This window comes from Eumetopias jubatus, unplaced genomic scaffold (assembly GCF_037043125.1).
Source record: "Eumetopias jubatus isolate StellerSeaLion01/CBP00866 unplaced genomic scaffold, mEumJub1_p1.0 scaffold_4, whole genome shotgun sequence".
Classification (NCBI taxonomy): Eukaryota; Metazoa; Chordata; class Mammalia; order Carnivora; family Otariidae; genus Eumetopias; species Eumetopias jubatus.
The window spans coordinates 40,386,512-40,458,600 of NW_028274810.1; the positions used below are offsets into that span (position 1 = coordinate 40,386,512).

Below are 72,089 nucleotides of genomic sequence, written 5' to 3' on the forward strand. Positions count from 1 at the left end.
ACTGCTATGGGGTTGGAGTCCCTGGAAATAGCAGGAGATTAGGAAGCAGGAGGAGTATTAGGGAGTATACCCAAACTCAATCCTTGTGAAGGAGAAGGCAAGACAATGGGGTTGGAGAAGAGCTCTGATTCAGTTTTAACAAAGGCCCCAGCCAACCTGACTGAGGAATCAGAAGCTGTCATAACTTGTTTTTTTAATACATTTTTTTATTTTATTATGTTATGTTAATCACCATACATTGCATCATTAGTTTTTGATGTAGTGTTCCATGATTCATTGTTTGCGCATAACACCCAGTGCTCCACGCAGAACGTGCCCTCTTTAATACCCATCACCAGGCTAACCCATCCCCCCACCCCCCTCCCCTCTAGAACCTTCAGTTTGTTTTTCAGAGTCCATCGTCTCTCATGGTTCGTCTCCCCCTCCGATTTACTCCCCTTCATTCTTCCCCTCCTGTTATCTTCTTCTTTTTTTTTTCTTAACGTATAATGTATTATGTGTTTCAGAGGTACAGATCTGTGATTCAACAGTCTTGCACAATTCACAGCGCTCACCATAGCACATACCCTCCCCAACGTCTATCACCCAGCTACCCCATCCCTCCCACCCCCCACCACTCCAGCAACATAACTCTTTACAGATGTCTTGAGTTGGAACAAAGGATCCAAGCCATTATGCTCCAGCCTAGGTCTGTCACTGGTTTCTAGATTTGAACTTGGATAAGGCAGTTCTCTTCAGTTGAGGCATTCCCTCAGTTTCCCTGAAGGAAGCTGACAGCTGAGTGCTTTCCCTTGGCAATGTTTCCTGCAGCTGAGGGAATAAAAGTCCATTACTCAGAGTGATCTGGGCAATGCCTCATAGCATCCTCCACGTGGATTATTAAACATTTGTCCATATAATAGGTTTTACTAAAATCTAGAAAAAATCTATATACTTCATCATGTTTATAGTTTTTGTTTTTTTTTTTTGGCCATGCAGGTTTTCTTCGTGAATTGTGGTTTGGAAATTCACACATTTTAAATTGGATTCTTTTGTTTTTATGTTAAATTATAGAAGCACATACTATCTATACCTATACATGGTCTTTGTAGTTTTTATGCATTACATCTAAATTCTGAGTCTGTGTCATGTCTTTCACTTGGCTATGAATTATGTTGGTGCATAGTAGGTGTTCACTTTAATGTAATTGATATTGTAAAACTTCCTGTTTGGTTTGTGCTTTTCATATTTTACTCAAGAATTTTTTATCTTCTTTGAAGGCATACAGGTGTTCTACTATTTTACTTCTTTTTTTTAATATTTTTTATTGTTATGTTAATCACCATACATTACATCATTAGTTTTTGATGTAGTGTTCCATGATTCATTGTTTGTGCATAACACCCAGTGCTCCACGCACAATGTGCCCTCTTTAATACCCGTTACCAGGCTAACCCATCCCCCCACCCCCTTCCCCTCTAGAACCCTCAGTTTGTTTTTCAGAGTCCATTGTCTCTAACAGTTCGGTCTACTACTGTTTTACTTCTAAACATTGTGAAGCTTTTCATGTCCACTCTAGTTCTTTCCTACTCCTGAAATGAATATACAAAAATGTTATTTTATTCTCTAAGGCTAACAACTGTCATAGCAGCAGTCCTTGACTAGTCCATACATAGCCTCCCACACACACTTACAATATCATCTCTGTAAAATATAAAAAGTCATATATTATCTGTCTGGTTCTTTGTCTCTACTTCCATTAGATTTTTTGCTCATCCCTGAGGCAAATTTTGCACTGACTTTTAGAATAGTCTCAAAATAAATCTTGAAAACTGAGAGGGGAAGTTTTCTTTCCCCAAAAATGTGGTTATTTTGGTCTTCTGCATTTTCTTCAGTCTTTTAGAATCATCTATAATAATATAATTTGTAATTTCATTGAATTTATAGATTAATTTGGGAGATAACTAACAACTTTAAGTCACTGAGCATTTTTCTCTACAAACTTGGCTTCTCTTGCCAAATAATTTAGTCTTCCTTAGTAATGTTTCATTGAAATTTTAAAATTTTCTCCATAAAGGCATTACTCAATTTATTTTAAAAAGTTAACCTCAGCTATAATATTTTTATTGCTTTTATAATTGTTAATGTTTAGAAATTTACATGAAAATATGATTTATTATTAATACTAATATTAATGTTAATAACATAATTATTATAACATACTATTGTTTGCTATTTGTTTACTACTTTAATCTGATTTTATGGTGAATTACATTTATTGATTTCCTAGTGGTAAACTATCCTAACATTTCTGGGATAAACACAGTTGTTCATTATTAGCTTTTTCAAAATATAGTAATGTATTAAATTTTGCTCATATTCTGTAAAATTTTAGAATGTCTTATTATTGAAATTAAAAGGTATTCTAACTGCCCCCCCTTTTTTGCAAAGATTTTAAATGTTTAGTTTTCAATAGGTATCTCTTATAAAATTGTCTGGGTCTGATGGATTTTGCAGAGTGTAGGGTGTAGTTGTATTACTACTGATTCTACTGATACAATTTTGTTAATGGTTACAGGCCTATTCAAATTTTTCATTTTTTTCTTGAGACAATCTTTAGTAGTTGTATGCATGTGTGTGTGGTGAGGGACAGAGGTGGATTGTTGCTTCCGATTTTACAATTTACTTACCTGAAATTGTCCATAGGATTCTTTCATCATTTAAAAATCTCCAACTTTAAGTGGCCAGTTAGATCAGTTGGCCAGAGCGTGGTGCTAATAAAAATCTCCAACTCTGGCTCAATCAGTTAGGTGGCCGACTTTTTATTTTGTCTCATCATGATCGCAGGGTACTGGAATCGAGCCCCATGTCAGGCTCCTTGCTCAGCAAGGAGTCTGCTTGAGGACTCTCTCTCCCTCTCTCTCTGCCCCTCCCTCCACTCAAGCTCTCTTTCTCTATCTCAAATAAATAAATCTTAAAAAATATTTAAAAAAAAAATAAAAATCCTAAACTGTATCTGCATTGTGAGCTCGTTTTAGCTCCTAAAATTATTTATTTTATCTTTATTTTTTCTTGATCAGTCCTAAAATACTTTTTTTTCCTATTTTATTAGCCCTTACAAATCACTAAATATAGGGTTTATTGATCCTCTCTATTTTGTGTTATCATTATTTTCTGTTATCTTTACATTTTATTCCTTCAGATAGTATTTAGGTATAGTCTATTTTTCCTAACATCTTTAGTTGGATGCTAGGCTTATTAATGGTCACCCTTGCTCTTTTACTATAAACATTTAATACTGATAATTTCTCTCTAGTGTATATTCTCTTGGTAAAATTATTTCTGGTGAATTTCAATCTTTATCAATATATAGGGACTATTCTTACCCCGAAAAATCCCATTTTGTCTTAAAGAAAGTTACACCAGCCTTCACTTACTTGGTTTTGCCTGCTCTTTTTCCTTTTCCCATTCTTTTACTTGCTAGCTTTCTGCATTCTCATATGTTAGATTGCTTACTAACAGTATATAACTGGATTTTGTTTTGTTTTTTAAATCCATTGTGAAGGGATGCCTAGGTGGCTCAGTCAGTTAAGTGTCTGACTCTTGATTTCAGCTCAGGTCATGACCTCAGAGTCCTGGGACATAGCCCCGCATCAGGCTCCTTCTCAGCAGGGAGTTTTCTTCTCCCTCTCCCTCTGTACTCTTTCTCTCCCTCTCTCTTAAATAAATAAATAAAATCTATAAAAAAGAAATAAACCCATTGGGAAATGTGTCATTGAAATAAGGCTTTTTCATTTGTATTTACATTTCATTTAGGCATCAAATTCAATATATTTGGATTTTGTATCTTATTTTGTGTTTTCCCTTTATCATTCCTTTTCAATGTTTATTTTTCTTTAACTTTTCTTTTTAATTTTCTTGTTTTCAATGTATAGCTTTATTTTTAATTCTATTTTCCTGCTACTTGATTATTTTTAATCTTTTAGTTATTACACATTGGATTATATTTTATTTGATCTACTTCTATCTCAAGATAATTTCTGTACTCCTTCCCCAAACATAGAGGACTTGAGAACAATACTTTTCAAACTGTCAGTGGTAAAGAATTTTTTTTTCAAAATTTCCAATTCTTTATGGACTGATAGATCTGTAAAATAAAATCAGCTCATGTTACTAGAAAAGTGAAATGATAAAATGCATACTAAATACAAGGCTACTTTTTTAATTACTGGATTTCACAGATATAAAATTATTCTGTCAAAATACTTTTAAAGTTTCTAAACCCTTACTCTCAATTTCAATGTATTTCTTGTCGCAGATCAGTACAAGACAGTTTGTGGACTGGTACTGATCATGGAATGTAGTTTCAATGGGACTGACTGAATACTTTAGTTGCAATCTGTTCTTTCTCCTTATAGAATTGCCATCAGGTATTGAATATAATTTTAGTCTACCTTGTTTTTTTAATCCCCACATTACTATTATTTGAACCGTTTCATGTAGTTAACATTTGTTTATACTTATACAATTCTCAATTTCATTGCCTTATTTTTTTCATCTCAGACCTTCCTTTTGTGATACTATTCATCCTTCTGAAATAATCCTTTTATTTCCTTTAGTGAGGGTAGGTTAGTGGCAAGTTCTTTGTCTCAAATGTCTTTATTTCTTCTAAAATCCTTAGTGATAGTTTAGTTTGGTATCTAATCCTAAATTGAAGTTTTCTCCTCCTCCCAACCCTTTCTCAGAATTTTGAGGATATTATTCTACAAGCTGTTTATGTACATTGTGATATTGCACATTTTGTAAGTAATCTTTCCTTTCCCTTTGGCTACTTTTAAGTTTTTCTTCCTGCACTTGATATTTTTAAATATGTTTATAAAGTGTCTTGGTGTGGGTTTTCTTTTGTTTACTTTGCATGGAAGGACATGTGTTTGCTGAGCCTAAATATTCTTATTTTTCCTCAATTCTGTGAAATTCTTATTCACTGTATTTGCCAGTATTGCCCCATCATATTTCATATTGTCCTCTATGAATGAGATTAGAAAAACTGAGACATTTCTATTCTATCCTTCACATCTTTTAGCTTGTGTTTTCTTTTGAACTTCAATTTTTTAAATTTCTGTGATACATTTCTTCAGATTTGACAATTCTCTTCACAGTTCTTTTTTTTTTTTTTTTTATTCACCACTCCATTTATTCTTCTGTTTCAATGATTATGTTTTATTTTTTTATTTTTTGCTGACACTGGGCACTTTATTAGTGAAGGGCCTTGGTTTGGGGAGGGGGTGTTGGGATGCAGAAGAAGCACCCATCTCAGAGGATTTTCCCGGAAATCAAGCGTTCCTCCATGCAGATTTCGAGGAAACACCATTGTGGATGAAATCCCTAGACGGCAATGCTGTGACTGCCAAGCAGCAGAGATAGGCGGGTTGCCTGGGCACAGCTGGGCCCCCTGGACAGCAGGGCTTCGATGTCAGGCTCCATATTCGATGGCTGGAAAGCAGCGGCTGTAGCTGCGCACAGGCACACCATGAGGGCCCACCGGGAGCTTCTCAAAGTTCCAGACGACGTTGTTGCGGCCCACCAGAGACCGGGTGATGAACGTGGGGTCGGTCATGAGCGCAATGGCGTCCTAAGAGGAAGAGGGGGTGTGCCTGTGCGCCATTCAGCTCGCCCTTTTCGGAAGGCATAAGGTTTGGCTGGAGACAGCCGCGGGTTGGGACGTGCTTGAGGAAATTCAGGATCTCTTCGCTTTTGGCGTTTTCCTGATGCCTGAAATGGTGGCGGCGGAAGCCGAGCACGACCAGGCCCTGGGGTCTGAGGCGCCGCTGCAGCTGGTTCATCTGGGTGTAATCCCGGACCTTTGGGCCTCAGAGCGAGGCCACAATCTGGATGAGCAGCACCTTGCCCCGCAGGCAACCCAGGCTCATGGGCTCCCTGCAGGCGGGTGGGGGTGCAGAGAAGGTGGACCAGGAGCGCAGAGCCGCGCGCAGGGCGTGCTATGCGAGAAGAGTGCATTATGTAATTTTTATTTATAGATTACCTGTTTAATTAATCTTCAGATCTCTGTACTACCTCATATTATCTTTAATTTTGCAGATATTTGTTTCCGTCCTTTATTTCTTTCAACGCTTTAAAAGTCCGTTTTTATTCTACATCTATTACTTCAACTATCGGAGAAATAGAGATTTAATTCTCCTGTCTTGTTGAATAGCACTTGTGGTGCCGTTTTTATTAAACTTTTATAATTTTGGACTGTGAGTTTGGTTTTGGCAGCTTTTTTCTGTGAGAATCATATGGGGCCACATTTGGGCCATAATTTCAAAGACAATATTTTAAAAATATAGGTGCCTTAGAAATGTCCTTAACTCATGATTATTTTATGTTAATATACCTGTATGATTTTTTTGCAAGGTACATAGTATAAATCTGATTATCGAAACTGTGATGTGAGAGCAAGTTTGTATTTGTAAATTTGCAGACTTGTTTCCATCACAGCACAGGCCACGCCCCATAAGTACACTTGTCATGTTTATTTATTGGCTTATTTTCTTTTAGAGTTTCTCCCTGGTCTGGAAAGGGGAGTTACAGAGAAGTCTAATTCAACCAACCCCATCTACCACCCCCCCAACTCTGATTGCATGGGCCAAAGTTCATTACCTATATTCTCCAGTAAAATTTGATTTCTGATGTTGGTAGAGATAATAGCTTTTAGCTTACCATTCTGGCTTTTACTTTTCTCTTTGATTTGGGTCCTTTGGTGGTTTTGTTACTTGGGGTGGGGTTGGGCTTAACTGTAGATTTAAAATAATGTTTATTGTATTTTTTCCAGAATTTCTGGCTGTATTAAAGTGAGACATTGTTCAGGATATTTATCTTGCTATAGTGTTATTTGAAATGTAAGCACATGGTCCAATTCATGTTCTCTTTTCTTTCTGTACTCTAGTCATACTTTACATCTTTCAGTCACTCTAAAATCTTTAGTTACTTTCCAGCTCATACTGTTTGGGTTAGGGTAAGATTAAGCATACTCCAGCTGTAAAAATTAACTCCCAAATTTCAGTGCCTTAAAAAGAATAGATGCTTTTTGTTTACTCATCTAATAACCTAATATGGGCATTTCTTGGTGTCAGGTGACTTTCCTTCATGTTGTATTTCAGGTATCCGTGCTTCTTCCATCCCAGGCGTCAACCAGGGAATAGAAATGACACACACCACTTTCATCAAACTTCTTGGATGAGAGTTAGTCACATAACCACCTGTGGAGGCAAAAGAAGCATAAGAAACACTCCCTTCCCAGTCAGGGCTATATCTAATGAGGATTGCAGATTACAGTGGGAAAAACTCTCAGCGTTGATGTACAGATACTCATTTCTGTGACAGGTGCTTTTGTGTATGATATTCCCTGTGCCTGGGCATTTTCCCTCCCTTACCCTCTCTGATTGACACTCTTTTGTGCTTTGTTACCCAATCATAATCTAGGAAAGCTTTTCCAGATTAAGTGAGGGCCTGGCTTCATAAAAACAACCTAATAAATCCTTCACTCCTTCTTAGCACTTATAAAATTGTAATTGTTTTAATGGCTGTGCAATTGTTTCCTCAGTCTCTAATTCCTCCACTAAAACAAGCACTGTAAGGGAAGAGCTCATCTCTCCCCCAGCCCTTCACCCCTCCCCCACTCATAATATTACTAGTTCCTTAGTGTCTGGCAAATTGTGAACATGCAATAACTATGTGTTAATGCATAAAAAAATAAAGGAGGTTTGCATAAAATGATCAACAAATTTATAGTGGAAACCATGACATTTAGTATCATTAAACTCTTGAGTGCTTAGCTTGTGTAAGTAAGTTAATCAGTCCACATGGTGAATTTATGAAGATTCGCTCAACAGAGAAGGTTCTGTGACAAAGGCAAATACATATTCTTTGTCATTAGGTGTCTCATATCTACTTGAGGGGTGGGGATGTGAGGCATTTCTAAGCTGGAACATTAAAACTCTCCTCTAAAAAGTTTAAAATTAGTAAAATATAGGTTATGATTATGCCAAGATATGTCAGCTGTGATGTGGCCACAAATACTATATTTTAGCCTTCCTGTTAGAGACATGCATGGTTTCTTATACCTCCTTACTCTGGGAACCACATTTCTTGCCTTATGGAAAGAATAAAGCGTGTTCCATTTAGATGTCCCACCGAAGGAATATCATACAATTAAATATGCATTTGGTCCTATAGTCTTTATTATCTAAACTGTTCAAGTAGGGGGGTTTTATGTCCTCAATCATTCTCTCCAATTTCAAGTATTAAGATCAAAGTTTTTTTTTTTTTCTCTCAGAAATATAATGAAATAAAATTATATACTTCTTAAAGCAAATAAAATGAGTGTTGAGGTATACATTGTTTCATTAAAGATAGTAATATGTCAAATATGTGTTGGCATATTTAAAAACCTGATACCTAATATTTTTTTGAGCTTTTATTTTTACTTTTTTAAGTTTTTCTTTTTTCTCTTTCTTTTTTTTTAATAGGTTTCCTGGCTTCTCTTAGGAGCTCCTTACTTTCATGTTGCAAGATTCCTCCAGACCAGGTAAAAAGAAGGCAATGAACTTATTTGAACTTTCTTGGTAGAAACTTAGTTTTGTTGAAATATTTGCATGCCTCTATCTGACTCTTTAATATACATACACCACTATTCGCCAGTGCTGTATTCTTCATCTTAAGTTAGTCATTGATAAATGACTGCTTATTGCTGCTTCAGTTTTTTACCTATGTGGTTTTGCTTTGGACGTATTTTTTTTTTTTAACCATTCAGATTGACTGTGAATTATATCAGGAGAGCAGCCTTTTAGTAATCAAGGTCAATAGGAATCTCTACTCCTAATAAGTCATATAAAGCCTTTGCTGTGTGCTATTCCACAGGGCAGAGTAGAAGCTGTTTTATTGACCAGCCTTTCCTAAGGGGCCTTGTAGCATTTGCAATTTTTGCCCTTAGGGGCTGGTGAAAGAGACCTTTGCTACTCTTTTAATCAGTACCAGAATCAGCAATTAACCTATAACTGTAGCTGGTGTCCTAGAAATGAGGCAATGTAATCTTTTCTCATTACTTCTTATGGGAAAATTACTTTTGACATCTGTGCTTTAAGGTTGCTCACACTTTTCAAGAAATATCCTTTTAGCCTATGTCAATCAGTACACATATTACCCCTTCCATAGATGGTCACATTTTGGCTTATCTGACCTAAAATGTTCTGTGTTGTATTTTGCCTTTATGCATTTAAGGGTGCCCTGTGCATATTTCTATCAGAATACTTATCACAATGTTGTATAATCATCCTTTTACTACCTTGACTGTAAATTTTCTGAGATTAGAGACCATTTATCTTGATAAGCTCAGTTACTAAGAAAGTGATTGGTTCTTCATTAATAATGGCATTTCACATCAGCCTTAGGAGCCAAGATAGTTTCTGCACAATGAAGAGTGCCTAGCACATAGTAATTTCTCAATAAATATTTCTCAAATAAGATTCTTAATAACAACACCTAATGGGGGCACCTGGGTGGCTCCGTCAGTTCAGTGTCTGACTCGTGATTTTGGCTCAGGTCATGATCTCATGGGTTGCGGGAGCCCTGCTTAGGCTCCTCATTCGGTGGGGTGTCTGCCTGCCTGCCCTTCTCCCGCCGCTCCTCCCGTCTGCTCACCCACACACACTCTCTCTCAAATAAATAACTAAATCTTTAGAGAAATAACAACACCTAATGTGTAACACGTCTTTGATGATAGGCGTATTTCTGACATATTAACTCGTGTGACCCTCAAAACCACTTTAGTAGGTAGGGCTATTATTTTCTCCATTTTACCAATGAGTAACTGATGCAAGAAAAGGTGAGTAAATTTCCAAATGGCACACAGCCAGGAAGTGATGGTGCCATGAGCCAAACCTGGTCAGTCCGCCTCCCAAGTCCGTCCCCTTAACATTACTGTCGGAAAAGCTTCTGCAGAAGGAAAGGACTTGCTAATGAAACATTTTCACATATAAGAGGAAGAAATATTTATACTTACACAAAAGACTGACACTAAGTATAAATATATGTTCTTATAGGGTGTATGAGAGGTAAAGGGAAAGTTATAATTTGCATTCCTGCACATTTGCCATGAACCAAAGCTGTATATCGTTTTTCCAGAGAAGTTTATGAATAAAATGAAACCATTTTATGTTTTATATCTGAAATTAAAAGGCCCAGTGCATAATTAGAAGTGATGAAAAGACTTAATGTTGGACTATTATAATTTTTTGGGTGGTATCTAAATTAATATTACCATGATAATAAAATACTACAAGAGTATAAAGATATGCATCATCAAAATTTTCTCATTAATGAATAGTGTGTTAAGCTCTCATACTAATGAAATGAGACTTAGGATAAAAACACATCGGGAAATTATCCATATATTCTTGATAATTAAATAAAAGATCTATGTAATAGTAGACTGTGATACATTTTGTAATTCACTTTAAAACCTTTTATTTTCATGAGGCCTTGAAATACAATGCCCAATTACGTTAGGAAACATTTACAAAATTTAGTTTAAAATATGTTACCGTAAAATTTGTAATACACCTCAATATACTTTAACAGAAAAATGGAACAAACCTTATAGACATACCTAAAAATTGAGTTTGAGGTAAAGTATGCTAATCTGGCATGTACATGTTCCGAGTAAATAATGCATTCTGGTTAAAAAATGGTTTACTGCATAAATGAGCTCTCTGCATAGAATTCTAAGGAAAAAAAAATCAGCCTTTGAATCTGGTTTTGGGAATTATTGCAAGAGTATTCATCTTGAAGTTAGAATTGTTCTCCCACTGAAACTTAAATTTTTGTGTGCAATAATCTGAGTTTCCTAAAGATAAAGATACTTGAAGCTAATTCCTAATTTTAACAAGGTTTTTGCTTTGTTTTAGAATTTGGCTGAAATTGCCAACTTATATTAAATTGCCTTATTTTATTTAAAATTATAGGTAAGCATAGATATACCAATAAATATAAAATTAAAATGATCTATTTATTCAGATGTGGGCATTATTCCTCAGCCTTTCCCCGACACTGGCTAGCTTCAAATAATTCTTTCTTTCTCTCTTTTCCCTCCAATCTCTGTATTATTTCGAGCTTGTATTTTAGACTTATGGACTTTTTCCCTAAAATTTTCAATTTTGTCTTGTTTTTTTGTGTGTATGCATTTGCATTTGTGATACAAAGATTGAGCCTCACGGTACCATTAAACTACCATTTTTAGATTTCACTTTGAATTACATATTCAAAACTTACAAGTAGGAGCCAAACTACATCTTCTTTTCCTAAGAATTATAGACCCCGGGCTTTTCCAGAGAGACTTTTTAGCACCGTGGGATAGCATAAGCCCTTAAATTCCTAATATTATTTTCCACAATCACTGAATGACATGCATTTCTGGGTCATTGTACATTTTCCAAGTGTTTTGCAGGCTCCTCCTAGATTAGCCAGTGAAGAATAGTTTTAAATTTGACAGTTATGGGATTGCAGTGCTACTGTTTGGTAATGTAAGGATAAGTTACAGTCTCGTTTACACCATGTTTTTTTCCTTATGACTCCTGTGTTCTTATTTCCTTTAAACAAGGTATTCCTGTATCTGTCACTTCCTGAAAACTCAATTTCTATTATGATGACATTCTTGGAATTTCTTCATGTAGAATTTCTCATGGTGTTTAAAAATACCATGATTATTGGACCCCCAGAATGTTATAAACACTTATCTTTGTGGAAATTGTGTGAATTAAACATAAATACCAGAAGTTCACTTACTTTGATTCAGTGGACACTCTCTTCAAAGACATTTAAGAGAATTGTTATGGCATGAGTTGGGGACATGTGATAATTCTCCACAGATTAAAAAAAAATGAGTAATTTAGGAAGCCATGCATCTAAATAATAGTAGCTGGTCAGATTCCTTAGAAACCAAAGGACCTAGTCGAGATCTTCTTTCAGAAATAGTAAATGTAATGCCTTTCCACGTAACCCGAGTCCGTTTTTAAATTCAATTAAATCCAATACACTATATAATAGTTTTCATTATATTCTACTCAAAATTGCAGAGGATAAACAGACAAGGTCAATGGTATGTGTGTTTGTTCTTTAAACTTTTCTATAGCTTTGAGACTATCTAATAAAAATTTAGTACCAAACCTATTATAGATTAGTACAAGCCATAAAGTAATAATGAGTAAAATCTACATAGCCTATAATTTATGAGTATGTGGTTAAGTACCCCATAACTAATTGGTAACTTTTAACAAAATATATGGATCTCTAATCCTTGTTTTGCTTATCTGTTAAGTGAAAATAATAAGAGTATTTCCTTCATAGGATTTTTCTAAAATTCTAATAGTATTAAGACAACTGTGAATATTAAATGAAATACTGCATATAAATTACTAAGCAGAGTAGCTAACAGTTGGTCAATAATTACCCAATAATTTCTTGTAATTATGATGATTTACATATACATTTGTAGTTTATCAGTTATATATAGTTTACATCATTGAATTCTTTTAGCAAGTTAGGTAGCACAAATCTTTTATTTATTTTACAGTGTAGTATATTGAGGTTCAAAAAGCCGAGTCAGTTTTACAATCACATAATTAGTAGATAGAACTGTAACTTGAACCCATTGTTTATGATTTTAAGAACCATGCTGGGGACAAATGCATTAAGTTATTTTTAAAATCATATTTCAGAAAATATCTATATTGCAAAACAATCTTGTAACATAAAAATTCTAATTTAACTTCTTTGAAAGTTCATCTTATTCAAAATCCTGTAAAAAAATGATAAATTATCTTAGGTAGTGATGTCCAATTTATTCAAGTTGTATTTTGTTGCCTTGACAAATTTTGGAGAGTCTTCTACTGGCTCCTCACAGACCTGGTTTTGAGTGCTGGCTCATTTGTGTACTAGGGATACTTAAAGAATGAGACAGAGTCACTGTTCTCATCAGACTTCAGAGTGTTTGGTACAAAGTAGAGATTACAAGCTACAATTATTGCTACCACTGGAATATTTCAGTTGTTGAAGTGCAGAATTTGTTAATTTCTATTTAGGTTTCTAATATTAAGGTGAATTTTATGTTTAATGACTACATATTCAGTATAGTAAATACTTTATAATCATGGAAGTATATTCATTTCATCATTTTTTTTCTTGTAAGTAACATAAATGGGTGAGATCATCTAACTCAGCCTCTAGCACTTTAAGTTTTTACATCTTAAAACTTGGAATTGTCCCAGTGACTCAAAGCTATCTCATCAAGTCCTTTTTCCAAACAATACTGTCCTTTGCTTAGGGCCAAATGGGTAGCCTCATGACTTTCTTAGGTTGTTCATGCAAAATATGTCTATTCCTTGTTTTATTTTCTACTTTCTAAGATAAATGTCTTTGATTTCTTCAACTGTTTTTAATGTGGCCTATTCTGAGACCCATCCCATGATGCTTAGTCTTTTCCTAAAAGTGCTTGTATTTGTCTATAAGAGTTCTACTCCCTAGTCACCAGCCTCAGAGCCATGGGGCAGCTGTGACATTGGAAGTAGGTTCCTGACATTTTTATGATTTCTAAGTAGCAGTAGCAACTTTCTGACCTCAGGATAGGATTTAAAGAGAAATGACTTAAATGCTAGTGGCAGAGTCCCTGATTTTTCCTTTTCTAGTCTTATCATTGCTCCAATAAACCGTTAAATTCTTGAAATGCCTCATTTTCCTTTCTTTCACTGAGCCCTGAATTATCAATTTATAAAATGCGTATAGGGTCCAAGCCATAGTTCTTGGCACTTAGTACATTAAATGTGAGGTCTTTAAAAAACTTAATTTCACTTAATTTCCTTTCACAAGCACCCCTAGTACAAATCATTAAAAAAATGAGAGTATATTTTTAGTATGTTTGATCAGAGAAGATAAATTCAAGAACAACACCTTTTCATGTGTAAATTCATTTAACATATATTTATTGAAGGTCTATTATGTTCTGAAAATTGTGAACATGATGGTTAGCAAAATAGATACAGTTCAGGTCTTCATATATTGCATTTCAGTGGAAAATGCACTCCACAGAAATGGAAATAAATGAATTAGGGACAGTTTTTTTTTCTTTCTGAACAGGATTACATTTCTCATGAACTGGAAAATCTAATGAACTTTGTTTGATTTTAATAAGAATACCCAGATGGGCCCCTGTTTGTATGTGTGCTCAGTTACTGAATCAGTGATGGCTGTCTTTCCTATTGTAGATAGAGCCAGTCACCATCACCCTGGCAGCTGTGGGCTAGAAACATTTCCTTCTGGACAGCCCCACATCTACAACTTCTTATTTCACGAATGTAAAGATGACTTTTCACGTTTTCATGATCTCTCCTTGCCTTCTCTAGTTATACATATCATTCAGCACTATTGATGATGCGTCCTCAGATTTCCTGATAATGTTTTCATGGGTTTCCTATTCTGATTTTTCTTTTTTTTTTTTAAAGATTTTATTTATTTATTCATGAGAGACAGAGGAGGAGAGAGAGAGAGGGAGAGAGAGAGAGAAGCAGAGGGAGAAGCAGGCTCCCAAAGAGCAGGGAGCCCGATGCGGGACTCGATCCCAGGACCCTGGGATCATGACCTGAGCCGAAGGCAGACGCTTAACCATCTGAGCCACCCAGGCACCCTATTCTGATTTTTCTTTGGGAGCCAAAGAACTTGTATTCATTCTTCTTCCCCATCTCCTGTCTTCCCGCAGCAACAGCGCTTGTCTTGCAAGCTTCCCAGTGGGCAGGCTTTTTTCACCTTGCCTTCAACAAAGGCATAATTCTACTCAACCTGCAGTTAAAATCAGTGCTTTGGTTTAGGGTCAGAGAGAATCTAGGTTCCTCAGTACTTGGGACTCAGGGTTTATTGTACAGGCAAGATGGGGTATTCAGAGTTCAGGCCCACTCTGAGATATTTCACATTTCCAAAAGTTAAGTCGACTTTTGTGGCCTGGCCTCAGGACCAATGACGTTTTTTGCCTTTAATGTGGAAGCGGGTTTTGAAATTTAAAAAGAACAAAACAAAACAAAAATACTCCCCAAAATATTTACAAGGGAATTTTGGGGGGGAGATTTATATTGCAAGTTTACCTAAAATAATAATTCTCTGCATTTTATGCAGTTAAGTAGCCGACCTATTTGTATAGTCCATGGTCCCAAGTAAAACTATCTCATATTAAGCTACCCTGAGATAAGTGGAGATAGAGCAGTTGTATGTCTGTGTAAAAAACTGTACTAGAACATTGAATGGAAAGCGATAGAAACCAAGGATTTGATTATTTTCTCAAACATACCTGGTTTGAGATGATTTAATCTGGTATACTTAGTCTTGCTTCCAAGAGGTCTTTTTTTTTCTTCGGATCTGCCATCCGAATCATTAAACTTTCCCCCTTCCTCAGGAATATTTTCCCTACTTCCACTGATCCTCAGATTTGTGTATAAATGTGACTGCACAGGGAGCTGGATATCAGTATTTGAGTGTAGAATTGGGTCCATAATGAGTATTGAAATAAAAAGAATGATGAATTAAAAACCTATGTACTTAAATGTGTGTTTTCCATTTCTGACTGAAAATGCTGCTCAAATGAAAACCAATTTTCTTTTTATGAACTGAACTCATAATTAGGAACTTGAATTATAATGTCATAGAAATGGTAGTTATAATATAGACATATTACATTTGGTTAGATTTTGCACAAGGGAAATTCTCCTTTGTATTAACTGGACATTTAATTCTAACTCCACAGAAGGTAACTTTGAAATTGCAGGCTGTGGACTGTGCCCTGCTCAGGCACTCTGTCTAGGTCATGGTGGCCCACAGAACATCAGGGCCTGCCACTGAAGACTGTTTGACTCGAAAATTGTCATTTCAGTTTTTCTGGGTTTCATTTTAAATTATTTTTTAATCATGTGGTTCCATTGTCCATGGCATAAATCGGGGGGCAGGATTTGCATTTAGAATGCTATAAAATACACTGTTCCTTCGGGTATATGAAGGAGGGTACCCTCTACCAATTCACATAAATCAAGATAAGAATACTAAAAGCAAAGCAATTTGATTAGGTACTAAATTCAAAACATTACAAGATTGTGGTCTAACAGCCACTAGAAACTGAAGTCATCCTGCATCTAGCATTGTCTAGTGTGGAAAATTAAAATGACAGTTTTAAGAGATAAAGGCAATCTTATTCCTATTGAGCTTTAGGGTTCATGCCAGTTTATCTTGGTTATGAGGTGTAATGTAATATTATATACACATCTACTATAAACATTCAGACTTTTATAGACATGTCAAAAGGGTACCACTTGATGTAAAATAAAATAAATTACAACCTTGTAAAAAGTTCCATGATTTACTCTAACATAGGTACACTCTTTCTCCACCCTTTCTGCCATCTTAAATCCCCAGGAGAAACTGAAGAGAAACAACTGTAAATTTTACTTTAAGAGTTATCAGAGCAATAATGTATAGTTTTCCAATGTCAGGGATCAAAATCTACCTTTGCTTTTATTACAAGATAATATCATCAATGTTTACATATTACCGATGAATAAATTCTCTGAAGCTTTTCAAGCTTACATTTAGGTAATGTGTCTATGGAATTTTCTTTTCATAAGTCTTACAGAAATCTTACATACATTGAGTTTGCCACAAAAATATATGTTTTTTATTTCAAGTGGTATCATAAGTCCATAATTTCCTGGCATTTCTAAAAGAGATATTAAAAAAAATATACATCTAGAATGTAGATTAGGAGCCTTCTTTTTTCAATGTGTCCTCTTTAAAGCTAACATAATTTTTTCTCATCTTATATTCTGTCAGTGACACTGCTGTGGGCTTGATTTTTTTTTTTTTTTAATGTGTAGGAGATATTTGGCAAGTAATAGCATTCCTTTCCTATCAAGTTTTACAGCTTTTATATAGCCAGAACAACCCATTTAAACTCATATTCATTCTATACGTACTTGCTTTTAGTGATATTTCTTCTTTGTATGCCCTCTTATAATTAGGAAGAAGGCCCCGAAGGGCCCAATTAGCCAACATGTGAATGTAATTATAACACTTGACTTTTTTCTGTCTTCTCCTTGTATGTATGTCTGTGTAGTATATAGCATAACTTACTTGGGAGAAAATTCCAACCAGGAATACATTACATATTGAGCTTTTAGCTAATTTATGGCAAACATTCCTCATGGTTGCCTAACAGACACAGTTTCCTTTCACCTATATTAAGAAAAGTAGAAAGACTGGAACTGCCTTTCATAGCGAGCTTCCTCTCACATTTGGAAGTTGAGCCAAACAATCAAACTTCCAGTCAACCCTGTGTTCAGTGTCAAGTCATCATGTAAGCCTGGTCTTGCCAGGAGAGGGATTCTTAAGAGGGCTGAAGTTTGAGTGGTGAATTAGTGAAAGACGTGTGATCAGCCAGCATTGTTTTAAAGAAGACAATTTATAGCTACAGGAAGTTAAGGTCTGAGGAAAGAATTGAGACGTTACTGCTCTGTAGTATTAATTCTCAGGGCCAAGTTTCCCAGTTGTGGTTGTCTTGTAATGTAACAAGTTCTACAAGGGCTGTCTCAGGCACCAACAGGCACCACTCTGAGACAGTCCTCTCTCTCATAGTTAAGAGGTTCTTTCTTCTCTTGGGACAATTAAAGTTGTTCTCAATGCATGGTGAATTTCCAGAGACCGTATTTCTCATTATGAAATAATGCATTTTCAATATATTTGAGATTAACCCAGGAATCATTAGTCTCAGTTCATACTGAACATGCACATGGATGACCAAGTAAATGTTTTGTGTAAGCGCCTTTACTTTTATAACATGAATGTATAACACGTTAACATGAGCATATTGTACTTGGGCCACTAAGTACAGCTATGCAAATTGTTCACTGTTATTAATCTAGAAGGGGCCCTTGCCATAAACTCTGATGTTAATGATGCCCTCTAGAGGTCTGAAGTATGGTAACTTGGGTTTCTACTCTGAGTTTATTTACTAATTTTCTTGTTTTTATTCCCCATTAGAATCATCTGTCGCCCTAATCTGTCACTATCTAAGCTTACTTGTTCACATTGTATTCTTATCTCGTCTGTCTTATATAGGTTATAATGATAACAGCTAATAAGTAACATTATTTAACTGCATTATCACATTTAATCCTCATAATAACTCTCTGAACGAGATTTTATTACTGCTCTCATTTTACAGATAAGAAAAAAAAAGCTTTCAAGGATACAGCTTTTAAATTGGGGAGCCAGGATTTTTAACTCAGTCTTTCCGACTTGAGAGCTAGAGATCTTCATTATCAATTCACAGGCAAACTACTATTACATTCTAAATAACAGCTATGCATAAATAGGGTCTTTCCTCTGCCATATTATCTCCTGGGGCTTTGGCCCCCTGCTTAGCTCTTTTGTTGCCTGCTTCCAACTTCTTCCTACTACCTGTTAACCAGTCAGATTTCCCATCTATCTGCTTTGCTCTATGAAGTCTTAGTTGAAGTAGATGAAAGTTTTATGGAAAGAAAACACTTAGGAAATCCAGGCCCATCCTGCCGGAAAAAAACAAAAAACAAAAAACAAAAAACAAAACAAAAACCTTAAACTATGTCAAAACTTAGTATTTTCCTTGGACCATATCTGTACATCTTAGGAAATGTAGATCAATATTAACAAATTAAATCTATTGTGGGTTCACCCATATCTGGAAAGGTTTAGTTTATTTTACTTTAGCCTGGCTGAGTTATCCTTTGACTCCCTGCCACTCAGTCTAGGGGATGCAGCTCCTAGAAATCTACAAATTCAACACGAGGCTCTTACAAATATTGAAGGATATTGGTTTATGGGCGAGGCTCCTCCTGAGACGACCGGAGAGGTGTGTCAAGTGAAAGGAATGGGTGGGAAATTGCAGAAGTCTCAGAGAGTTAAGGGAATTACAGTTGGAATAGGCAGAGAAAACATGAGAGTTAAGAGAAGAAAAAAATATTGATGTTTTATGGCTGGCAACTAAAAATAAGTTCTAAGAAACTAAACATGCTGACCCACCTAACAGGGAGGAAAAATTTACCTGTTTGAAGATATCTTTAATCTAACTTTATGTAATTGATATTAAATCAGTTTAGCCAGTATTGATTGGGTAATGAAGCAATACCAAAATTATGATAGGGTCTAGTATAGATAATTTCAGAGTATAAAGATATGTTTGCAAGATATATTTTATAAATTAAACATCTTAATGGAGGAGTATTCTGAGAGGTCATAAAAGATTTTAAAAAATTGTGAATTGGGGCACCAGTTGCTCAGTCGGTTAAGCGTCTGCCTTCAGTTCAGGTCATGACCTAAGGTCCTGGGATTGAGCCCTGCATTGGTCTCCCTGCTCAGCAGGTAGTCTGCTTCTCCCTCTCCCTCTCCCTCTGTGCTCTCTCTCTCTCTCAAATAAATAAATAAAATCTTTTTAAAAAATGTGGACTGAAGTAAGGCCCCTGACACCATTTTATTTAGTCTAAAATCATGTTTTCTGTCAAGTAGAAAGATGTGAATGCAATTTTGTGTCCTGCTAGATACTATTTTTTCCTGACAAATCATATAATACCATATTGTTTTAATACTAATTTAATTGATTTCTTTTATCTTTCATGCTTTGGGAATACCTACATAGTATCTCAGCTCTAAAACAAGACAAATAGCTCACTATCAGCACATAACTTGAACCTTTACCCACGTGTAAATGTAAAATAGGAATACATCCATTAGCATTCAACTAACATGGTCATTTGCTACATTATTATCCCATTAAAACATTGTATATTTTTGTTCTTTATCAATGACTAAAACTCAGTAATTAGGAGATTGTATCAAATGGCTGACTACTTAAACCCTAGAACTCTAGAAATGACATATAAAATGTGAATTTTAAAGAGTAGCTTCATAATTATGTGTGCAACAATAATGAATAGGTTCTACAGACCACTGATTTTAGGAATTAATGAAAGACAAGAAGCAAATTGGAACAGATGGATAGTTAAAAACATATGCTGATGTAGAGGAAGGAGTCATTTCAGAGAGAAGGATGAGACTGGTGCTTTTAGGGGAATTACACCCAAATTTTGATATGAATCTGTCCTCCTAACTTGCATAGCTGGTCTGCAACAGCAGTTAGCAAGAGGTTTATTTCAGAGACTGAATTTGAAAGTGTAGGCATTTGAGCTAACAAAGAAAAGGTGTGCCCCACCCCCCAAAGATAACAGCATTTCTATTTGTTTATTTACTTACTTACTTATTTACTTTTTTTATTGGGGGGGTGGAGGAAGGGTCAGAGGAAGAGGGGGAGAGAGAGAATCCTAATTGACCAGCGGCTCGATCTCATGACCCTGAGATCATGACCCTGAACTAATGAACTCAGCCAAAATCAAGAGCTGGACACTTAACCGACTGAGCCACCCAGGTGCCCAAGATAATGGCATTTCTTAAAGAGTAGGAGATTCCTACAGAAATCAAGATATCATTGCTTCCAACCTAGTAGCACTTCATGCTTTTCCCCCAAATCGCTGTAAAACGTCATCCAAACGAAACATACTAGCATGAATTACTAAAACAAATGTTATAGATCTTAACCCAGGAAAAAGAAAAAAAAAAAAAAGGAATCTGAGAGAGAACAATGAATAAGATAAAGAAATACTGGGGCGTAAAGAGACCAATAAAATTTAGAGTTAAAGCCAAACACTTGTTAGGGCATAATATTAAAATATTGAAACAGTATAAAACTGAAATACCAGATAACATCAGCATGGAGATATTGGGACATGAAAAAGAAGGAAATTGAAAGCTGTTTCTGTGATAAATATATCCAGTGATATGAAAAATGCTAAATAGTGACAAAAATATGATTAAATAGGTGTGTTAAATATTAAAGGATGATGATCATCAGAAGAAATTGTGTGAATATTATATATACACACACACATATCTCAAATACCTGGAATAAAAAATAAATGAATAGATACTAAGAAAAATAGAAGAGACAAGTCCTGATTAATTTTATCATTAATGGCCAAAACTTTGAGGAGTGCAAATACTACTTGAAATGACAGAGACTCCTGGAATGTATGGTGCATGGAAGGGGAGATAATTAATAACAAACAGAACCAAAGATCAGAACCAGTTACATACTACTTATAAGAAACACACTTAAAAATACACAAAATATTGTATTTGAAGAGATGGAAAAATAATAAATAATAACAAATAGAAGAAACAAAAGATCATTAATATCAGGCAAAATAGAAATCAAGGTGAAATTCTGCATACATCTTGAATTCCATAGACAATATCTGTTATTTTCCTTCTGCCCAAAGAATGACCTTTTATTTTTCTTTTAGTGTGAGTCAACCAGTGCTACCTTTTCTCAGTTTTTGTAGATATGAAAGTTTTTATTCTGCCTTTATCTTAAAGGGTATTTTTGTTGCGTATAGAAATCTCAGTTGGTAATTATTTCCTTTAAATATATGCAGAACTCTTTCCATTATTTTTTGACGTTTTGTTGTTGAGAAGTCACCGGCTAATCATACTGTTGCTCCTTTGAAGGTAATTGGTGATTTTCCGTCCTTTGGCCGCTTCTAATTTTTTTTCAGTTTTAAACAGTTTTATTATTATATATCTAGGTATTGTTTTCTTTTGTATTTATACTTTAGGATTTTATAGAACTTCTACAAACTGTGTTCATTGTCTTTAATTGGTTTTTTGAAACTCAGGGGCATTATTTCTTCAAATATTCTTTCAGTTCCATTCACAGATGGATTCCAGTTGTCCATTGGTTAGCATATTGGAGAATGTCTCACTTGTCACTTACACTTTTACTATTTTAAACTTACTCTCTTTTAAAATTAATTTTTATCCTTTTAACTTCAGTTTGTATATTCTCTATTGATATATCTTCCAGTTTACTGATCTTGTGTTCTGCTCTGCCAGTATGCTGTTAAACCTTTTTTTTGAGTTCTTATTTTATTGTACTTCTTAGTCTAGAATTCCCATTTTTTCTAGTTGCTTTTCTCATGTTAAATTTCTTTATTTTCCCCTACTTTCTTCTCTCTCTCTCTCTGTCTCTCTCTCTCTCTCTCTCACACACACACACACACACACACACACACACACACACACACCATATTTCTATGGCTCTGTGTCTTTGCTCTTCTAGTAATTTTTTAAATTAAATATTGAATATTGTATATAAAAACTACCGAGGATTGAGATGATCTAATTGTTCTCTAGTGAGTTTCTGTTCTTTCTGTTGTTAGGTAGAATGAGGCTGATCACCTGAATCCATTCAAAGACAAAGCTGAGGCGAGACTAGGTTGTGATTTGGGTTTTGCCCAGACTCCACCTATCCTCAGTTAACATGCACTCCCAGGTCACAGTCATTCTGAGCTTTCAACTGAGAACCTTTTGTGTTTGCTGGAGTTTCTTACCTGGCTGTTCCTAAATTCAAATCTGAATTTCTTTAGAAGGGAAAGTGTTTTTTCTGATTAGCTGCTTGGCCTTTTGTCTCTCCAGTTTTAGACTTTGACAAATGTCTTGGAAAAAGTCTGCCTGTGTGTCAAGCCCAGTTTTCTGCCCACCATTCTGCTGGCAACTTGGCCTATTTTGTACATTCAGCCGCCAAAGATCATCATAAACTGCTGTTTTTTCTGTCTCCCAGCAGTGGCCATTTGCCCAAGCAAAATACATATTCTCAGATTTATTTCCTGCACTCAGATTTGGCAATTCCCCAGAGAAAAATGCAGCTACAGAAACTCAGCTCAATTCTTTCAGTTCTCCTCTCCTTAGGATCTCGGCTGTGTAATCCTTATTGTTTTCAGCAACAATGCTTTCTGCATTCTGTCTGGCTTGTTTTTAGTTGCTTCTGTTGGCTTGTTTGTCCACCACATGCTCCTTTAACCTTTCTGGAAGTAAAATTCTTTGAACCAGCTTATATACATATATATATATACATATATATATATATGATTATTTGTTGGATGTTTACTGAATTACATACTATTTTATTTATTCCTTACAATAAATTTTAGGACTATATATAACTGTTTCCATTTTTAGTATATGAATTGAAATTACTTCCCAATCTACATAGTCTCCACAAAGCAGGTTTTGAAATCATCTCCCTGTTTATGAAGAGAAGCCCTGTGCTTTTCCTACTTATTGCATTTCTTGATGCTGAAGAAAGGGAAGGGAAAGTAAAGCACCTTCAGAAGCCTGAAGTCAAGGAAGTTTGTGACTCTTTAAGAAGTTTGCACATGCCCCATGGACTGGTTCTGTGATGCCACTCTTTCTAATCTTTAAGTAAATGTACTGGAGTAGTTGGAGCCAACCGTAGGGGGAAAATGGAAAATAAATCACCATAATAGTATTACAGAGAACACGGATTGAGGATTATTTATGTGCCAAGCTCTCTACATGTATTAAAATATTTAAAGCTCCCAGTAATCTGATGGCCTGAATCCCTTTTTATTCTTATTCTGCTAAGGTTGCAACTAAGCCTCAGAGAAGGTAGTAACTTAGCCAAGCCTCATAAGATAATAGGGTGAATGGTTTAACTTCAAAGAACATACATTATCCAATGCATATACTCCCCCCAAAGTAAGAAGCCATTCTCTTTTTCTTGTTTGGGAAGCAAAAACACCCCAAGTGAGAGAAGAGAACCAAGGAAACAAATTTTTGTTGGACTCTTGCAGTGACTAAATTTAAAAATGTTATCTCACTTATATGTGGAGGCTAAAACAGTTGAACCTATAAAAAACAAAGAGTAAAATAGTGCTTATTAGGGGATTGGGTGGGGGATGATAAGACTCAGGATGTGTAAGGGTACAAACTTGTAACAAGTAGTAAGTAAGGCATAGAGACCTAATGCACAGCATAATAAATACAGACAATGATATTCTACTATTATTTTGTAATGTGATAAATATCACTACCTGGGCAGTCATATTACAATATATAAATGTATAAAGCAATAGGGTTATACCTTAAACTTACCCAGCATTATGCATTAAATTTATTTTTAAAAAAGACATAATTTGGATTAAATATAAATGTTATCAAGGCTTTATCTAATTTAAGCAGTTTCTAAATTCTGTGGAAAAGGATATATATAGTCCCTGACTATAATAAAACTAAGGAAACTAATAATAATTTCATTATTAATAGTATTATTATTATAAAAATCTTTATATCTAGAAATTTATATGGACAAATGATTCACTAATGTTTAATCTTTTTCATTTTTTTAAAGATTTTATTTATTTGAGAGAGAGAGGAGTAAGAGAGAGAGCACGAGCGGTAGGAGGGAGCAGAGGGAGAGGGAGAAGCAGAGACTCCACTGAGCAGGGAGCCCATTGCGGGACTCGATCCCAGGACCCCGGGATCATGACCTGAGCTGAAGGCAGACACTTAACCAACTGAGACACCCAGGCGCCCCTTCTTTTTCATGTTTTGCATTATTAAAAGTCTCTTTCAAAAATACAATGTACTTGGTACATGAGAGTATAAAAATGTTGTTGGACACCATATGCAAAGATTTTTCTATCAATTTGTGAATGAGCAATAAATTAATATGTTCTATATTATAGAATAAACTGTAAAGATGGAAAAGGGCCTATTTATGGTATATTTCCTTTTTCTATGATTTGTATTATTACAGATTGGTTATAATGAATTCATATCTAATGAGTGAAAATAATACTGATCTAAAGATCTCCTGTGAGGTACAACAAAGTAAAATTGTAGGAAAAAATAAACAAAACAACTAGTGTATCAGAGACAGTTTTGACTGCCCCTTTCCATTTTTATTAAAACTGAAGCTCTGTAGCAGATGGGCTTCAAAGATATTTTAAAGATTTAAGTGCTAATGCATGGGAGAATTCCAATGCAAACAGTTCCTTTAAAGTACTTCAGTGCATGCTGGGCTGTGGGAGGGACCTGGAGAGGCCTTTTAAACTTGCTTAGATCTTTCCATTAATAGAGTGCTATAAAATTACCTTCAACATGCATGAGAAAAGTGGCCTTACTGGGAGAAGCTTGGCTTCTTCCTGAATTATCTTCCCCTCAACTAAAATTTTAGTAAACCATTCTAAATAAGGAAACAACTCCAGCTGCAGTGGATGGGTTTCAGTTTGGGATTATTTTATTAAATATTGAATATTTTATTATTTGAAAGCATATGGCATACAAATGTTGAGAATTTCCAAAGAAGCCAACTTCTCATTGAAATAGCGTTCCATTTTTTAGTGCATAAACAATTGGTTGAAGTTAAGCATTTAAAATGGAAATATGTTGTTTTTATTTCAGAGCATAGTATCATCACAAAGTTTGAGTCTATAAAAATGTCTAGCAAAGTCAGTGCAGGCTCACCACAGTCATATTAAGAATCATGGTGGTGACAATTGGGAGGTCATTAAAGTTGATAATCTGTGTTACCTGTGATATGCTTATAAGCATTCTGCATGTAACATAAAGACAAGGAGAATTTGGGTAACCAGTTATTTAATAACTCAGTATAACTAAGAAAACTGCTAAAGTAAAAAGGACAAATTCTGTCATTCCTAGAAGTCTACATTTGTCCCATGATCAAATTCCACTTACTTTTACCATTTTAGTTATACAAAATATGACAGAATAATTTCTTTGTTAATTTGTTCTTGAGAAATTTTTTTATTTTTAAGAATTAGATTTTTTTCATGATATTAGGTTGTATTTTTCTTTATATTTTTACTCTAACCATGACACAGTTTAAGTCTAGGGAAAAACAAGTTATATGATAGGAAATGAAGTTAAAAATGTAGTTTTCTGTTTACATTTGAAAAATGTTTTGGTTTTCTCTCTTATTTCTACTTCATCCAGTTTTGTAATGAAGAAAGGGTCTGCTCTTAGCTGTTGAACAGGTGTCAGTAACTAACCAGAAAAAGTAGGTTTGATATAGACTTCATCCTACCCATGACTAGTGGGTTTGACCAGCATAGTGAAGTCAATACCTTCCCAGGCTCTGCCACCAGAGAAAACTTCTATAACTCAGGTAATCTTGTTTAAGTAACGTAATTTTGGTAAATCATACTTTTGTATTTGCAATGTAAGAATATTATACGTATACTGTAATATATTTGTGTAAATGAAATTAGTAATATTTTGAAGAGATTTGTTAAATTATAAAATCCTATTTAATTGTTAGTAGTTGTTTCTATGTTGCTATTATGAAAAGCTGTTCTCATTGTGAGTCATGGGAAATTAGTCTCCCTCTTTGTCTAGTTTGCAGCTAGACAACTTTATTTACTCCCCTCCACTTTATTTTATAGAGTGGGGAGTCCAGCTGTGTGTGAAAGCCTACACTAAATTAGATGAGTAGAAAAACAAAAATCAGGAATGACATTCTCATTCCATTGTTGCCACCCACCCAAGTTATCCCCACCATCACCCCTATTTACAACAAGAGTTTTACTTGGTGAAGTACCCCATAAATCAAATCAAGGATTTACAAGACGTCTTTTTTATTTCATAGATTTAAACATAGATTGAATGCTTGCATAAATATTGTACCATTTTTATAAAATACTAGCTTAACCAAAATACCATTAAGTAGTACAGAACCAATAAATAAAGCAGCATTCCAATCCAGACATATTATTAAGGGAGGAAGCGATCAGATCTATAAAATAGTTCTACATTTTGGAGGGTGAACTCTTACAAACCAGATGTTTTAATTTTTGTATGGTCTTTGTATAGTGCCGTGTGTTCTAAGGAACTTTATAGTCACTAATTAGAAAAAGCCTCACTTAACCCAGGTACTTTTGTTTCTCTCAATTCTGAATGTTGTGTGCAATTTAAACTGCTCTAGCATTGACCTTTAATGGCCTCAAATGAATAATGTTCATCCGAGATTAACGATTTCTTTTGATATTAACAATGCTCCTAAAGTAAAAAAGGAAAATATTTTGCTCTTACTTTTTCATGTGCCAGTCTCTGTTTGTTTGATGTGAATTGGAATTCTTTCAACATTTTGGTTCTCTGTTAGTTATGTTGCTCTTCCTGATCCTTTATAAGGAAGGCTTGATGTAGACTGTTTTCAGACATTTGTTTTACTATAGTTTTACCGTGTGTTGGTATCTTTGTTAGATGTTTAGAACTGAGAAGCAAGGAAATAGAACAACATACAGAGAGCCCCAAAAGAAACAACAAATATTTACTGAGGAATTCTTCTGAGGACTTATAAAGTGGGAATTATCCTGGCTCCTGCTTTGGAGGTAGTAATGACCTAAAAACACAAATGGCCATGTATGAGTGTTAGTCAGTGTGAAGTAGAGCATCATAGTGAAAACTGGCTTTGGAATCTGTAGACCTAAGTTTAGCATTCTTACTAACTATCTGGCTCTGGTGAATTATGTAATCTCTATAAACATCAGTTTCCATGGAATAAATGAAAGCTAGTGTCATTAATGAACAATTCTGAAGAGGATTAAATTTTTTTGCCTTCATCATATATATGCATGTGCCACATGATCTGTGACAGGGGAAATCATCCATCCACTCTATTTTTCTGTCAGTAAAATGCTGAGTTCCTTTGAAGGAACTAAAGTCTGCAGAAAAGAAAGTGCTACATAAATCCAGTTATTGCATGGAGAATGGTAAGGGACAACACTGTTAAGGTTCAATTAATTTAACAGTAAGCATGTGCTTTCTGAAAAACAAAGGATGGTTTTACTAATGTTTTTGCCATCAATGCAAATTAACAGGGATCCAAGAGCTGCTTCTGTTAATAATAATAATAATAATAATAATAATAATAATAATAATAATTGGTATATTAGTTTTCTAACAAAATACCACAGGCTATGTGACTTAAATAACAGAAATTTATGTTCTCACAGTTCTGGAGGCTAGAAGTCCAAGGTCAAGGTTTCAGCAGTTCTGGTTTCTTCCAAAGCCTTTCCCCTTGGCTTGTTCTCTCTGTCCCTACATAGTTGTCCCTCTGTCACTGTGTTGTCTGTGTCCTGTCTCTTCTTATAAGAACATTAGTCATATTGGAGTAGGGCTCCACACATGACTTCATTTTACATTAGTTATCTTTCTAAATATCCTATCTCTCAATACAGTCACATTGTAAGATACTGAGGTTTACGAGTTCAACAAATGAATTTTGGGGAGTAACAGTTCAGCCCATTAGCAAATGGTTTTCCACAAAATCCTAAGGCTGATAACACTGGGGACAATCTCCTAAGCAACCAAAAGGAGAGAATGTGTTGAGGGGGTGGGGTGTACTATAAAGAAGGGCAGTTGGGTCAATCAGAGTAGACAGCCTATTCTAGGACTTTTACTTCTTTATATCAATTCAGCCATTTGTTACTAGCTTATATTTATATTTGGCCATCATATAGTTTTATTCTGTCAATCCCTTTTGCTCCATGATAATAGAAGTAAGTAAAATACTTGATATGTTTCTCACATGAAAAGAAAATGAGGGGCCAGTGCATACAGAAGATTGAAAATATTCCTAAAGGAAATTCTGGCAGATAATGCACATTTTTACAATAAGAAAATATGGAATTTTGGTTAATGTTGAAAATGAGAACTGTGGATGCATCTTAGTTGTTTGACACACATGAATATGAGATGAGAATAACTTGAGAAAATAACAGGTGGTTATATTTTGCATGATCATAGATGAAAAAAAAAAAACCTCCAAAATGTATTTGTTTTAACACTGACTTGGTCAAATACAGCCTTTCTGTTTACATTCATCACTGAATTGAATTATCTCTAGTCATGCATTTATAACTTTGTACAAATGAATGATAACATGAGTGCTATAGTGCTACATTGTAGAGTTTTTGTTCTTGAATATATAAATAATGAGGAAATAAAGTGGGAAATTTATTCTGCTGAAGGAAGTGATTTTCACTATATAAAACACTATGGTATGTCTATGACTATGAATAAGTTTCAACTCTTTGAAATATAATTTAAAGTAAACACTAAAAGTATTGAGTAAGAATTTTCATTGCAAACAAATAGAGGAAGAGATGGGATATAAAGGGAGTATGAGTTTTGTAAACTCCTATGCCAAAATCAAATTTAGAATATTATTAGGTGTTTATTCATGGGATTAAATCATTAGAGATATAAGAACTCTTTAGTTGACTGGGTAAATCAAATATCTCTACTTAATTTCATATGTGAGTTATTTGCATTTTTAATTTTTTCCATATATCATTTTAATCAAAGGTCAATTCAGTGTAGCTATTTGTAAAATGCAAGACAAGAACATTTAAACTCTATAGATAATGATTCATAATTAGAAGTCTGATGATTATGCTTTTACCTATTTTAAAATGCATCTTTGGAGAAGTTTTAAAAGATATTCTAAGCAATTTATTTTTCATGAAAATTAAGTGAATTAAGTGAATTAAGGTTAATGTTACATTAATATAAAATCTCTCTCAACTGCATAGTTTTTCTGAACTGGATTTTATATTACTATGGTCATGTGTTATAGGTTGAATTATGCCCCTCCCAAAACTCATATGTTGAAGTCCTAATACCCAAGACCTTTGGGGTGTGATGTCTTTGGAAACAGGATTGTTGCAGATGGAATTTGTTACTTTAAAATATGGCCATACTGGAGTACTGGGTAGTTCCCTAACTCAAATATATATATTTGAAGTTTGGACATAGGTACATATACAGGGCGAGCACAATGTGATCATAAAAATGGCCATCTACAAGCCAAGGAAAGAAGCTTAAAACAAAGGTTTCACTCACAGTCTTCAGAAATAACCAAGCCTGCCAACACCTTGTTTTTGGAATTTAAGCCACCATTACTGTGAGATAAATTTCTATTGCATAAAGCCACCCAGTTTGTGGTACTTTGTTACAGCAGCCTTTGCAATCTAATACACCATATCTCTAGCCTTGCAATTTTATTTTATTTTTTTAAGATATTTATTTATTTGTGAGAGAGACAGAGAGAAAGAGGGGATGGGGGTGCAGAGGGCGAAGGAGAGAGAATCTCAGCCGACTGTGCACCGAGTGCAAAGCCTGATGCGAGGCTCAGTCCCACAACCCTGGGATCATGACCTGAGCCGAAACCAAGAGTCAGACAATTAACTAACTGAGCCACCCAGGCATCTGCAACCTTCCAATTTTATTTTTAATTGAAGAACATTTAGTGTGAAGACATTCCAATGATACAGTCTTTTGCCAAGTTTCTTTATGCTTGTGAAGGGGTCTTGCTAATATGTCACAACATTGAAACGTGAATACTTCTCAAATAAATGTTCAGCTTTGAAAGTAGTTATTAATTAAAATGATGTTTCTAATGACAAAACAAGTTAAATGAATGGTATTGAAGATGTAAATAATTCATGCAAGAAAGAATCAGCTATGAACTATCAAAAGCTACACTTGAGATATGCTTGCAAATAGAAAAGCTTCAATTTCTTCCTGTGATCTTTTATAAAATGTTTTAAAAAGTGGAACTTTATAGTCAGAGTTCTTTAGGGTGATGGCTATGATGTTTATTGTGTTATAGTATTAGGCAAACCTCTTAATATCCTTAAGGCTAAAGTGAAAAAAAATGAACATAAAAATGTTTAACTTGAAAGAAGATTCTAAGAAGTAAATCAGATGATCTAAGAAAGCACCTGAATTTTTAAATTGACGCACTCAATTTTTGAGGCATAATTTATATATAAAGTGTGTAAATCTTAAGTGCCCAGCTTGACAAATATTTACCTAAGTGTACCTAGTTCCAGATAAAAACATAGAACATTTCTGTCATTCCAGAAGGTCCTTTATGTCTCTTCCTATTCAATAGCACTATTTTGACTTCTTAGTTAGTTTAAATTTATTTATTTTTTAAGTAATCTCTACACCCAAAGTGGGGCTCAAACCTACAACCCCAAGATCTAGTGTTGGATGCTCTACTGACTGAGCCAGTCAGGTCCCCCTTGACTTTTTAAATCATAGGTTAGTTTTGCCCATTCTTGACTTTTATGCAAATGAAACCACACAGTTTACACTCTTCTTTTTTTTTTTAAGATTTTATTTATTTATTCATGAGAGACAGAGAGAGAGAGAGAGAGAGAGGTAGAGGGAGAAGCAGGATCCCCTCTGAGCAGGGAACCCGATGAGGGACCTGATCCCAGGACCCTGGATCATGACCTGAGCTGAAGGCAGACGCTGAACCATCTGAGCCACCCAGGTGCCCCAGTTTACACTCTTCTGAGCTGCTTTGCTCAACATGAAGTCTATGAGATTCATCCATGTTGTATATATGTTATTTTTTATTACTGTATAATATCCCATTGTATGAATAAACCACAATGTCTATTCACTTGCATGTGAGAAAAAGAAATATGAGAAATATTAATAATCTCATAATAAATATGAAAAAAGAAACCAAAAACTTTCTAGAAGAAAAAGGAGATGTCATTGTGACTTTAGAGTAGGAAAGTATATCTTTAAAAGGACAGAAGAACATATTGATTATTTAAAATAATTAACTTGGATTTCATTAAAATTAAGATCTGTTTACCAAATATACATCATTAAAAAAATGAATAAACAAGTCACAGTCTGAAAGAAGAGTTTCACAATACATACAACCGAAAAACAGCTCACAATATATAAATAACTCTTATAATCAATAAGAAAGAGATGGATGACCCAGTTACAAAATTGGCAGAATACTGGAGCAGGCAATTCTCAGAATATTCAAATAGCCTAAACTCACATGAAAAGGGCCTGACATCATTACTCAACAAAGGAAATGTGGTATAAAACCATAATGATGCACCATTACATACTCATCAGAAGAGACAAAATTTTAAAAAGACTGTCCATACCATCTATTGAAGAGGAAGTAGAGTAACTGGAACTCTCATACACTATTGATGAGATGGTAAATTGATTTGGGAAACTGTTTGATATTTTCTGAAGTTAAATATATGCCTACCCTATGACCCAACAACACGCTCTTAGGTATATTTCCAAAGGCTATCGGTATGTATGTTTTCCAGAAGATATGTACAACAGTGCTTACAGGAACATTATTTATAACTCCTTTGGAGTTATATTTGGAAACAAATAAATATACCCACCCAAAGGGAAAGGATAAATAAAATGTGGCATAGAATAATTATTAGTAGTTACTACTACTATTATCATGCCTTTGTGTTTTCTCCAAATTTATAGTGTCTGATTAGATGTCATGTTTTTGTTTCTAATGTGTACCTTTTCACATTTATTCATTGGACAAGCAGAGCTATAGGAGAAAATAAGTCATTTAGACAGATTATTATGTTGGGAGCAGAGAAGGCCTTTAATAAATATCTGTACATCAAAAATTATAGCCAACCTCTTTCTCCATACCTTCATTTCCTAAATCTACTTTAGTGTGTTCCTTTCACAAATTATTAACAATATCCTTCTAGAGATTTATATTATGTTTTCATGTACTTATAATATCCTTTGCAACTGGAATTGCTCTAAATATTGATTCTGACATAATAGATATATGGGAATGAAATGAGATTAGGTGAGAGGAAAAGCAAATGGAGGGGGAGTTGTTCTCTTTTTGTTAATAGTATTTTTTTTTAACTGTCTAGCTATATAGTTAAATTCTTATTTTAAAGAAAAGAAACACTGACTGTGTTATATACCAGATGTGTGGTGCCCTACCCTATTACAGAAGTTTTAAACAATCCCCCTTGCCAATATTCTGTGGGATATCCAATGATTTCCATCCCCACTTATTTATCTAATTCCTATTTCTTACTTCAAGGTTTTGCTCCAGTGAAATCTAGATTTCACGAGCATCTCATCTTCAGTTATTACTATCTCTTTTTGTTCATCACAGATGCAGAGAAAGATTAGATCCATATATTTGTGTTCTCTGCCTACCTCCCTGACTCTCCCAAGGACATTCACTAGGCATGTGATATAATACTCTGCTGAGTTTTGAAGCATGAAGAGATTTTTGATGGGAATCGTATAAGAAGCTTAGAAGTGGATGTTGGACACTCATGTTCTGAATACCCTTCAGCTATTCTACCACCTGGACAGTATAATCTTCCAGCTTCACTCTCTTGTCATTTGTTGGAAGGAGTGAAGGCCTTTCTCTCTGTGTCTGTTTCTTTTCTCTCTTCCTTCTCAATTCTCTCCTCTCTCCAATACTAGACTCTTGATCTCTATTCCTGCTTAGTAGACCAACTATCATATTGTTAAATCTTTCTACTCTCAGTGTGTGCTTGTTAGATACTTACAAAATGAGCAACATAGCAGTCAATCCCTTGCTAAGACTCTGACATTATAAGTTTTCTGTGTATTTGTATCTAATAAAAAAAGACATTTTAAAAACTCTGAGTTCTACAGGGTTTAGAGTCTGTGCTTTCAGTGCCATAACAAACTGCCAAAACACTGACATGTGATTATCTGGGCAGTGGGGAAATGAATGGATAAATAAATTTCTAGTCACTGGGGCGCCTGGGTGACTCAGTCAGTTAAACATCTGACTTTTTTTTTAATTTTAATATGTTAATCGCCATACATTACATAATTAGTTTTTGATGTAGTGTTCCATGATTCATTGTCTGTGTACAACACCCAGCATCTGACTTTTGATCTCGACTCAGGTCTCGATCTCAAAGTGGTGAGTTCAAGCCTGGTGCTGGGTGTGACGCCCACTTAAAAAAAAAAAAAAATCTAGACATTGATTTAAGCTATAAAGTTAATCTCTGCTTCTACTTTTTTTTTTTTAATCTACAGAGATAAAATAATGATTTGGGCCAATTCAAATTCTACCTGTCCTGTTCTCCCTTGTTCTGATAGGAAGACCACCTAAATCTGACCTATAGGGTTTCAGATATGGATGGAAGAAGGAAGATACAAAATCTAGTTAACCAACCTCTGAGGGATTCAGTGATAATTGTTTGAATGAAAACATATGAAATTCGTAGGAGTAAAGTTGAAACCAGCCTGAGGGGTAGGTCTGAGAAGCCTGTGGCAGAGGAATTTGCCTGGCCACTGCAGACACTATTTTGATGTCCTGCAACATCTTTTCTTACAATTTAACCTTCTATAGCCATATATTTCTCTTCTGCACATTTTGAAGCTTGCATTAAAAAATCATAGCATAGCAAATGATTCTGATGCAATATTAAGGAAGGTTAAGATTATGATTGTTTAAAAAACACTAGAACTTTAGAAGTGTGAGAAGAGAACGGGAATTCAGGATTGCTGAAGGCCATTACTTTTGTCCTACTTACTTTGTTCTAACAGGGTCAGCCCTATGGCAAAATCAAGAAGGAGGTGTGCAGGTTCCTTCACTTTTCTGATCAAATCACCTTTTCTCCCAAACCGGAAATGCTTAGCTGTGATCTAATGCCTTTTCAACTTCAGTGTGCTATTCTTTAAATATACAATGTGCTGATAAAAAAACACTTATTTTGTATTTATAATCTGCTGAGCATTGCATTTAGCATTTTACACACAATTTCAAGAAGTAGGTAAAACTATTGTATTGCAAATGGAGAACTGAGATTTAGAGAAGTTAAGTAAATTGCCTAAGGTCATCAAGCTAGTTAGAGGCAATGTAATATTGAAAAACTGGTCAGCCAGCTTCCAACAACCAAAATATTATCTTATCTGATATTGGTAACTATAAAAGGACTTATTCATTAGATATCAGGGATGTGTGTGTGTGTGTGGGCACATGATTATTGAGGAAGAAAGTGTTGGTGATTCGGAGGAAAAATAACTGTAGTAGTCACGTGACTCATGATGGTGTTTGGGGATAGTGGCCAGTATAGCTGGTATAAGAGAGGATGAGATGGTGCCCTGGTCATCCCAAATCTTACACCATTCTTTTATACTTGAAATAGACTGTGCTCTAATACCTAAAGACATTCATTGACCAATAACTGAAAATGTTTCATTATCAAAGAGTGAAATCAAGTGTTGTCCATATACTAAAAATAATTTGCTAAATAACAACAGAAACAACAAACAACCATGGGAGAAAGTATTCATTTACTAAATATTTGTTGAGAGCCTACTCTATACTAGGTACTATTTTAGCGACATAATGGTGAAGATTAACATTGTTCCTGTTCTCTCAGTTTAAAAACTTTTGGGGAAATATAAGCAAACACAAATTTATAAAGAATGAGAGATAAAAAGAGAGGTATGGGAAAATATAAGAATTTAAAGAATACTTTTCCCAGGACATTTAGAAAACTTCTCTAAAGAAATGGATCAACCAATGTAATTAAGTTTGATAAGTAAAAAATAAGCAATACTTACAGTTGGAGATGATGCAAGAAAGGTGTTTGATATTTCTTCTTTATAGCCAAATAAAAATATTGATATGAAAATTAACAAAAAGAAAAGAAAAAAATCAGCATCACCAAGGGGAGCAGGAGCTAGTCAAACCCTAAACCTCGACCTATAAGAAAAAGCTGTCAAATACTGTAAAAGTTAGACAAAACCAAGAGCAGTTTCTTGTAGCAGATACAGACGTCTACAAATCTGAAACCGGTGCTGTTTTCTGGAATTAGAGACATAAAGGGGGCCAGCCTAATCCCTTGTCTAGATCAGAAGTGTCCTTGGCGGGTCACAGATGAGTCACAACATTGTAAATTAGACAGAAATATTTTCTAGTGAGGGGGATGGGCAGAGAGTTCACTGACAGCCATGCACATCTCTACTTTCCCCAAAGAGGAAATCACTAATTGCAGAGAACTCAGCAAATCTGTTGAGAAAATGTTCTTAAACAAGCAGACAAGAAACATAAATATAGAAAATTACTAAAGAGGTGGAGAAAATGAAAGGTAAAAGAATAATGATTTAAACCCTAAATAAATGAAACTCACTTCATAAACTGTAAGAAATGGATATTTGTGTAAGAAAATATACATTACCAAAATTGTTCACCAAAGCACTAGAACACTTACACTGACCCAGGTAATATGAAAAAAAAAAAAAAATGCAAAAATTATCAGAGATGCCAGCCACAAAATATTCCCAAAACAATCCAGAGGGAATGTTAAATGCTCATAAACAGGTTTTCCTAAAGCTTTTCAGATATTATTTTTTTAAAGATTTTATTTATTTATTTGAGAGAGAGAGAATGAGAGACAGAGAGCATGAGAGGGAAGAGGGTCAGAGGGAGAAGCAGACTCCCCACTGAGCGGGGAGCCTGATGCGGGACTCGATCCCGGGACTCCAGGATCATGACCTGAGCCGAAGGCAGTCGCTTAACTGACTGAGCCACCCAGGCGCCCTCCTAAAGCTTTTCAATGTTTTCTACAGCACAGATAAGGAAAACACCTACTCCTTTTTAGTTACACACACACACACACACACACAAATATGACATTAATATGAACACCTGAGAAAGGTAGGTTATTTATTTTTTATTTTTTAAAGATTTTATTTATTCGTTTGACAGAGAGAGAAAACACAAGCAAAAGCAGGGGGAGTGGCAGGCAGAGGCAGAGGGAGAAGCAGGCTCCCCACTGAGCAGGGAGCCTGATGGGGGGCTTAATCCCAGGACCCTGAGATCATGACCTGAGCTGAAGGCAGACATTTACTTGACTGAGCCACCCAGGAGCCCCGAGAAAGGTAGTTTAAACAATAAAGAAACAAGAAAGAAAAAAATACCTGCAGAAAAACATATCCCTAAGAAGGGAAATAAAACAAGTTTATTTCAATAGTTGCTGAAAATAAATTTTTAAAATTTTAATATATTTATATTATTTTATACATTTATATGTATATTAAGACCTCTAAATGAAGTACAAGTGGATAGGAATTCTTTACCATTGTGTAAGCACACATAAAGTGATAACATTTGGAATGGTTATAATACTGATAACTAATTTTACTAAATGCTTATTATTGTGCCTGGCATTCCTTTACATATATACAAGCACACGAAGTAGGTACTATGATTATCCCTATTATACAAATAATGAAGACATGGCACACAGATGTCAAATAATCTTTCCAAGATGGATGACCCAGGAACTGGTAAAGCTGGATACAAACCAAAGTGATCAGACTTCAGAGCTCATATATGTAATAGAGATCATCTTTTAGATAGACTGGGCACAGAGCACACCATATATGGAGACCTCCATGAAGAACACTTCAACTCTCTCCTGAGAAACACTGTAGAGGGAGGGGAGGCAAACTTGAATAAATGGAAAAACCTTTTATTCTTGGATGGGAAGACTTAATGTCACACATGTACACAACATTTTTTAGATAATATTTATTACAATAATGTTTTCAATCACAATGATTAGAAATATTCTAAGATCCCATCTGCAAATGAATGGTTAAATACAGGATAGCCATACAGTGGCATAGTGTGGCATTATTTGAAAAATAATAAGGTTAGTTGATATGCACTGATGTGAAAAGATAACCAAGCTGTATTTGGTAGGTGAAAAAAAGAAGGCACAAAACAGTACATGTAACAGTCCTGTTAATGTACATAAAGGAGATTCATAAATGTATACAGATATGTATACGGATATGTACGCATAGGAAAATTTCTGTAAAGCTATATAAGAGACCAGTAACATTGTTTAGCTCTGGGGAGTTCACCTGGGGTTTGGGCACAGGGAATAGAGAAATATATTGAATTTTTAACAATGTTTTTCTGATTTTTCCAGCCATGTTGGCATGTTCTTTTTCTTAATTAAAAATATATGTATGTATGTATATACGTATGTATATAATTATCTGAGTTATTTGCCCAAATGTGGTGGGAGTACAAAGAAAGTCTCCAGAATGTCCCTGAAATGAAGGATATTCAAGTAAACCATAGGAAATAAAAAAGATTGAGAAAGATACGGGTAGTAGTTTTTTTTTTTTTAAACTTTTTTATTTATTTATTCATGAGAGACAGAGAGAGAGAGAGGCAGAGGGAGAAGCAGGCTCCCAGGGAGCAGGGAGCCAGATGTGGGACTCGATCCCAAGACCCTGGGATCATAACCTGAGCCAAAGGCATGCTTAACCATCTGAGCCACCCAGGCGCCCTGATAGTAGTTTTCTAAATTGACCAGCATTTGAACGCTCGCTAGAGCTACGGTAGTTCTGTAGCCCCAGAGCATTCTTAGCCTATTCCTAAAAGAAAGGTGACGACATTTTAATAATGCACTACTAGTATTACAGTAGAAAATTACACACTTTCATGACCTACAAAGATCATTTTAAGGTAAGAAAACAAGCTCCTGAGGGATTCAAAAAGTCAAGGAAATCTATTGAATATTTTTCCATAACTGTCGGAAAAGAATCTTTCAGAGCTATGATCTTAAGCAGACAAAGCCTAATACAAAGGTCACACATAGCAAAACTTCATTAATTTGAACTTGGATTGATATATACAGTATATTATTCTATTCAGGGAAGTCCTAGTTTTACAATGACGTCAAACACATGCCAGCTAGCTGATAGTAGGTTAATAAAATGTTGCCTATTAGAAATTCTAGTAAATGCATTTGGTCTGTTCTCTTTTTGCATTTGTTAGAGCCTCCTTAAATATGGTTCTATCATAATACATTTTCAAAATGAAACTTCTAATTCCTAGGGGTCTTCTGAATTATCAAATATTAAGTGTTATTCTATTGTTATTGTTTTCTATATGAATTTTCTGATGACTGTTAGGTTATGCTTGCCATAAATGCTACTTTTTGGACAAATCTTTTTATTAAATCATCAGATGATTAGTCCTCCAAGTATGGCAGTTCATTTTGTGATTATTGAGTATTTCTTATCGTGAAAGTGAAACTCATAAACCATAAAACATTTAATAGGAGATTTCAAAATAGAATATATACTAACAGTGGAATCTTTTGGAAAATGTAGTTTAATTTCCAAATACTGAGAGGATAACTCTATAATTCAGTGTTTCACATTTCCTCCTAAGATAGTCCTGCCCAATGATCGTAATAAATTCTAGGACTTAAGGTTTTTTGAAATATTGGTGATCACTGCACAGTTGTGTAAATGTAGATGTAGAAAGTGGAGAAAAGTAAGAATGTATTTTGACAGCATAATATAGTCTGGAAGATATTTTTCTGAATAAATTCCAAAAATTGCCCAGAGGTATTTTTGTCATTTGCCTCTTTCTTCTAGAAGTTGATGCTGAAAATGCAAAATAAAAATAGCAATCGCAATTCTTAACACTTGCGTATTCTGAGAGATTGAGGTTTTGTTAATTGTGGTTTTACAGTAGTTGGAACTGGTTTGTCTAAAAAGAAATACATAGATGCTTCCCTTGTTTTTTTTTTTTGTTGCTTGGTTTACCTCTTTTGCAAACCTCTTTTTCTGTTTACTGCAAAGAAGTATCAGTCCAATCTCTAAATAAGTGAATTTGGGGAAATGGTTTTCTAATATTTCTTTGCTAAAGTGAATTTAGAATTTTGAGCATATTAAATTGCCTAGGCTCTCTTTAAAAACATATATTTTTATTATTTATTCCTGTTTTGTCAATATGAAAATGATATAATATGTATATTTTTTTCTCATGTGCCACACACTCCACTGTGGACCTCAAAGACTTTCTTTCTTTTTTTAATATTATGAAGGAATTAATAATAAGTACATTTCCTGGATACTCCTCAGGAACTTTGATTGTAGAACTCCAACACTGACTAGTCTAATAGGGCAAGAGAACCCAGTAATGTGACAGCGAATTACAGCCAGATGATAAAAAGAAAATAAGTGATTTTACTTATATGTAACCTCTTAAAATATTTTAAAACATTTGTCCATTTACTCACTCATTCATTGATTCATCCAGCAAATTTTATTACATGCCTAATATAACCTAGGCAGTAAGCTAAGTGCTGGTTACATAGCAATGAGAAAATAAGCCTGTGTTTCTGCCCCCTTGGAGCTTAGAATTCACAGAGGGAAATAGACATTACAGAATAAGAATCAACACAAACCTCCGTATACATTATACATTGGGCATACTTCTTTCTTAACTGCTTATTTTTCACTTACTATATCATGAAATAATTATTTTCAAAAGTCAGGTCATTCCAGCTCTCTGCCTAGAACTTCCCCATGACTTCCCATCTGATTCAGAATCACTTAAAGCTAGTGGTTACTCCATGACTCTTTTTTGATTGCTGTCTCTTCTTTACCTGCTCACATTGGCTCCCTTGCCGCTTCTCAAGGACATTAAGCCAGCTTCCACCTAACATGTTGTATTTCGTAATCATTCGTCCTAGAATCCTCTACCTCCAAACACCTTTGGGTCTAACCTATTATTTTCAACTCTTGGAGGTCATCATTGAACACCCAACTGAATAACCCTATCCTCCAATGCATTCTGCAATTTACTTATTCATGGCTTTTAATACTTGGCAGTACTTTATACCCTCTTGTGGTTATTGTAGGACTTTGACTTCTAGAAGGCTAGCTCCATGCAACTAGAGATATTGTTCTCTTCACTGTCGTACCTCCAATATCAAGAACACTGTCTGGCAGTTAATTAACATTTAATGAATATTTGTGGAATTAATGAATAAATAAATAAATAATAGTTGAATAAACAGTTTTCTAGTCACCGAAGGTTTTTATTTGTATTAGAGTATTTAATGATATAAATACATCGTAATTTATTTAATGAATTTTCTGATTTTATCCATTAAGCTAAATTAATTTTCTTTTTTTTCTCTTTATAAACAATGCTGCCAGGAACTGCATTTTTATGGTTAAATCACCTGCTATTATTTCTTTAGGTAAAATTCCAGAAAGTGGGATTTTTCAAAGACTTGTAATCAGTCAATACTAGATAATGAGAAAATATCTGTTATTGCTAAGGAATGTCTATGTGAAATAAACGAGTTCATTGAGGGGTTAGCTGCTAGGCTCCCTGTTCAACAGCAGACTTCAACTCAAACTCTTCTGGGAACATTTCCATGCCTCTAGTCATGATTTCTGTTGAATTCAATTTTTCAGTTTTCTCCAATAACAATTTTGAACCACGGTTTGTCTAGATAGGAAACACAAATGTGAGTTTTAATGTGTATAATATATATGCTTTGGAAATTTTTTAAAATCTCACTTCTAAAAATCCAATAACTTTATTTTAAGAATCAGAATAGGAAATATAAATAAGGATACATATAGTGATCCATCCACAACTATTTGACTGGGAAGTAGATTAAAATCTTAAATTATTGCTGAAGTTATCTAAGTTAAAAAAGACTCGAATATAAGAGCTGAAACCAATCAAAGTTTCTCGTGTCAGCTGCACTATTTCCTACAGAGATAATCTATGCAAGTAGTATTTATCATTTAAACAGTCCTGGTTCAAAGGCCATTGATGATGTTATATTACCAAAAGAAAGAACTTCTGACAGTTTATTCAGCAAGAGAAGGAAAGAATGAAGGAGGCTATTTGCATTTAGCTCACATTTTAAAATAAAGAGAAAGTAAAGAGAACAGTTTCCAAATTTGACATCAACTCCCCCCTCCTCTTTTTCATTGAAGCTCTGTTTTAGTTTAGAAAGAAATTCTAAATTGACATTTAAATGGTGGCAGGGCAATTCTCCTCTGCCTTGCAAAACGGTCTCTGGAAATATACAATTATGCTGTCATCTTTAGCACTCCACATTGGACAGAGTTTAATTATTAATGTGTTTCCCTCAGAGAATGACTCGATCATGTCACAACTCTAGACAAATACAGCTAATGCAAAATCATAAAATATTCACTTGAATACTGCTGAACTGACAGGAAATTAATTCTATGAACACTTTTGATATTACCAGAAAATTAGTTTCAAATGCATAAGACTGAAATAAATGTGTTCATAATTTGCTCAAGGGTAATGCTCATCTTGCAATCAGTTGGTGTCTTTTTATAAATGTTACAAGTATTCAACATGGCTTTTATGATAAAGAGGACAGCTAATGTAATGTATTATTTGTAGACAGTGTTTTACTTGTAAACAGCAGGGAGTGAAGAATTGCTCTCTCAGAAATATTTAAACTCCAGTAATATTCTGCTATTTATCATTTTGTAGAACTGAAGAATGCCATCAAAAAACTTTTTTTTTCAGACACTGAGAAGCTTAAGGAATGGTAATGGGATTTCAAACTTTTCACTTCAGATCACTCTTCCAAGTTTTAGAAAATTTCTGAAAATGATTGAAAATGATTAGTATCTTGAGGCTACTCAATGTCCAGCATTGGACAAATTAGAGATTTTATATTTTTCGACAATGAAAAGTACCCCTCAAATATGTTTACTCCCTCTTCTGTGTTTGTCCAGCAATTTGCACAAATTTTCACATACTATTTTGTAACTATTTGTGTACCTATTTTCACACACTGTATGCAACTAAAAGCCCCTAGAAAATAAAACTTTGTCACTGACCTCTATCCTTAGTGTCTAGTCAAGTTGGTGCAAGTTGTTTGGTGTATAATTGAATGAATGGAAAAAATGGATAAATTAAAAGAATCTATTAAAAATATCAATAGAGAAATACAGTCAACATATAATAAGTCCATTTTTGCAATCAAAAAAATCTCTAAAAGACATCTTTAAATGTATCTCAGAGTGACTTCCTTAGATATCATTGATTTATGCTTTTCTGGACACTCCTCCTGACACATAAAACTAAGTGTTTGTGGTCAAAATTTGCTATCTTTAGCAAATTTGGCTATAGTTAATTCATGCAAACTAAGCTAATGAGATGTTTCCTCCTCAGAATTTGAAATTTTGAACATTGCTGGAGGTGAGTCATATTTGACTGAATTCTAGTGAGAAAGCTTGCTAACATGTGTTAAAAGTCACATTTCCTTTCTGTTTGAGTTCTAGCTTCTCTGTTTCCTTCTAAACAATGCCCCTTTCAGCTTAAGCTAGCCATAGTTAGTTAGCCATTGTGCTAGAAACCAAAAGATTCACATAATAATGTATGTTAAAACTTATTTTGACAATGTTCCACTGTACTAATTTTATGGTTTTTTTTAAACAAACAAAATTATCTATATTGCCATGTCTAAGGTTTTCAGATCTTTCATGCTTTTTTTCATATACTTATATATTTTATGTAATGTGAGAAAAGAATTACTGTAATTGTTGGACATTCATTTTATACCATCTGTAAGGATGCTGTAATAAAATATTAAAAGAAGCATGGTTATTAATGAATCATACCAGTGAATTTTAGTTTAATAGTTTTAACTTATTTTAAAAATTGCAGGAAATGAGGTTGTTCATTATGCCATAAAGCCACTTCTTGTAATGACAAATTGAATGGGAGTCTGAGTTAAATATGACTGTATAAATGCAAAAAGGCCAAAAAAAAACTGAATTGAATGTATTCATAGAAAGTGAAATATAGCAAATTAATTGAACAATGAAAATCTCAAAAACAGTGGCTGGTGGTTTCATAAACTCAGTGTTTTGTTGTTATTCTTATAAAGTTTAGTTAAAATGCATTCTAAAGTTTATGCCAATTTTTTACCCCCTTTTATTTCAGGAATGAGTATTCATTAAATAAATAGTAACTATCATGTTTACTCATTCATCTTGCAAACTGTGTGCAAGGCATCATTTTGGGGACTAGGAAGAATACAAGGATGAGGGAGAAAATTTTCTTATCTTCAAGTAGCTTTCAATCTATCAGAGATAAAAGTAACAAAAAGTACTATAGAGATGAAAATATGACTGTTAAGAGAAGTATATTTTGTTAAGAGAATGTTAAGAGAAGTATACATTTAAAATGTATATTTTACATTTCAGTTAAGAGAAGTATACATTTAAAATAATAGGAAATTTAGATGAAGGAAAAAGGAAACCATTAAATAAGGACATTTATGAGAGAATAGTTAGTAAGAATTCATGCTGAAATACAGAACATATTCAAAGGCCAGCGTCCAGTGAGGGCAACTAGAGTCTGGCTAGGAAAGAGCTTTATCCCTCAACCAATAATCAGATCTTCTTTTTAGATTTCAAATAAATATATTATCTTTGGGTTACAGCGAAACTAATGGGGTTGTTTTCACTCCCTGTATATATTTCCTCTCTTCCCATTATCTCTTAAAACTATTCCAATCAGGGTTTAGTCTTTTTCTTTTCACTAGGTCACCAGTAACATCCACATTGTAAAATCCAGTAAGCAATTATTTGTGCAAAGTTCACTATCAGCAGCATTTTAACACTTGATCATTCTCTCTTCCTAGAAACTTTCTTCATCTGGCTTCATCCTTGTTTTTTCTCCAACGTCAGTGCCCACTCTTTCTCATGATGATAATGATGATAATGATAGTAATTCTCTTCAAACTCTTAACATTGAGATATTCCAGGGTTTAGTCTGTGGGTGGCTTCTCTTTTTGCCTATTTCCTCTTTGTGATGTAATCCAGTTTCATGGATTAAAACCCCAAATATACATTGAAGACTACAGAATTTACACCAAATTAAGGATCCTTAATTCTAGACTCACTCTTCCAACTGCCCTCTCAGTGTCTCCATTTTAGCTATCTATAAAACATTTCAAAGCAGCACCTCTGGTTTATTCTCTAATCTGAACCATCTTTACCCAGAGCCTTCCCCATTTTAGTTAAAGGCAACTCCATTCTTGTAGTTACTCATATGAAAACTCATTGAGCCATTTTTGACTACTTTCTTTCACTCACTTTTATCCAGATCCTGTTAATGCTAAGTACAAAATATATCCAGAATCTGATCATTTCTTATCACCATTACTGCTACCACCCTGATCAAAGTCTCTTATCTAAATGTATTCCTTGTTTCTACCCTTGTTGTCCTTCAATCGACTGTCAATACCACATTCAAATTAATCCTGTTAAAATATTAATCAGAGGGGCGCCTGGGTGGCTCAGTCATTAAGTGTCTGCCTTTGGCTCAGGTCATGATCCCGGGGTCCTGGGATCGAGCCCCGCATCGGGCTCCCCGCTCAGCGGGGAGCCTGCTTCTCCCTCTCCCACTCCCCCTGCTTGTGTTCCCTCTCTCACTGTGTCTCTGTCTGTCAAATAAATAAATAAAATCTTTAAAAAAAATAAAATAAAATATTAATCAGATATCTCCAGATTTACTTGTTGTGATGGTCAGCTTTATGTGTCAACTTGGCTAGGCTATAGTAACCAGTTATTCAATCAAACACTAAGTGTTTCTGTGATGGTCTTTTGTAGATGCATTTAACGTCTCAAGTCAGTAGACTTTAAGTAAAGGTGATTATCCCTGATAATCTGAGTGTGCCTGATCCAATCAATTGAAAGACTTTAAGAGCAGAACTGGGGTTTCCCTAAAGAAAAAATTCTGCCTGTGGACTGCAGCATCAGCTCTTGGCTGAGTGTATAAGCTAATTCCTTGCAATAAATCTCTGTCTCTCTCTCTCTTTCTCTGTCTCTCTCTGTCTATCTCTATATATGAACATCACAGCCATGAATAATAAGAACCAAATATATAAGCGCGCACACACACACACACACACACACACCATATAGTAGCTATGTTCTGTAAAATCACCAGTAACACTGAATCAGCAAATATTGGACCATTGCTCCTAGGAGAAGTACAAGGTTAAGTTCAAGTCACAACATTTTCAACAACTGATGAACATATAACCTTATTTTATGTGTGTTTTTGTGTAAAGGCACTTTATTTAATATATAGTTGGTTCATTAATATTGAATTCACAGCCAATAGCACTATTACTCACACTTGAACAAACCTTATCTAACACATATATTTTCTCAATAAAGTGCAGCACAGACTTTCTATACTAGGGGAAACTAGATAGCACCTTGATATTATGCTTCTGGGCCTTTTAAACAGTGAAATCACTGAAAAATAAACAAAAACGAAGGGGAAAAATGCTGAGTACATCACAAAAAGTAGACTTGTTACAGTATAAGAGCTAAAACAGGAAGGCATGGTATTGCCTTGTTTGCCTGCCACTAGAAACATGTATGTTGGGTGACTCAAATTTTTTGCTGCTCTGTGCATGTTCGTGAATGACCACAACAGTACCATGATTATTGGCTTGCTTTGATTTGTAGGTTACAAATAAATGTTAGTGAGTAGATAAACTTGCAAATATGGAGTCCATAAATAATGAAGATCATACACTCCCCCACACACATACACATCAAATATACTATACATACACATACGTGAATAATGTATACGTAAATTTAAATATACCCCCGATACATATACACATATAAATCCATGAACAAAGAGTATCAAACACACATACACACCTGTCCCTTTGTCTCTCTTTCATTGTCTCTGTCTCTCTCTCTTGAGGAGACTATATATGTTCTACTGGTTCTGTTTTTGTGGTGGAAACCTATGATATATTCCTCATTTATCTACTCTAAGTCTTTGCTCAAATTTCAACTTCCGAGGCTCATTCTGACCACTATTTTTCTTCCCGCCCTCCTTAGTCTCCTTATTTATTTCTTATAGCACATTTCATGTTGTAACATTATATAGTATCTTTCTGTTGCATATTTGTTGGCTATTTATTCTGCCTCTTGTTTATTGTCTATCTCCCCAGGTTCGATGTAAACTTCACAAGAAAAGGATTTATGTCTGTTTTGTTCACTGATGTATCACCATTGTTTAGAATAATATTTATAAGATAATAGATGCTAATAAATATTTTTCAGTGAATGGATGAGGTGCTTGATAAAAACATTGAGTTTTATGATAATTTGTTTACTGTTCTCTTCAATGAACTTAAAACCAGATTGCTACCTCTAAATTTATTCTTCTTGGAAATTTTAGAATAGGCAACATAAAGTTTACCTAAATATATCCAGTGACTCTTTAACAAGTATATAGTATTCTCTGGTAGCACAAATTTCAGAAGCCAGCAAAACAGTCAGGCGGGGCATTTAGTACACAAATTTTGCCAGAGTGGAACTGAGGAAAGAGATTAAATTAGAAATAAAAACTTTGAAGAGTTATATGTGAAGATGATTGCTGAAAATGGGCAAGTATATAAGATCTCTGGGGAATAACATATAGACAATTCAATAGGAACAGAAAAGAAAGAATGAGGAGACCAGAGAAATTCTAAGATCAAATATATTTAAAGAACAGGAAGAGGAAAAATGAGATAATTAAAATATAGTAGAGAAAACACTGTATCTTCCTACCTACCTACCTACTTATCAGTCTAATGTATACATGCCAATAGGGAAGTGCTGGATATGCCAATAGGGGAAACTGATTAATTTCTGTTTAATAGAGTATTTAGTCCTGGCAGTCAGGAAAAAAATTTTCTTCCTCAAAAACATTATATATCCATTAAAACAATGATCACTTTTGGTGGTCTCACATAACTGGTATATGGGTTGGAAATGAAGGGGGTCCCTAACAAAAACTGATTTTCCTTAGAAAACTGTTTTGAATTTGGGGTAGTGGACAGGGTAGGGGCTAGTCCAGCAGCCAGAGCCACACTGATGGGGTGGCTGAGGAATAGCCTGTGTCAAACATGCAATTGGTCTCCCTTTATGATGTTTGCTACCTTTTGACCTTCATAAGCTGGGAGGCAAATGAAGTGGAAAGCTAAAGGACAAAATGCTTTCTACATTTTCATTAAAATTTTAAAATATATGTTTTACTAAATTTTTAACAGTGGAACTCAGTCCTAAACCAGACCAATTCCTGATTTGACAGAGATGATCATCCTCTAATTCTGTTTTACTAGGAGAGGAAATGGGAGCTTCCTCATGGGTGGAAAATATTATCTGGATTTTTGTAAGGCTTTTATGATAAAGTCTGGCTTAAAGTTAAAAAAAATAATACACATGCCAAGATGCAAGAAAATGCAACTAATAATTAAAAGAAACAATAAACAAAGTAGACCCTAACATAGTGCCGCAATGAATTAGCAGCAATAACTAAAATATTATCATTAACATGTTAAAGATAGAAAAAGATGGACAAGATGGGTGAAACCTATGGGGAATTTCAACATAACAAATCTACAAAAAAATCAATCAAATACACATTCTAGAATTAAAGTGTCTGAATTTAAGAACTCATTGGACAGATTTAACAACTGATACAAAAACAATTAGTGAGGGATGCCTGGGTGGCTCAGTTGGTGAAGCATCTGCCTTGGGTCAGGTCATGATCCCAGGGTCCTGGGATTGAGCCCCGTGTTGGGCTCCCTGCTCAGTGGGGAACCTGCTTCTCCTTCTCTCGTGCTATCTCTGTCACTATCTCTGTCTCTGTCTCTCTCTCTCAAATAAATAAATAAACATCTTAAAAATAAAGTGAATTACAAGATGGAAAAGAAAAAATGGAAAAGAAGACATAGGGTATAAAAATGTATGAGTCAGAGAAAATTTTGATTTTGCTAGGTAACTTATTACAAGAAAATGCAGTGTCTTGAGGGCACCTGGGTGGCTCAGTTGTTAAGCGTCTGCCTTCGGCTCAGGTCATGATCCCAGGGTCCTGGGATCGAGTTCCCTGTTCCACGGGAAGCCTGCTTCTCCCTCTCCCACCCCCCCCGCTTGTGTTCCTGCTCTCGCTATCTCTCTCTCTGTCAAATAAATAAAATCTTTAAAAAAAATGCAGTGTCTTGAAACAATGACCATTTATTATTTCTTTACAGTTCTATAGGTTAATTTTTCATAATTCTGTGGTTGACTAAATTGTTCCTTGGGTCTGGAAAGTCTTAACTGATCTGTCCTGGGCTAGAGTGCCTGCATCTGGAGTTACCTGGAGGGTCAGCAAGTAGGTAGATAATCTAGAACAGTTTTCATGTCTGGTATTTGTCAGGCTGTAGGGTTTTGGATGACTGATTGTTGACTAGGGCATCTCACTCCTCCTCTTCCTGGCTTTTCCTTCTGAAGGAGGTTAGCTCTGATTAATTCATGTGATGGTTTCAAGGTTCTAAGAATGTGAGAGAGGACAAGTTCTAATGCTCAACTGCTTTTTAAGCATTTGTTTCTACCACAATTGCCCAGTGTCTCAAACCATTCAATTATCCAAGACAAGATTTAAGGAACAGAGAAGTAGGCTCAACCTCTTGATGGGAAGAGCAATAAATTCCCTTTGAAAAAGGATATGCCTACATGGATGAGGGAAAAAAAAAATGAGGCCATTTTTACAATTTACTATGATCTGAAATTGAAATCTCAGAAGGGAAGACAGATGGGTTGAATCAAATGCAATATTTAATGAGTTAATATCTTAGAAATTTCCAAAACTATTAAAATTAGACCTCAAATCTTAGATTTAAAAAGACCAGAAAACCTCAAAGGAGAATAAATTTTAAAGTTAATTAAAGAAACCAGAACAAACATCTAAGAACACATTAAAATGTTGAAAAATAAAGATAAAGCTGTAATCTTGAAAGTAGCCAGAGAAGTAACAACAGGTTCCTCCAAAGAAACAATAGTAAGATATTGGCTAACTTCTGAACAAATATTGTGAAAGGCAGGAAATAATTCAGTAGTATCTTTATAATATTGACAAACAAGAATCTATCAGAAGTAGAATAAATTTTGCTAATGATATGGAGCAAGTAGAACACTTGGCATATTTGGTGGAAGTGCATCTTGGTAAAATCACTTTGGAAAGGCATTTGGCAATACCTTCAAAAGCTAACATGTAACTTTCCTGTAACTCAGCAGTTTCACTCCTAATTATAATATCCCTCCAAAAATGAGGGCATATGATCCCTAAGCTGTATGTACATATACAGAATGTTCATAGCAGCTTTCTTCCTTAATAGTTGCTTATTAGAAGCAAACTGAGAGGGCGCCTGGGTGGCTCAGCTGGTTAAGCGACTGCCTTCAGCTCAGGTCATGATCCTGGGGTCCTGGGATCGAGTCCCACATCTGGCTCCCTGCTCAGCAGGGGGTCTGCTTCTCCCTCTGACCCAACCCCCTCTCATGCTCTCTCTATCTTATTCTCTCTCTCAAATAAATAATAAATAAAATCTTTAAAAAAAAAAAAGAAGCAAACTGAGTATCAAAAGGATGGGTAGATATATTCTATTGCTTATACAATGGAGTATTAGTGTTGAGGTTTTAATATTCATATTTACTAATTTTATCCTGATTTTACCCTGAATTCCCACAAAGATTATCTGAACTATACATGAAATATCATTATTTACTTAAAGAGCAAATAATAGCTCTGTGGTTCCTCATATCCCCCTTCTTACTCCTGGGGTAGTAGTATAATGAAAGCCAGGTCAAATGTCATACACAAAAAACTTTGAAGTCTATATTATAAGCAAGAGATGGAGAAAAATTGATTTTCTCTGCTTTTATACAGGAGAAAATGGGAGATGACTCCCTCTCTTCTCCAAAAGGAGGGAGCAAAACCTTTGTTCTTTCCAGAGAGATGGAAAGGAAAGGATTCTAAGTTCTCACTACAGCCATTTGGAATATAAATAAAATCTCTCCAATGGCCAGAGAGTCCCTAAAGTCTTCAGATTTTACAACCTAGAGATGTCTCCAAAGTCTTGGACCTCTTTTTCTCTTGAGTAAACACATACCTCTGAAGTTAGGTAAATCTCTCTGGAATTTTCTCTCTCTATATATATATATTTGTAAATTTAATTCCCAGGACTTTTCCCAGCTCAGGATTACAAGTTTCCTGTAAAATTTATTCAGACAGCTCCTACTCTATGGAAACACTAACATATTTTCTCTACACTTCAATATAACACAGAAATATGAAAGAATAAACTATTTCTAAACTCAGCAACATGCACAAATCTCACAGATCTATGATGAGTAAAGAAACCAGAGAAAAAAGAGCCAAGAACTTTATGATTCTATTTGTATGAAATTCAAGAATTGGCAGAACTAATTTATGGTGATAAAAAAATCAGAGTAATGACCTTCTCAGTAATTTCTGCCCTCCAGCTTTGGAAGGTGAGAGTCTCTATATGCTGCTAAGAAAGACTTCTGGCTTTCACACATCATTTAAATAGATTATTGATCATCTCAGCCTTGAATTGTTCTCCTACCCCCACAATGTATCAATAGCACTTAGCAACAGACATTCAGTTTTATACTTCCTAAAATTACTATTTCCTCTGTATTTTTCAAATGCTTGAGATGAAGTACCAGCCAAAGTATTCTCTTACACCAGTATCCTTTTCCAGTTTATGACCAGTGTAAATTCTAACAATTGCTCTATCGCAGCATGACAAAGCCTGTTCTAGTCCTGTTCTTCAAACTGCTTAATTAATTTTGTCTGTCATTCTTTAGTTTTTAAGAAGTACTTCAAATTGGTCAATTACATGTTTGTTACTTTAAAAAAATTTAGAGAAAAAAGAAGATGTGGTAATGTGATTGAAAGGTTTTTGTTTTCTTTTTCGTTGTTTTTGAGCAATAAAATCTAATTTTCAACATGTAAACTCATCATTATATAATGCATATGAGTTCATGAGTTTAAATTTTTTGATTACAATTTGCGTGGCACAAGCTTTTGGTTACAAAGAATGTTTCACTGTATTTGTTAGACATTCCTTTGTTTTGATGTTATCATGAAATCAAATTGCTGTCCCAGTTGCAGTATGGTAAACTACTCTGTTTTGGTGATTACTTTTCCTCTCTCCTAACTGATTACAAGCCAAATTATAAAATGCTGGAAGCATTCAAGCTTAAGCCAATTTTTAACTTTAAAGCATGAGAAGCCTGTGGTAAGGATTTAATGAATTTACTTTGTTTTTTTTCCTTTGTATTTTATACTAGCAGTTGAAGCCTGTGGCAGTTCCTGTTTGTTAGGGTGAATTTAACACCAGACCTGACATTATAATACAACATTTATAATTGAGGTTCATTTACAAATCTCAAGTATTGCTATAGACTTTCTTATTGTCAGAACTGAGTTAAAAAAAAAAACAAAAACAAAAACAAAAAGTATAATACTCTTGTAAATGTGATAAAAATGATTCTAATTATTTCACTAATAAAAAAGAATTAAGAGATACAACATGTAACTATAAAAGTATATTAATGCTTTTATATTTTTCTTTATATGTAATAAAAAATGTAGTCATTAAGCAGAAGATAACATCATCACAGGATTTTTTTTAAAGATTTTATTTATTTATTTGACAGAGAGATACACAGTGAGAGAGGGAGCACAAGCAGGGGGAGTGGGGGAGGGAGAAGCAGGCTTCCCGCCGAGCAGGGAGCCTGATGCGGGGCTTGATCCTAGGACCCTGGGATCATGACCTTAGCCGAAGGCAGACACTTAATGACTGAGCCACCCAGGCGCCCCACAGGATTTTTTATTTTATTTTATTTTTTAATTTGGGCATTTGTGACACCATAACATGGTGGTTAAGAAGTCTTTGGAGTCAGACCATCTGCGTTCACATCTTAGGTTTTCTATTTGCAATCACTGTGACCTTGGGCTAATTATCTCCTTTAGACCTTAGCTTCATATTTGTAAAATAAGAGATATTAGGAGTTATTAATAGGAATAATAATGCTGATTTCACAGAGTTGCTGTAAAATTTCAGTGAGCTAATGTACATAAAAGCACTTACCAAAATGACCAGAACTTAATTTTACATAAAGAAAACCAAAACCCAAACCAGAAAAAAAGCAAAACTCCTGAAAGCTCTGAAGAGAAAATTAAACAGTTGTGGTAGATTGCAAAAAATGGTTTTAAATGGCTTTAAACAGTCTTTCTTTCCTGTACACCTGTCTTTCCCATGTGACTATAATACCTTTTCATTCTGACTTTGGCCATGTGACCGACTTTGGCCATTCAGATGCTGGCAAGAGTGATTCCATACTTAAGAAGTCTTGGTTTTACTTTCTTATGCCTCTCCCTTTGCCATGTGGATATACCTGGGCTAGCTTTATGGAGGAGAAAAGACACATAGAACAGAGCCAAACTGCTCCCACTGCTTCATTGTAGCTGAGCTTATAGTGTTAAAAGATAAACTGAGGCATAATAAAAAAAATTAAGAATTTCTCTGAGCATTTATCAATTTGAACTGGATAGCACCAAACCAGAATGGTTAAGAGTGCTCCAAGGACAGGAGCTTCAGGAGAGACTGTCATAGAGAAAAGGCAGAAGCCAAGTAAAGAAATTATTGATTGGTTATATTTAAAGCCTAGTTGGCTGTTTGTGATCAGTTGTCCTTAGGTTTTGATTTCTTAACCTTGAGGCATTTACAGGCTTAGGTTTTGGTTTGCTTACGTAGGCAGTCACAGCATTATAGACACTTCAGACTACTAATGGCCTCCTTATTTAATTAATTTCACAATAGCCAGACAGCTTTTAGACATGTGAGCAAGCTCAGCCAACATCTGCAGAGCTACCTATTCGACACCTTGCTAATTCTACACACATGAGCAGTAAGTACTCATTGTGTATCGTTGAGTTGTTTGGGGTTTGTTTGTTTTGGTTGTTGGTCCTGTCTACTTTTTCTGGGAAACAGATTTATGATGTTTGTCATTATGATAGTGTGATATTGCTATTTATAATAAGAATAGACTGAGAAATAAGAAAGACCAAGTATATATAATAATAAATACATACTTGATCTTTGTCTCCATTTGTGGCAGAGCTCCTAAAAACCCTTGGAATTTCCTAAGTGATAAGGACATTTGTGGAATCTCTTGTTTTCACATTGGTCTTTCACCCCAGTTCCTGACACAGTGTCCCTGAAACTTGTAATTAGGTGATAGGGGTGTCTTGTTCTAATGAGGTGACTCTGGGTGGTCTCCTGGATGACAGCTTGTCCCTGGAAAGACCAAGTCATGGTTAGAAGCTTGAAATTTTCAGCCTTCCATTCTCTTGAGAAGAGAGAAGGGCTAAAAATAGAGTTAATGGGCAGTCTTGCCTACATGACACCATAAAACCCCAAAAGTACACAGTTCAGAGAGCTTCTGGGTTGGCAAACACATGGCGATATTAGGAGAGTGGGGCACCTGGAGAGGGCATGGAAGCTCCAAGCCCCTTCCCACATATCTTGCCCTATGCATCTCTTTCATCTGGCTATTCATCTTCATCATTTATCATATCCTTTAATAAACTGGTAAACATCAGTAAGTGTTTTTCTGAGTTTTGTGAGTTGCTCCAGCAAATTAACCAAACTTGAGGAGGGGGTCATTGTAATTGCCCATCTATAGCTGGTTGGTCAGAAGAAACTGGGTTTGTAACTGGCAAGTGAAGTGAGGGATAGAAGCAGTCTTGTGGGACTGAGCCCTCAACCTGTGGGATCTGAGAGTATCTCCTGGTAGGTAGTGTCAGAATTGAGTTAAAGTGTAGGACATACAGCTGGAGTGGCAGAGAATTGCTTGGTCGGGGGGCAGGGGGATACAGTAACAACAACTTTTAACACATTTGGTGACCAGAAGTGAAGTGTTCTCTGTGAAGGTAAAGGAGACACTCAGAGAAGAAAGACATAGTAGGATTTTTTCCCTTACACAGGAAAGTAGAAAACCTGAGGTTTCCTTCTCAAATAAAATATAACCTAAATATCTCAATGAAAGAAGCAAGTTTTAGCTTGGACAGTGATATTCTTGGGTTTATTTGCTAGATTGTCTTCAGATATTTCCTCACTGGACTCCAGTATGAATTTAAGTGTTGACTGAGTGAACATGATAAACTGCCTACCCTTTATTTTCAGAGTTAGCAAGCTAATCATTTAGAAATACATAAAATTGCATACATATAGTATAATAATAATAAGTGCATCTCCAACTATAATTGGATTTTCTCAAGAAATAGAAATACATCCATATAAAGAGAGAGTAACTTAGAGTTTACAGAGCATTTTAATTTATTTTTGTTATCTCATTACTTATGGATTTTTGTTCCAGCACCAATACCAACTAATTTTAATATCATCCAAAAATTATATGTAATACACTAGAAAATTAATTAGCAAATATGTTAAATAACACCAAGAGTAAGATTGATTACAAAAACCATTACTCAATATATCCCAACTAGTAGATTTAAATCACTGTAGTTCATTTTTAAACATGAATGCCTCATTATTAGGTATAAATAAAATTTGAAAAAGTGAATTGTAAGATCAATTTTTGGACAGCTGAATAAGAAGTTCTTAAAGAGCAAATAACTAGAGATGCCAGTGGATATGCAGGTCTGGAACTAAGGATGGAGTTAAAGATATAGGTATGTTGGTTTATGTAAATCTTAAGGTGAAGGAGATCGACTATGGAATAGAATAAAAAAGGAATAAAATATAGAGTTCTAAAACACAAAGACACTTAAGAAGCAAAATGAGACAGAAGAGTCAGGGAATGAAACTGGTACTTAATAGTCCAAGAATGAGAACAACCACAGTAAGTTGGAAGAGATCATTAGGGCAATTGATACCCTAACTTCACACATCCACAGAGTTCAGCTGAAATTAGAAACGAGAAGTGAACCCATGTTTAGCAGTCCCAGTAGTGACTTCAATGAGACCATATTTGATGTGGAAAATGTGGATCTAACAGCAAGATGAAGGAATGGTAGGGCAAAAACAAATGGAAACTGCTTGAGAATCATGGATATGAAGAAATATAGTAAAATAGATGAGCGCTAGAGTATAAAAGTATTACGGAAGGACTTGTGTTTGTTGTGTGGGGATGAAAGACAGCTCATCAGCTTTCTATGATATAGAGAACAATTAGGGAAGTCTTAGTGAAGATAGAGAAAAAAAGGAATTAATTGTGGGCAAGATTTTCCTGAAGAGATGAGATGGGATGAAATGATAATGCTCAGGAGGAAGCTTTAGATAGGAACCCAAGATACAGGGCAAATCCCCTGCTTCCTTTATAAAAGAAGAAAGTAAAGATGAATGCAGATAGAGATAAATATAGATGATGAGGTAAGACGTAAAAGGGATTAATGTCCAATAGGCACAATTTCTCCAGGTAACATGACACAGGTCATCAGCAGAGGGGAGCTAGAGCTAGGGCTAGTCCTAAGGCTAGAGTTAGGGTCGAGGTTAGAGCTAGGGCTGAGGTAGGGCCAATTTGCGCTCCCCGCACAGCCTACAGGAGAGAGAAAGAGGGAACTGAGGAGGGAACAGATTGGAAGAGGAACAGAGAGAGGTTGGAATTAGAATGTAGAGAAAATTGGGGAAGGTTTGGCATTGGTTTTAGGGGAAGTAGAGGGATAGCCAGGTATTGCTGAATACCTCTGATGTCTCATTTAAATTTGAATCATAATTAAGGTAATCATTAGAAGATCATATGTGTATGTCATTTTTAAAATTAAATAATTGTCCTCCATTATTACTAATCTTATTTTGTATTATCATTATCATTATTATTATTATTATTTCAACTGTAAAAATGAAAATCTGGAAGTTTATATTTGATTGCATTCTAGATAATCTTATAAGATAACATAAAAGTAGTTTTAAAAATTGGGAATGAGTCACAGAATTTAACCAGAAAACAGAAAATAATCAGCTGGTATGTAGGCAGCATTAAGGAACATATTCATCACAATAAAAAAATAAATTTCTGGATAGATTTTTGACATGTGACATACAGAGATATAGATTTCATTCTATTTTAGAATGCATTCCGAATCTATGAGTAAATATTTCCCAACTACAAATGATAAAAATGAACACAAATGATGGCATACAATATATTACACTTTGTTTATACATTGTAAATTATGAAAGTGTGAATTAAAATTTATACGCATAGTATATATTTAAAGACTAAAATTTTCTTTTAAGTGGCTTCTATTCCAAATTTATAGCTCTTATTTAAGGAGTAACAAAGTCCTATGGAAGTGTTGTTAAGTAAGAAAAAATATTACTTTCCTTCAAGTAATGAGGGGCCAAGTCAGAATGCAAAAATATCTGTTTAAGCAAAACAGCAAACATCTTTGTATTTGGCAACATAAACTACCCTAATCATAGCACAAAATGTTTTCATTTTACCTCATACTAACACAATAATTAAAGCATTCTGAATTGTTATGTTTACAAAAATCTATGTGTTTTTGAATTCATTGTGGAAATGAGTCCATGATGGTTTGCCTCTAATATAATGTATTCATTAGTTTGGTTTCCAACTTTTATCCAGAGTTATAAAATTTCAACTAATCAGAAAAAAAGCATAAACATCCATCCAAATGATGTTCTTAATTATTTTTGTTTACACGGAGAGATTCTGGGTGGGATGTTGGCCGATCACATTGCTTTGTAAATGGTAGAATTCTTCGTTTATTAGTTTGTGGCATCCTACTCACATGGGTCACTAGGTCTTAAAGCAAAGTCTTTCTTTAAAGAGTTATAGGAGGAAAAAAAAAAAAAAACCTGATGAACAAGGAAGGTCCAAACTTTAAAGTCAGTTATTTTGTCAGGTGCATTGTCAAATCATTCAAATTAAATGCAAAGTTTTGCTCCAGAGACAAACATGGAAATGTTTTCCTATCATATCTCTTCTTCATATGTTTGTGTGGAGGATTGATGGGATAAGGCATTAATGCACTTGAACGAGAGAAGAAAAAAAACAAATCTTGAAAAAAAAAAAGACAGACAAAGATGATTCCCAAAGTTAAAATTGCAAAGCCAATGAAGAAACCGAGGAAGGGTTTATGGGAACATAGGCTGCAGTCAGATTGGAAAGCTGAGACAATACTGTGACTCACTTAACTATTAATTCTCAAAAAGAGAGCCTGAAAATTTCTGTCAGGCAGAACTGTGACTGAGTGAGGTGGAGTCTTAGTCTGGAACTTGCAAGCACTTATTAGCATGCATTCAAGGAAATAAATATCTCAAGGAACTTCCCTCAGTAGGCCCAGAGGCCAAAGTAGGCAGGCTTCAGAAGCTACTTTCTTGTGTTCATTTCATGCTTCAGTCAGGCAGCCACTTACTAGGCAGCCTCTGTGTTCAGAGCGCAGCAATAGAGTAACTATTAATGCGGCCATGCGGGTTTTGGCCCTACTGCCACTCATCCATGTGGCTGTAACCTCAATCAGAGACACAACCGCGATTCCCATTGCGTGTGTGATCATAGGATGACTCCTGGCAAATTGGATGAAAAGAAAAAAAAAAAAGGTTTTGCTTTGCATTCAATTTGCTATGGTTATAGAGACTCAATCATTGTATCTTTTATGATTTGTTAAAAGGATTCAAGGTGTAAGGGCTATTGTGGCAGAAGGCATATAGTATTCATAAGGCACCATATAGGGAAATATAGAGGCGCAAGAGTCCAACCAGCTTGCTTGATCTCTACCCTACATCACTTTCGACATGTCGAGTGTCTCTGTCCTGGTGTCTCTTCCTTGTGAGAAAACACAAAAGGCAATGAATAACCCATTATCCACATAATAAATTTTAGACTTAGTTTTTGTCTGTGAAAATGAAAAGATATCTTTGGAGCCAATTTTAGAAGTCACAGGTTCCAAGTTCTGTTGTCACTTACTATCTGAACTTGGGCAAGTCATTTAACCTCTCGGGGCTCGAGTTACTACGTCTATGAAATTGAAATAATAATAGCTAACTCACAGAGTGCTGTGGGTCAAACGCAATACTGTAAATGAATAGGTTTTGGAAACTGAAAAGTATACTACAGTTTAAAGTATTATAACTGACCATAGTTTCTCTTTTCTGGCACAACAGGTAAGTAGAACTGGATTTTTTTTTTTTTTTCCTATGCCTTCTTTTCGTAAGTCAAGATAGAGTTTATCCATGGAAGGCATTGTCATTAGGTGCCTAGACTGGAGATGGGTACAGTAATCTTCATGACTTAAATGGATCCGTTTCAGTCTTTAAATAGAACGTCCATGGAGAGAGAGGTTATTGACTTCACAATGTCTAATGGGCTTTTACTTATATTTGAATTGGGAAATTGTTTGAGATGTAAAGCATGGTGTTAAACTCTGAATATCAGTATCATTCTTTTTTCTAGCCTAAATTTTGAAACTTGAAGGTGGACTGAGACATGTCCATATAAGATCTTTGACAATTTGCATTTGTTTTTTGTTTGTTTGTTTTTTAATAACAAGGACAAAAACATTTAACAAGAGAATATCCACAGACATTCCAACCCCACCACCAACATTCCTTACCCTCTTAAGGCAAATCTGTCTTTGCCTGAAGAAATGATCTTCTTCTCTCTCCCTCTCAGTGAAGAATTGTGCAACTGACAGATCTGTTTCTGAGAGTCTGATTCATGAGAAGAGATATTGAAAGGGAGAAAGAGGGATGGGGAAGAAAAAGAAGAGAAGAACAGAGAACAGAGAGGGACAACTGGAGAGGGAGGAATGGTTGATCTGTACTTCAAGGGTGAAATGGACTTTGGAAAAAGGACAAGATAGACATAAAAGGAGGGCAGGAAGAGAAAGAGAAGTCCTCAAAAATTCGTTTTTTTTTACAAAGCTTTGGATTGGTTGCTGAGAATGAGAAATAAAATTAAATAAAATTAAAATTAAAGTTTTGGGGAAAAGTAGGTACTACCAATATATGGAAAGGCTAAGAAATAAGAATAGAGGATCTATGGTATCTATCACTATGCCTTATGAGTAGAGATTTGATTTTACTTGCATTTATTGATTTTTATTTCTTGGGCTATATGCCTTAGCACAAAGATGATATATTATATTACCCCAGGTATATTCATTTGACATTTTTGTGTTTAATGAATATCGTTCAAACTATATCAACAGAAAATCTGTATGTCAAAGGGTGTCTCTTAACTATGTAGTCAGTTGTAATTTATAATGGGATGCAAGTATGTTTTATACAGGCTTACTTCATAGGAGTTTACATTCTTATGTTGTTTGTTTCCTCACCAGTAATTTCACACTAAATGAACAAAAAATGCCTCGTCAAAATTAACTGAATAAAATTGTATTCTATTTTTTAGAAAATATGTTTTATCTAAACTTACCTATTTTATCTAAAGTTGTATCTAAAACGTGTGCTGTGTATAATTTTATTAGATACTATTAATTGTTCCTACTCTGCAAGGACCACTATCTGTTGCATTAAATGAAAGGGAAATTTGATTTGATTAGGCTAGGAAAGTGACCACATTTTGAAATTTCTTTTCCACTATTTAATGTTTATTTAGCACCTATGGTATGCACAAGTACTGTCCATCCAATACTTTTAAATCATTTTGATGAACACTAATGGTCTCTTAATTGAATTGAAACTAGGATTTAGCCACAGGACATTAGTATAGACAAAATACTTTCAGGCTGAAAAGTAAAGTCTTATAACTGAGAATGCCTTTAATATAATTACTTCTCTTTATTTTCCGAGTAATTCTTGAAAGTTATTGCATCAATCATACTGTAAGTGAAATATACAGAATTGCTTTTAGCTCTGAAATACAGGTTGGCCTACAGCGCCAATATTTTGCTGATGCCACCAGTTCAAAGCACAGTATTTATATTCAGTTAAATCTGGGAAAAAATTTGTTGTTTAAGCTGTGCTGGGGACCAGAGCTAAAAGTGACCGGTAATATCAATACTATAGGAAAATTTTGTTTCTGATGATGATGAATTGACATAATGACTTTTTGTTTCTTGGATGAGTAGGTAGACAGATCATTGGTTGGTAAAGGTAAACAGCATTTTCTAGTCAATATTATGTGATTTACACCTTGTTGGGAAAAATACATATCATTTTTGTGTAAATATTTACTGTCTTGAAATTAAGGCCAGTTGAAAACTGTATTTTCATACCAGAACAATATCTAAGCTATTTCTCAATAAGATAAATGAGTAGCTTATAGACAGTTTGCTCTAAGATACTAAGAAAAATGATCCTCCAAGGACTTTGATACTAGGGAAGTTTAGAGGGTAAATTTAACCTTGACTATTATTTGAGCCTTCTTGTGGAACAGTGAACTTGATTTTACTGACTTGTAAAAGCTCACCTCATTGTTTCTAAACAGAGTTTTCCATCTTAATGGGTTATTAATATTCTCAGTGCTGTTTTCTCAGACACAAAACTGGTGTGAACACAGTGTAAAATGGATACTATGCAGTTAACAGTCACAAAACTACTGCAGGTGAAAGAAGCTATCTGGAACACTATTCTTCTATTTTCTGAGATATATAGGACTTTATTGTTCTACTAGTGTTAAGTACTTTCCATCCTTCCTCACAAGAAGGCCTTTTTGCTTTATGTGGTAAGAAGGAAATGAAGTGACTATTGCAACAAATGTGGGATAGAACTAGTAAAAGCAGAAAGCATGGTTTGTATTAAGAACAAAACACTATAAATTCCATTCATGTGTGTTATCTGAAAAAGGCAATTTTATAAGCTGTAAAAATCAGGATATAAGTATAAAAATATGACTTGGTAATATGAGAATGCTTTGAACTGGATTTTCTTTATCACTGGTTTGAGTACTTGCCCTCTGAGCCCACTTTTGGGATCTATAATGCTATGTGGAAATAGGAATGACTGTACAACTCATGATTAAAGAAAATCTTTTCCAGGAGTGTTGAAGCTCAACTTTTTCCTTTTTTTCGTATTGTTCATGTTCTATCAGTAAAATGACTTAATGATTATTGTATACAATAATTACCATAAAAATATTTTGGTTGGTATTCTACTTTTAATGTGCTTTAATTAGGAGATTATATTAAGAATGTGTGGGTTACAAAAAGGCATTTCCTCCCTCTGGTTTTGAATTTGTGTTCTCTGCCCACGTAGAACCTTGTGCTTCTCTGTCTGTTCCCAAATTTCTAGCACATTGAATCTCTCCTCTTATCTCTTTCTCTTTGAACCTTCTCGCTCCATAAAGTGGTTGTATTTTTCCTTTCTCATTTCTTGCCTTTGTTCTGATATTGTCTGACACAATATTCTCACCATCCTTCATTTCCTAATCTCTACTGCATCCTGATACCTGAAAGTCTACACGTGAAGATCGTCAGTAATCTTCTTCCCAACCCAAAAGCCTTCTTCAATCTTGGAAATTTTGACCAGTTGATCATGTCTCTTTGCTTAAGAGTCTTTTGTTTCATTATATCTGTGACACTACATTTTCCTGGTTTTCCAAATTCTCTCATTCTTTCTTTCCTGAAAGTAATTTTCTACACCCCCCTCAAAGATATTCTTAGAGAATTACTTATTTTGACCTCTGGCCTTGAGGTCTATTATGTAAGGGGTTGCAAGGTCTTCATTACTTACTGAGTATTTGAACTTTAATGTTTTACTGTCACTTCAAACTCAACACCCTAGAAAACAATTAACAGGATTTTTTGTCGAACTAATTCCTGATTCACTTTCTGCTATTTCTCTTAGCACCCCAGCACTATCACTGGTATCTCACCTACTCCCACATCACCTAACTACCATGCCTTGTTTATGTTAGTTACTTTTAAAACAATGCCGATTTATCTTGTCGTTCAGGCTCCTATTGCCTCAACTCTAAAGAAGTCTTTTATCAGTCTTGCTTCAATCACATGACATAAAATATGTAAAAGTAACTTTGTCAAATAACAACTTTATAGTGAAATCCAGTGGTTACTATGACTACTACCACCACCACTGCCACCATGCTTTACCTCTCCCTATTCAAATATGTCCTGTATGTAAACCTAATTAATTTCCTGAAGATAGTAACAATACAGAATAATGCCAGCTTCAAATTTCAGTGTCTCCCCATTTCTTACAATAATTGCTAGAACTGGTATTTAAGATTCCCCATAATAAAACTCCAGTGTGCTTCTCTTACACATGCTCTTTCCTGGCAAAATGCGTGTGTATGCATTGTATGCCCAATTTGCCATCTTTGTTACCCTCCCTGTTACAAAAGAGTAATTCTATTATTTTCCATGACTTTATCCTTCCATGCATGTTGCCAGATTCTTTTATCACCCAGATAAAGTCCCACCTCTTTCTGTACTTACTCTCTGAAGTAAAGAGTTGGTACTTATTGCATACGACATAATATTGTTAATGCTTTCTATGAGTTTGTTTTGAATAGCACCTTGATTTTAAGGTCCTTGAAGCAAATAAAAATTTTTAAAAATTATTTTATCTCACCATGATGTCCTTGAACAGTTGATTTTCTGAAAATATTAGTTCACTGTTAGTTAATGTGTTATTTTCAAGAACTAATGCCCTACTTTCAGATACTATAGAAAATAGTATAAGAATGTTTATATATTCATTCTAAAACTGTAACCTACTCATTTAATTAGTATTTTCTTAAAATTTGTTTGGATAATAAGTAGTGTAAAATATTACTACAAGATTATTTTATTTTATATAGTAGAAATATTACTCTGCCAATATATTTCTTTACTATAATTAAGAGTTTCATGAAGGAGATGAAAAAACAATCCATAGCTTGTAAACTGAAAGAAATAACCAGAATTTTAAAAACCTGTCATGATTTCCTGATTTACCTGGACTGGATGATAGAAAGGGACTGAAATGTTTTAGCCAACTGACCATGGCGCTGTAGTTAATTATTATTGGGGGTGGGAATGCTCTTGGAACACTAGTCAGCACTCTTAACAGAAGCATGACATTGACTGGGCAGGGGAATGTGGGTGGACTGGGACAAATCTATTTCCATTATTAGAAAAAATAGCTTAAAGTACTGACTCCAGTGATGGAGGCTCACTGAGATTATTCAAGGATATGACAGACAGAATACTAATTTTTGTTATTTAGATTTTTTTGTAACAAAATTTTGTATTTCTGGAAAGTACTACTTCTTTGAAGCACTATCTGTACAACATTGTGGAGAAGATCTGCTGTATTTTTGATATTTCCCTCAGAATAAAATTTATTAGTGGCTATATAAGAATTTTACCTTAAATGAAAAGATTAGTAGTAATTGTATCTGTCATGTACTATTACCAGTGCTTAATTTATTTTAGTTTATTTAATGCTGACCATAATCCTATAAACTCTAATAAAAAATGAATGGATTGCATTTTGTTTCACACTTCCCTGATGTCACCATTAAATTAAAAAAAAAATTAAAATACTATTCGTATTTGCTTTTATAGTTTTATAGTTTTTATTCTGGAAATCACTATAGAATAGTTTATATCATTTTTATTCTGGCAATCACTATAGAATATAACACAATCAAACAGAAACAAAAGAAAACCAAAAAATCTTGTCCCTAAAAGGAAGTGTGCAAAATATTCTTTTAAATAATTTGGCTTTGAATGAATCCGGTCTTCCTGGTATTTGGCAAAGTACAGAAAACATTCATCTTTGGAAATAAGAACAAGGTAGAGAGTCCCAAGGACAGATTGGTTATGGAATCTTTTGCAAGTCAGCATTACAAGTTCCCCTGTAGAGAGCACATGTGTCATGGAAGAAACAAGCTGTTTACAGTTCCAAATTTTAGAAAAGTTCTACCTTACTATCTTCCTAATTTAATAAGCTATAGACATATAAAAACACCACAAAGAAATTTATATAGAGGTGGGGAGGTAGAAGTGGGGAAATGAAAAATATCTAAAAAAGATTGTACTTTTGCAGTTTGAAATAATAGATTTGTATGATAATCTTCTGATTTGTAAATTCTATTTAAAAATTATACAAATCCAGGGCACCTGGGTGGCTCAATCGGTTACATGTCTGCCTTTGGCTCAGGCCATGATCCCAGGGTCCTGGGATCGAGCCCTGCATTGGGCTCCCTGCTCTGCAGGAAGCCTGCTTCTCCCTCTCCCACTCCCCCTGCTTGTGTTCCCTCTCTCTCTGTCTCTCTCTGTCAAATAAATAAATAAAATCTTAAAACAAATAAAAAAATAAAAATTATACAAATCTGAATACCGTGTATTGTGTGGAGTGATAGAGTCTTATTTCATAGTAGTGATTGATACCAATAATCTATATGCATTGATGGATTTTTAGGGGTATTAATGATATATGCTGTACTTTCATATATAGCATTAATCTGTTTTCACAAAATTCCATATTGAAAATAATGAATTAGTAGTCTTTGAAGTTTCCTAATATCCTGTTATATGGAGATTGCAAATATTGTAGTTAATATAATTTTTAAGGATTCAGAAGTTAGGAGAATATGAAGGATTGATTTCATTCTGGATCTGAGCTGTCCAACAGGAGATCCACTAGACACGTGTCTATATCATCTTTTAATTAATTAAAAGTAAATAAAACTAAACATTCTGTTATTCATTTGTACTGGCCTCCTTTGAATTGTCAATACCCATATCTGGCTAGTAGCTGTTGCATTGGACGGTGCAGATATCAGACACCCTTCATTGCAGAAGGTTCTATTGGAGAGTGATGTTCTAAAGTTATATTCTTCAAAATGTAAATTTTATACTTTGTTGAATGTAAAATATTCTGAGAACTCAAATATTTACATGTAATGTATAATATAAATTCAGCATAAATATTTGTTTACAATATAATAAACCTATCAGTATGCTCTCATTTTATGCTAATAATTTAGTCCATTTTTAGAAGATTTTGTATAGCTCAAGATAAAGATCCTAACTTTTCTATATCATAATATCTTAAATATATACATGCTAAATTTTTCCGATCATGCAATAACACAAAATAACTAAGCTTTATTTGACATTATATTCTATATTTGGAATTAATCACCCATTTTATACTAAACAAATCCCAAATAAATATTTTCATAATATGTTGCTTTCAAATAATTTAAAAAAATATATCTTGCCTAAATTTCTGAACTAATCTTAGCTGGGAAGGAATTGAACTCATGCAAATCTTCAGTTTTTATAGTTCATTGATTTCTGAATTATTGAAGCACAGTAAGTTTAAGTTGAACTTAAAATTAGAAAATTGCTCCTGTTCTTTGCCTCTGCCTTAAAAATAGCCAAAGGGATTTTGTTTAAAGTTACAAGCCATTGGAATCCAGGAATTTTTATGAATGTTTGAAGGTAAGCGTAACTCTAATGTTTATACCTTTGAATAAATTCTTATAAATTAGGGACCTTACACCAAAATGAAGCTACTTTTATAAACAATAGCCACCCAATTGCCAACAAATTATGGTGACTCTCTATTTCTCCATATTTTAATCTATAATTGGGTATTCAAGTGAATTTTGTGTTTATTTAATTTGTACCACAAATTCAATCCCCATCTTGTTATTGAAAGAGATGTAAATATGTATATGCAAAACTAGATATGTAGACAGCAATGAAAAGATGAATGGAATTTGTCTTCTTTTTAAGGATAACAAGTAATAAGAACCCTCAAATTCTGAAGAAGGCGGCACTTAACTGGCAGGCTTTCTTTTTTCTCCTCCAGAGTATCTTAAAAGATACTAAAATACTGTCCTGTGTCCCTCAAACTCACTGCCCACTACATGCCCATGTAGGATAATAATGGAGAAATAGAAGGGGTGATAGAGATAGTGTAGTTGTAGGCCCATGGAAAAAATGCTCTGTGATTTATAATTTTCTCTCTGTGGAGTGAGGTAGAGTGGGCGCCTTAAGATAAATGAGTAGAATTCAAGAAAACCATTCATAAATATTGGGGGATGTTTTCTATAGGAAGGGATGCATTATGCATCCCACAATGGATGTTTGCCAAACTACCCTAAGCAACTGACCAGCTTAGGGCAGTGCGCTTGAGTAGGATTCTATGAGAATTCTTAGGGGAAATTGTCATGTGGTTCCTGGAGTTTGGAAGGCATGTGAAGAGTCTGATGCTTGCCTCTCAACTACATAACTCGGAAGAGGTGGGAGGCTGAAGCTACAGCTTACAGGGTTTGGTTATGAGGTATAATAAGGCAGTAGGAGAGCACACTACTCTTCCTTTGTTTGGTATGACATGGATGCGATGGTTTTCCCTTGTATCAGGGGGTTACTGAAGAAGATAGGTGGTTCAAAGCTGTCTTGAATGGTATTGTACCTGAGAAAATGTATTATTGGACTGTGGCATTCTAGTAGTAAGCCTTGTAGAGTGTGTATGCAGGAAGCAGGAGCCGAGGGGATCATCAGATCGTAAAGGTCCATGGCTTCATTATGGAATCATGAACGATGAAAATTCCTTGGGGGTTTCTAAAAGAGTTCCACAAGTGTACTCTGTGAAAGATATAAAAGGTGAATACTTGTCCCACAGAACACCCATCACATGTCTTCTGCCCTTTTCTCTCTACGCTTCCTCTCCTGACTCTTGATTCTATTCTGAAAGAATCAGAAATAGCAGAAGATGGATTATGCATTATTTACAAGAGGTCCCTAAGCCATGACTCAGACACTAGCTGGGGGTGGGGTGTGGAGAGAAGAAGTGGGAACTTCAGTTGCACATTATAATGGACTTTTAATGTGGACATGGCAAACTGTTTTAATTCCTGAGAATTACTTGAAAGCTGGGGAATTTTTCTGAGATGTTGTCTTAGGACAGGGAAGAGAGCAAATCAAACGTGTTTGAAAGCCAGGGTTTCAGGAAAATAAAAATGTTTCCTCCTTGTTCCCTCAACAAATTTAAACCTTCCAATAAATTTGCTAGACAACTGTCTCAAAAACTGAGTGTCATTGGTCAAAATGGGGAGAGGACGAGAGAAGATGGATGGCTATTGGTAATTCATCACTTTTGCAAGAAGGAAGAAACTGAAAATGCACAGAATATAGGTATGAGTCATTATCTTGGGTTTTTCCAGTCCACTCAAACAATTTTTGTTCAACTCTTCTCAATTTTAAAATCATTTTCTTTGACAGAGAAGAAAGAAGTTGAACAGTTCTGTTTTCTCACTGTCATCTGTTAATATTATACTATTTCACTTAGATACAACTTTCCCTTTATTTTCTTTTTGTTTTTACTGCCAACATAAGCCAAAGTCTTTTGTTTGTTTCTTTGTTTTCTTAAATATGTTTTCTACTCAGGTGTTAGCTTATACTAGGATATATTTTCCTCTCATCTTTTCTTATAAAGTTTTGTTACTCCTTGGCTGCCCTTCAATATATATCTTTTCTTTTATATTTTGTACATGTTCTTCTAAATTTTAAGCTTACCAGAGATTTCTATGTATCTGAATATTTCTGCATATCCAATTTAATAACAGTTAACCAATTTGATATAATTTCTTTTTTTAATTCATTGCTGCATGATTAATCTCTCATTTAATTTTTTTAAGAAAAAAATCACATGATCATATTAATAGATGCAGAGAATGTATTTGACAAAATCTAATACCCTTTAAAGATAAAAAAGAAAACTCTCAGCAAACTAACTGCTCTGTTGTTAGGCTTGTTCACATTAAGATTGCTTATGTCTTCCTGAAGAATTGAACACTTTATCATTATGTAATGCCCCTCTTTATCTTTGATAACTATTTGTCCTTAAGTTGGTCCTGTCTGAAATTAATATACCTACTCCACCTTTTAAAAAATTATTGTTGGGCGCCTGGATGGCTCAGTTGGTTAAGCAACTGCCTTCGGCTCAGGTCATGATCCTCGAGTCCCAGGATCGAGTCCTGCATCGGGCTCCCTGCTCAGCAGGGAGTCTGCTTCTCCCTCTGCCCCCCCCCATGCTCTCTCTCTCTCTCTCTCTCATTCTATCTCTCAAACAAATAAATAAAATCTTTAAAAAAATAAAAAAAATAAAAAATTATTGTTAAGATGGCATATCTCTCTCCATCTCTTTACTTTTAATTTATATATGTGTCTATATATTTAAAATAGGTTTCTTTAGACAATTTATGTTTGAGTCTGTTCTTCGATCCATTCTGACAATCTGTCTTTTAATTGATGTATTTAGACCACTGATGTTTGTCTTAGTTGATTCAGGCTGTTATAACAAAATATCACAGACTGTGGCTTTTAAACAGAAATTTATGTCTCATCGTTCTGGAGGCTTGAATTTTGAGATCAGGGTACCAGCATGGTTGAGCAAGACCCCTGCTTCCAGGTCACAGACTTATCATCATATCCTTACATGGCGGAAGGGACGAAGGATCTCTGTGAGGCCTCTTTTATAAGAACCCTAATCTCAGGGTGCCTGGGTGGCTCAGTCAGTTAAGCGTCTGCCTTCGGCTCAGGTCATGATCTCAGGGTCCTGAGATCGAGCCCCGCATTGGACTCTGCTCAGGGGGAAGCCTGCTTCTCCCTCTCCTTCTGCTGCTCCCCCTACTTGTGCTCTCTCTCTCTCTGACAAATAAATAAATAAAATCTTAAAAAAATAAAGAACCCTAATCCCATTCATAAACCTCCACCCTCATGACCTCCCAAAGACTCCACCTTCTAATAGCATCATCTTTGTGGTTTAGAATTTCAACATACAAATTTAGGGGGACACAAACTTTAAGACCATAGCACCATTTAAAGTGTCATTGAAATGTTCTTCCTTTTTTTCTTATGTAGATCCAAATTTCTGACCCATATATTTTCCTTGTCTTTAAAGAACTTCTTTTTAACATTTCTTACAAGACAGGTCTACTGGCAATGAATTTCTTCAAAAATTTTTTTTAGAAAGTTTTTATTTCTCCTTCTTTTTTATTTCTCCTTCTTTTTTATTTCTCCTTCTTTTTTATTTCTCCTTTAGAACATAACTTGGCAAGACACAGATTGTGAGCTGGTGGGTATTCTTCTCTCAACACTTTAAGCATCTCACTCGGGGCGCCTGGGTGGCTTAGTCGGTTAAGCGGCCAACTGTTGATCTTGGTTCAGATCATGATCTCAGGGTCATGGGATGGAGCCCCACGTCGGGCTCTGCGCTCAGCAGGGTATCTGCTTGAGGATTCTCTCTTTCCCTCCCCCTCTACCCCTCCCCCTACTCACACCACACTCTCTCAAATACATAAATAAATCTTTTAAAAAGTTAAAAAAAAATAAATATCCCACTCTATTCTCCTCTTGCTTGCGTGGTTTCTGACAAGTCAGGTGATTTTTGTCTTTGTTCCTCTACAAGTAAGGTGATTTCTACCACCCCCACCAGGACCTCTGACTTCTTGCATCATATTTTTCTTTATTTTTGATTTTCTTCAGTTTGAATATGATGTGTATAGGAATAGGGTTCTTTTTGGTTTTTGTTTTGTTTGTTTTGTTTGTTTTGTTTTGGCTTTTATTGTACACATTGTTCTCTGAACTTCCCGGACTGTGTTTTGGTGCCCAACATTAATTTAGTAAAATTCGGTCATTATTGCTTAAATGTTTCTTCTGTTCCTCTTCCTTCTTCTTCTGGTATTGCCATTATATGTACATTACATCTTCTCTGGTTTTGCCACATTCCTGGATATTCCGTTTCACTTTTTCAGACTTTTTACTTCTTGTTTTTTAGTTTTGGAAGTTTTAACTGACAAATCCTCAAACTCAAATATTCTTTCCTCAGCTGTCTCCAAACTACTAATGAGCCCATAAGAAGCATTTTTTATTTCTGTTACAGTGTTTTTGATCCTTAGCATTTCTTTTTGATTGTTCCTTAGAATTTTTATCACTCTTCTTTTTTTTTTTTTAAGATTTTATTTATTTATTCATGAGAGACAGAGAGAGAGAGAGGCAGAGGGAGAAGCAGGCTCCCAGGGAGCAGGGAGCCCGATGCGGGACTCGATCCCAGGACCCTGGGATCATGACCTGAGCCGAAGGCAGATGCTTAACCATCTGAGCCACCCAGGCGCCCTAAAATGTCATTTTATTTTTTTAAGACTTTATTTATTTATTCATGAGAGAGAGAGAGAGAGAGAGAGGCAGAGGCAGAGGGAGAAGCAGGCTCCCCGCCTAGCAGGGAGCCCGATGCGGGACTCGATCCTAGGACCCCGGGATCACGACCTGAGCCGAAGGCAGATGCTTAACCATCTGAGCCACCCAGGCGCCCGCAAATTTTTATCACTCTTCTTAAATAACGTAGCCCCCCCCCCCAGTGTTTTGCATGTTGGCTACCTTATCCATTTGTGTTCTAACATATTATTCATAATTGTTTTTAAATTCTTTGCCATATCTGAGTCTGATTCTGGTGCTTGCTTTTTGTTTTCAAACTGTTTTAGTTTGTTTGTTTTTTGCCTGTTAGTATGCCTTGAAATGTTTTGTTGCAAGACCGACATGACATGCTGGGAAAAAGGAATTGTGGCAAGTAGGCCTTCAGTAATGTAGTGATGAGGTGTAAGGGAGGAGGAACACTCAGTAGCCCTATGATTAGGTCTCAGGCTTTTGGTAAATCCTTGCTCCTGGACTGTGAACTTCACACGTTGCTCTCTCTTTTGTGTTTTGTTCTATTTTCACCCCCTTGGCGGTATGAATGGCTAGAGGGGACTAGAGTTGACTAGAAATACTAGAGTATTTCCTTCACCACAGGTCAGTTGGACTCTGATAAAACCTCATAGTTTAGACTCTGACAAAATAATATCTCTTGAAGGCAAGCCTTATGAATTGGAACAGAATGCTTTTACATGTTCCAAAATAATTGCTTTCTCCCTCCCCCCACCCTTGCTGAAAGCCAGAGGAGGTTTTTTTCTGATCTACATGTGAGAACCTGGTAGAACATTTAGAGGCAAAATTCTCAAAAAAATATTCTCCCAACCCCATCTCTCTGTGCCTGGACAACTGGGTTCCTCTAGCACATTAATTCCTCAGGCTTTTCCATATTCAATCTCCAATAATTCATTAAGTACAGTTCTCAGATTGTCCTATCCAGGTACTAGTTCCTGTGGAGATTTTTGCTCTACTAAGTTGTGATTCTCTGTATCTGCCTATGTCTCCAATTTGGAGGGCAGCGGTTGTTGACTTTTCACATTGTTTAATTTTTTGCTTATTGTTAGGACAGAATGGTGACCTTTAAGATCTTTACAGGTTAGAACAGAAACAGTTTAAGTCAATCAATTAATTTTTTTGAAGATTTATTTACTTATTTGAGAGAGAGAGAGAGTTAGAGAGAGCACATGCAAGGGGAAGAACAGAGGGAGAGGGAGACCAACAGACTCCCTGATGAGCAAGGAACTGGATGTGGGGCTTGATCCCAGACCCTGAGATCATGACCTGAGCTGAAATCAAGAATGAGATGGTTAACCTACTGAGCCACCCAGGTGCCCACATTAATTAATTTTTCAATGATAAAATAAGC

At 35.0% G+C, this 72,089-nt stretch overlaps 1 pseudogene; it reads right to left on the reverse strand.

Moving 5' to 3' along the window:
- Positions 1–5,364: 5,364 nt before the first annotated feature.
- LOC114208378 (glutathione peroxidase 1 pseudogene) lies at positions 5,365–58,096 on the reverse strand (annotated as a pseudogene).
- Positions 58,097–72,089: the final 13,993 nt, after the last annotated feature.